The sequence below is a fragment of the Acromyrmex echinatior genome, chromosome 19, assembly GCF_024713525.1.
Source record: "Acromyrmex echinatior isolate Ae372 chromosome 19, ASM2471352v2, whole genome shotgun sequence".
Lineage (NCBI taxonomy): Eukaryota > Metazoa > Arthropoda > Insecta > Hymenoptera > Formicidae > Acromyrmex > Acromyrmex echinatior.
In genome coordinates this window covers 7,152,304-7,224,392 of record NC_141870.1, presented here as the reverse complement: position 1 = coordinate 7,224,392, position 72,089 = coordinate 7,152,304, and the positions used below count along the sequence as shown (strand labels likewise).

The 72,089-nt window shown below is 36.7% G+C and overlaps 1 long non-coding RNA gene and 2 pseudogenes across 1 annotated transcript; 2 read left to right on the top strand and 1 right to left on the bottom strand.

The window, feature by feature from the left end:
• The first annotated feature begins 15,824 nt into the window (after window positions 1-15,824).
• LOC147906698 (uncharacterized) lies at window positions 15,825-17,883 on the top strand. Its single transcript, XR_015548267.1, has 2 exons — window positions 15,825-16,151; window positions 16,979-17,883. It is a non-coding gene; the product is annotated as an uncharacterized LOC147906698 (long non-coding RNA).
• Window positions 17,884-33,503: 15,620 nt separating this feature from the next.
• LOC147906697 (uncharacterized) lies at window positions 33,504-39,051 on the top strand (annotated as a pseudogene).
• A 19,370-nt stretch (window positions 39,052-58,421) lies between these two features.
• On the bottom strand, window positions 58,422-70,418 carry LOC147906696 (uncharacterized; annotated as a pseudogene).
• Between the last annotated feature and the right edge of the window lie 1,671 nt (window positions 70,419-72,089).

Sequence of the window (72,089 nt, the reverse complement as noted above, 5' to 3'; positions counted from 1 at the left end):
AGTCAAGAGACCGCTGCTGACAGACCCGCCAGGGGCGCACGACACCTGACCCTGGGTTGCACGCAGGTGATATCCTTCCTTCATTGTTACGCCCTTTTGGTTATTGCAAGGCTTCTTAACGCATCTCTTCCAGGCGCAAAGCGGATCGAGAGTTGATACGGCATGACGGGAAAGGCCACTCTACACCCCAAGGACGGCGAGAGCTCCGGATAGGCACCTCGAGACCACGAGGCAGCCTGAAAAAGACTCCCGCGATCTCTCGAATTTCGCGCGCCAGGACATGCGACGGGCATGACGCGGTTCTCGCGATTAGCGGAGCCGCGGGGCTACGCGCCAATCAGGCGCCAATAAGGCCCCCTCGCGGGGATAACGAGCCCTGCGTGCGCCCGGGAGGATTAGCGCCCGGCACTTGAACTGTGGCCCGTTTGGCGAAAGTACGTGAGATGCAAAGCGTACAAGAAACGAGAGCCTTCCAAGGACGACCCGGACGAGCACCGAGGGAGTCGCGGTGAGACAAGCGTCATAATTGTAAAGTCGCCGGTTTCCGCGTCCGGGAGGCGTCGTTTTATTGGGATTCTGTCGGGTGATATTGAGTGCATGTAGCATTGCCATGCGGTAGACTTTCGGGGATTTCAAGTACGCGTATCACCCCCGGAACGGTCCTTGTCGTCGGCATAATTCTAAGGCGTCCGCCCAGGCCACAGCCTCGTCACTCGTTGTCGGTTTCTTTTTATCGCGGATTATATGTTGCGTCGAAGTTCCGTGCCGTAGTATTGTCGCGTATCGTGTCATCTCGAGCGTCTGTAGCGTAAGATTTGCATGTTTATTCGGTCCTCTGTGTCATAGCCATTAACGACAATTTATAATAGCAATTGATAATTGTGCGTATTCTGTCATATCGAGACTGCGTAGTGTCGAGTTTGCACGTATTCGAGCCTTCTCTGCATCTCAGCTGAGCGGCGCGAGGTCCCGCGAGCGCGCACGACGTCACGTCGTGTCCACGCTATAATGCCGAATTCCTTAGTATTTGCGAGGCGATGAAGTATAGTTCGTATAATTCGCGAGAGTACTCCTATGTGGCGTGAGCTCGTGTCGCGGGAATTTAACGAAGTTGATACGCCTAGCGTAAAACCTCGGGGCCTATGTACCAGATGTATGCATAAGTTTTTTCCGGTTTAACTAAGAGATGGCGCCAGCGAAAAGTACGCAGCGTATTAATTTGACACATACGCCATTTTGTTCGTCTGACATTTAACTACAAACACACACAAGTTGAGTCCGCCAAAAACTAACGTCTTTGTTTTATCAGTGATCATGTCGAGTTTTGTGCCTGAAAAAGAACATTTGCGACACTCATTGCTTTTTTTATTTAATCAAAAGAAAAAGGCTGTTGAAAATCATCGTTTGCTGGTAGAAACATACACGCTCCATCGATTAGAACATGTGAGACATGGTATCGACAATTTAAAAATGGTGATTTCAATGTGAAAGACAGTGAGCGCTCTGGTAGACCACAAAAATGCGAAGACGAGCAATTGCAGGAGTTATTGGATGAAGACCCAACTCAAACTCAACGGCAATTAGCAGAAGCATTACATGTACGAGGGGTATCCAGAAAATAAATTCCGTTTTTTTTTTACAAATAAAGTTTTTATTGAAAAAATCTAAAATTTACATGGATAATACTTGACAACTTCTAGTCTTTTTCTACATAATTCCCGTCAATCTTAATACATTTTGTATATCTGGAAACAAGCTTCGAAATCCCTTCTGCATAGAAACTTCCCGCCAGTTCTTTAGTCCAGTTAGTTACAGCTGTCTGAACTTCCTCGTCGCTTTGGAAGCGTTTTCCGGCCAAGGACTCCTTCAGTTTCGTAAAAAGATGGTAGTCCGATGCTAGATCCGGGCTATACGGTGGGTGGGTCAAAACATCCCAACTAAACTGATTCAAAAGTGCAGTTGTTGAAGCAGCGTTTTTCTGAAACGATCTCATGGATAAGACTTCGGGATATCTCTGGAAAAAGGTTGTGAAGTTCATCTAAAGTTAAACGACGATCATTGCGAATCGCATTTTCAATTTTTGTCGTCAACTCATCCGTGATAAGGGAGGGTCTGCCTCTCCCACTTTCGTCTTCAAGCGAATGTCTTCCTGCCTTAAATTCTCGGACCCATTTCCGCACCATAGATTCACTCATCACACTCTCTCCATATACAGAAACAAGCTGTTTGTGAATATCAACCGATTTAAAATCTTGAGCAAAAAGAAACTGAATGATGCCGCGCAAAACAACTCGAGAAGGAATCGGAATGGAGGTGGCGGGACGCGAAGTGGAGGACTCCATTTTGATAACCTCTCCTGACCGTGTTTCACGAGCTACTGACGCCGAACACCGCTCATTCTATTCGGTAGCTTCCCCTCTTCAATGCTGTGTTGCCAGCTCGCTCATACATCGACCTTACTAAACGTATAATACAAACGGAACTTATTTTCTGGATACCCCTCGTATCACAAGAAACAATCAGCAGACGTTTACGAGCAATGGGAAAGATCAATAAACTCGGTAAATGGGTCCCACACAATTTGAATGAACGTCAAATGGAAAATCGCAAAGTCACTTGTGAAATGCTGCTTCAACGCTACGAAAGGAAATCATTTTTGCATCGAATTGTGACGGGTGACGAAAAATGGATTTATTTTGAAAACCCGAAGCGGAAAAAATCGTGGCTTTCACCTGGCGAAGCCGGTCCATCAACACCAAGGCCAAATCGCTTCGGCAAGAAGACCATGCTCTGTGTCTGGTGGGACCAGAGCGGTATTGTGTATTATGAACTCTTGAAGCCCGGTGAAATCGTTAATACACAACGCTATCGCCAACAAATGATTAATTTAAACCACGCATTAATCGAAAGACGACCGGAATGGGCCAGAAGACATGGCAAAGTGATTTTGTTACACGACAATGCGCCGTCTCACACAGCAAAACCAGTGAAAGACACCTTGAAATCGCTTGGATGGGACATCCTTCTGCCGCCGTACTCCCCAGACCTGGCGCCATCTGACTATCACCTCTTCGCATCAATGGGGCACGCGCTCGCAGAGCAGTACTTCAGCAATTTCGAGGAAGTTGGAAAATGACTCGACGAATGGTTTGTCGCAAAAGACAAGCAGTTTTTCTGGCATGGTATTCATAAATTACCTGAAAGATGGGCGAAATGTGTAGAAGCCGATGGCCAATATTTTGAATAAAAAAAAATTAATTTCCCTTGAAAATTACGTGTTTTTTTTTACCAAAAAACCGGAAAAAACTTATGCATACCTGGTAAATCAGTTATCGCGCTCAAGTAGAGCTTATCGTCTCGATTGTGTCGCCAGATGTAAATGTGAGTCGAAGACTCATTTAATATATTTGTTACTTTTGTTATTGTTAATTCGTGTGTACTTTATTCTCGCCCCTATTCGCTCCTCCAAACGATCTGCTATCCTTGACCGCGAACCCCTCTGCCATTTCCTGGGCATTTCCCTGAGGTTAAGCTACCGGTTGAGAGCCCGTCGACATTCGCAGCTCATTAAAAATAGCATAAAGAAAATATCGTGTAATTTCTAGAAAGAGTGACAAGCTCACTCGTGCCTGGCGCCCAACTATTGTTTTGTGATTATGTGCCGCCCTTAAGAGCGGCCGCGTGAAGACGCATTTTTGTTACGTTTCGTTTAACGCCATCCGTTATCCGATCGCCTACGAAAACCTTAGCTGTGAATGTGCGACGAAGTTGCGCCACGCTCATGAGTGCGGTTGCAGCATGTATATTATATTTGATAGAATATACGTAGGCTGCTGGAAAAGTTTCTGCAATCTAATACTTCCAGTGGCGCCAACGTTCTGCTACTATCATATCCGTATAATTAGACGTTTTTAACTTATAATTTAGTTGACAGTTTGTATCCAAGCCAACTAGTTTTGTTTGCATAGTATTTTAAAAGAAGTTATTTTGTGAGAAAATGAAAATTTCGCGTGAAAATTTTCGGGCAATGATTTTTTACGATTACAAATGAAATCTAACTCCGAAACAATGCATTGATCGACTTCATTTGGGAATGAAACACCATCCAATAGGACTATTTATAATTGGTTTGCCGAATTCCAGCGTGGCCGTACCTTTCTTTGTGACGAATTCCGTAAAGGTCGTCCATCCATGTCTGTTATTGCCACTAATGTTGATACTGTGCGTGAAATGATTGAATGAGATCGGTATATGACATATCGCGAGATTCAGGCATCCTTAGGCATTGACATGAAAGCAATACATACGATTTTGCATGATCTCTTGAGCGTATAGAAACTTTGCAGTTGTTAGATCCCACACAATTTGACCGACGCTCAAAAACAGGCTCGTGTTAAATGAAGCAAAGAAATGCTCAAAAAATTCAACCAAGGTCGGTCAAATTTGGTCTACAACATCATTACTGGGGACGAAATATGGATCTATTCGTATGAGCCCGAAAGTAAACCACAATTCACTGTTTGGGTATTTCAGAATGGACCAAAACCAACAAAAGTTGTTCGTTCACGCAGTGCTGCCAAGCAAATGATTGCTTGTTTCTTCAGTTATACCGGATATGTGGCAACCGTGGCTTTAGAAGATCAAAGAACTGTAAATACTAATTGATACACAACAATTTGTTTGCCAGAAGTCATAAATGAATTGCGTAGAACAAACCGAAATCATCACATCATCCTTCATCATGACAACGCCAGCTGTCATACAGCACATCAAACCGTTGATTTTTTATCCAGTAAAAATGTCGAATTGATGACTCATCTGTCCGTATTCATCTGATTTATCACCAAATGACTTCTTTTTGTTCTCAAACATTGAAAAAAAGATGCGTGAGCGATTTGAGTTGTCTGAAACAGCTGTTGAAACATTTCGTATACTGATTTCTGAGGTTACGTCTCAGAGATCAGGAAAAAATGCTTGGAAAAAATGCTTCGAAAATTGGTTCGAGCATATGAAAAATGTATCGATCTTAAAGTGAATACTTCGAAAAACAATAAAGCCATTTACTGAATTTTACATTTTTTTTCATATTGTTTGCAGAAACTTTTCCAGCAGTCTACGTATGTAATTATAATAAATATTGAACATATATTAAATATTTATTTCAATTGCAACAGAATGCATTCTTAATATTTTATGAATATATTAGGTGTACAAATAAGTTTCCGCCGTTTGACAAAAGACGGCGCTACTAGCAAGCTATGATTAAAATTGTCTGATGTAAAACATTATATCGTAAGGTTGGACATCTGTCAACAATATAATCTTAAAATACTAGCGATTTTGTATCAGCATCATATATTTTTTTTGTGCGAAAATACCGAGTTTTGAGCCGAATAAGCGTCATTTGCGGGAACTTTTGATTTACTTCTTTAATTTGAAGAAATTTGCAGCTGAGGCTCATCGATTGCTTGTAGAAGCATATGGAGGCTGCCTTAAGTGAGAGAAGTTGTCGTGAATGGTTTCAAAAATTTAAGAACGGTGAATCTGACGTCGAAGAACAAAGAAGCGGAAGGCCGAAAGTGTATGAAGACGCGGAATTGGAAGCATTGAATGAAGATTCGTGCCAAACGCAAAAGAACTTGCACTTACATTAGGAGCGACTCAATAAGCAATTTCACATCGTTTGAAATCATTGGGAATGATTCAAAAACAAGGGAATTGGGTTCCATATGAACTGAAACCGAGAAACGTTGAACGCCGATTTTTCATATGTGAAATGCTTGTCAGGCTTAAACGAAAGGGTTTTTTACATCGTATAATCACTGGTGATGAAAAATGGATCCACTACGATAACCCAAAGAAGAGGAAATCATGGGGATCACCTGGCCATGCTTCAACATCGACAGCCAAGCCGAATATTCATGGAAAAAAACTCATGTTGTGTATTTGGTGGGATCAGCTTGATGTCATGTATTATGAGTTGCTCAAACCGAACGAAACCGTTATTGGCGCTTTCTACCGAACACAATTAATGAGATTGAACCGAGCACTTAAGGAAAAACGCGCCCACTACTACTCCAGACATGACAAAATTATTCTCCTGCATGATAATGCTCGACCACATGTTGCGGCGCCGGTCAAAATCTACATGGAAACACTCAATTGGGAAGTTCTACCCCACCACCGTATTCACCAGACATTGCCCCTCCCGATTACCATCTATTTCTATTGATGGCGCATGGCCTATCTGAGCAGCACTTCACATCATATGAAGATATCAAAAATTGGATCGATAATTGGATAGCCTCAAAAGATGAAGCGTTCTTCCAACGCGGTATCCGTATGCTACCAGAAAGATGGGAAAAAGTAGTGGCTAGCGATGGACAATACTTTCAATAAAACATTATGTATCGTTCTTTCACAATAAATGCTTAATTTTTGATCAAAAAACAGCGGAAACTTATTTGTACACCTAATATTACGTGTACAACTTTGCTTCCGCCGTTTTCCTATAGATGGCTTTAACGATAAATGGTGGTCGAAATAAATAGATCATAGACGTCATACAATAAACTTGAACATCTGTCAACATAACCCCATAGAAACATTAATCGATTTGTGTCTGCATCATAAAGTTATTCTCGATTGAAAATGTCAGTTTACGAGCCAAATTCTCGTCATTTGCGGGAAGTTTTAATTTTCTGCTTCAATATGAAGAAATCTGCGGCTGAGGCTCATCGAATGCTCTCAAATACTTATGGTGAGGCCGCTATTAGTGAAAGAACGTGTCATGAGTGATTTTCAACGCTTCAAGAACGGTGATTTTAACGTCGGCATAGCGGTGGAAGAGAGAAGGTTTTCGAAGATGCAGAAATGGAGGCATTACTTGATCAAGACTCGTGTCAAAACCAAAAAGAATTGGCAGTGACTCAATCATTGGGATCATTGGGAGTGACTCAACAAGCCATTTCAAAACGCCTCAAAGTTATGCGAATGATTCAGAAGCAAGAAAATTGGGTGCCGTACGAGTTGAAGCCGAGAGATGTTGAAGCCGGCGTTTGTTTGCTTGTGAACAGCTGCTTGAAAGACAAAGACAGAAGGGATTTCTGCGCCGCATTGTGACTGGGGACGAAAAATGGATTCATTACGATAACCCCAAGCGCAGAAAATCATGGGGAGTTCCTGGTCATGCTTCCACGTCGACGGCCAAACCGAATATTCACGACTGCAAAGTCATGCTCTGTATTTGGTGGGACCAGCTCGGCGTAGTGTATTATGAGTTTTTAAAACCGATTGAAACAATCATAGGCGAACGCAATTGATGCGTTTGAGCCGAGCATTGAAAGACAAACGGCCGCAATACAACGAGAGACACGATAAAGTGATTTTGCAGCATGACAATGCTCGACCCCATGTTGCGAAAATGGTCAAGACATACTTGGAAACGTTGAAATGGGAAGTCCTACCCCATCCGCCTTATTCTCCAGACGTTGCTCCCTCTGACTATCACTTGTTTCGATCAATGGCACACGGCCTGGCTGACCAGCACTTCCGATCTTATGAAGAAGTAAAAAATTGAATCGATTCGTGGATCGCCTCAAAAGATGACCAGTTTTTTCGACGCAGGATTCGTACGCTACCCGAAAGATGGGAAAAAGTAGTGACCAGCGATGGATAATACTTTGAATCATAAATGTATAACCAGTTTTTTACAATAAAGCCTCGAATTTCGGAAAAAAAAACGACGGAAGCAAAATTGTACACCTAATACTTAAAATAAAGAATAGGTCCCTACATCGCCCATTCTCGTGAGGACGCAACCATATTTTTTTCGTCTCTCCGATTTTAACATTAATATTTATTAATATTTATTATAACAACCATTAATATTTATTTTCATTGCAACAGAATGAACTTTTAATTAAATGTATGAATATGGCTTTTTTTTTGTTTGCGAGGAGGAGGAAAGTCTTCACAGCTCCTCATCCGGGATGCTCCCGAAGGAGAACCTAACAAGAGGGGAAAACACTCAGAAACCGGTCTCCTGATTGTGCAGGATTCGGTAGGTCTGCGTCCCTCCTATACGGAAGGACAGTGGACATCATCGTCTACTTGCTAAAAAAACTTTCCCTATTCAGCACCTCCGCAAGATCACATTGGGCACACCTCGGAACCATCTACCTAGCGGCATTTCATCAGGATGCATCCAAGTAGTGGAGTATACGCTCTCACCTCCATGATCCAGTATACTACTTAAAGCTAAAATCCTATCCTATATTAAATATTATCCTAAATATGTACATTATATATACATTTTTACACATGATTGTCGTCAGACCTCAGTAGGCCCGATCTAAAAAAGCTCTTTGTTTCTTTAGAGCCTGATGCTCCCACTCGGCTTGCTCCGTCTTGCGCATAACTGCATCGCAGAAATCTGCGAGGGCCGTCCAATACGCAGCAGAGCACATAACTATCCTGACAATGCCATATGTCCTGTCAAGGACATCGTGCCCCAATCCCTCAAAAAGTGACGTCCTCTCTGCGGCCCAAGATGGACAAAACAACAGCATATGCATCGCCGTATCCGCAGTCACACGACAATGCGCACAAATCGGCGACGCGTTACGTTGTATCTCAAAAAGGTAAGCCTTAAAGCATCCATGACCCATTAAAATCTAGATCATGAGGATTATATGAATATACTAAAAATAAAGAATGGGCCCCTCCATCGCTCATTCTCGTGAGAACGCAATCACATTTTCTTCATCTCTTCGATTTTAACACGATCTTAGACATAAAGATATATTTCTTAATAATGTTTTGAAATATCATGAAATTCTTCGATTACAATAAGAAATTTTTGTTATTTATAGTAATATATCGATATCTAGGACAAGCTAAAACTTTATTGTATTCGTTTTAATGTGGCGCTTTTAATGTAGGCGGCAGCCTACATACAGCGTCAGAGCAGCTGATGTATTATTTTCGCGTTTACGGCAACTCTTATACAGCGCTAGAGCAGTCGATGTTTTAATGTTTACGACAGCATTTATACGGTGCCAGAGCAACTGATGCTTTATTTCAGCGCTTACGACTATCTTTATACAGCGCCAAAGCAGACGATTAATTCAATATTTTGAAAATAAAATTTCGTTATAAACCTCAATAGTTTATTAAGGTTCACGTAAACGTATCAGAAGAATTTCGTTCTCCAAGAAAGTGTCATTATATGTAAAAGTTATTTCTAAACTTACTTAGTCTGTTCGAAGAACAGCATGTATGCCCCTTGTGCTCCTTTACGCCATTTTTTCTTGATAACTTTTAAATCATTAGAGTAACACCATTCCGACTTTTTGTCTACTCTCAACATACACGTGTTGTGATACCATGATACATTTCTCCCTCCTCGTGAAATATAGCGTTTATTTCCTTGTACCTTTTTTTATTAATCGTGACAATACTTCTCGGATAAGACGGATAAAGTCGATTCGATTACAGTTTTCTTTTTCCCCCCTTACATTCGTAACAATCGTCATTTATTGTTTCTTTATTTTTCGTTTCAAAAATTCTAAATCAATCAGAATTTGCAGAGTGACATCTTTTTTCCATTTTAATGTCGACTATATAGGTAATATTAGCAAACAATTCTTTTCCAGCATAGTTACATTATAATTACATTTGGCATTTGAACAAGATGTTACGTGCTTCAATTCGAGTTCTAATACATCATTGATAAATTCCGAAACATCTTGTTGTGTTCATTCTTCGAAGCGTTCTTCGACAGATCTTCTAACCATTAGAATGTTGCGCTTACGCTCAGCGTAGCGCAGATAGCATCAGTCAATGCGTTCGATACTTTATTTTTCAGTATTTATTGCTTGATACGTACACAATGAAACGCACATTGCAATATTACATTAGCATAACACGAAACATGATCGTCATTGCAGAGGCTTATTTTCCATGTAACTATACTTTCTGGTTCCTCGCAATAATAATTTTGTACATCATCAATGACATCAGGTATGGCCCATCAACAGTCGTGAATTTTCGCAACTTTTTTTCTCGGACGAATGGATTTGATGAACTGTGATAGCTGAACTTTGAACACAGATCTCAATCGATTATATTCTACAATGGCTTCCGAGATTGCTTTAATGGATGCTGGATTAAAATTTATCAAATGTAGGACTTCCAGTGTACTCACTCGTGACAAACCTAGACTTGACCATCATTGAACACACTCGTTCTTAGATCCATCATTGCATTTTTACACGTAATTATTTGACTTTTGTGTATAGTTAGTCCATAACTGAGAGACAATGGAAATTGTTTCCGATGTACCACCATTTTGTGGAATACTTCGAATTTAATATCTAATTTCGTTATTGTGATTTCTTTGTTATAACTATTTTAATGGAATCAATATGATTTCCGTCAACAGAACAATTAACTGCAACTACATTGCCTATCATTACATTGACAAGTCCCAAAGTTTCGTCGAATCATCACTTTAGCGCGAATTTTAATTGCTATTATTCTTTCAATGCCAGTTGTTTTCGAAACTTTGTCATCTTTGTCTTCCAAAATTTTATGCACTCTTTTTTTCATTCTGGAGCACAATCGATATTATCTTCTGCTATCAGTAGAATTTCATCACCGTCAATTTTGTCGAGCATTGCCGTGTTCAAAACCTTGTACAAATAACACATGGATAATAAACAAATTGTATCAACCGGTAATTGATTCATATATAAATGCAAAGTTCATTCAATCTTTGATTGCAATTACTCCCTTTGAAATGGATTTTTCTCGATTGAGGAACATTGATGTCGGAATCCGTTACCAAACCTATTCGTATTCTAGAAAGTATATCACGATATGTATTGTTGCATCTTTGTCGCATTAATCAAGAGTTCGTCGTAATCGAACAATCTCCACAAATTCATGATACCTAAATATATAATTAAATATAATTAAATATATAATTCATGATACCTTCTGAATTTCTGATCGAGACATTTTAACGAAAGGAGATTGTTCTTTTATAGAGGGAAGCTGCAACAAGTCTCCAAACAAAAGAATGTGTTTTCTGCCAAAGAAACCATCATCTGTATCTGTTGTATCAAAGATTTCACATAATCGTACATTGATAAACATAAGTATCACATTCAAAATCATGGATACTTCATCGAATTATAAATAATTCGACAGTCTTTAATTTGTCTCTCAGTTTTCAAGATCATGTCTAACAAATGCGTATACTTTAGATTCATGAATGACGGATAGCTAAAACATTCTATGAGTCGTCAAACCATCGATATTGAATGCCGCGATACCCGTGGGAGCAGATATCGCAGTCGTTTTGTTCAAATGTATTCTGATCTATTCTTTAATCGTTTCAATGAGAAAACTTTTTCCTGTACCACCCTCGCCACTTATGTGCATAATGCGTGCAACTTATGTTTAGGGGGTGAAACACCCCTTTGAAAAAAAAAATAGTATTTTTCTTTCGAATATCGTCGGAAATATAAGAGATAGAAAAAACATTTTTAAATAAAAGTTGTACGGTTTTAAGAGTACTTTAAAGTTATAAAGAAAAAAAATTTTTTTATTTTTTTGTTTAAAAATACTCCTATCACCCATAATTTTTTTAAATTTTCAATTTTTTTTATCAAATTGAAGATTATTTTTTTATAAATTCAACAATGTGTAATAATGTTACATTACGACATATCATATTCGAGAATTAATTATTAACGTTTCCGTATATACGCTATCCATACTCACATACGTAAGTAAGTCGTTGGAAGAATAAGATATATGAAAAAATGTCCTAAGTAAAATTTTTATAGTTTTTTACATATGTGCGTAAATTTAAATTTTGTAAAAATTTAGATTAAACTGAATAAAACTGATGTTTGCAAACGTTAAGTAGAAGTACCTTTTGACGACTATCGTCAAATTAATAAAAATGTAAACATATGAAAGCTTCTGTAAAGTAAATAGATAAAGAATTTAACTATATCCTGCTTATATTCCCTTTTCTGATTTTTACTTTATTGTGCACTAATATCCATTTCGTGAACTATTTTCTTATTATCGTCAAAATAATCAAATTATCGTGTAATATCGTCGGTTTATATGTGTCAAAATAATCAAATTATCGTGTAATATCGTCGGTTTATATGTGTCGTCAAAATAATCAACTTTTCATTGTAATACAGGGATTACAGGGTGTGTTCCGTGTTACGCATGATGCGTCATTTTTCTTTGTTATTCATTGAATAATAAAATAAGATATCAGAATTATGCGTTTTGTGTCCGTGTCCAAATCCATTCTTAGAATGTCAATGTTTTGTGAATTGTAATGTTCCATTCTTAAAATGTTAACATTTTGTGAATAATTTTTATGTAGAAATGAAAATAAGAATGAAACAACCTGCAACGGCCTTGATCTTGACAAATATTATCCAGTCATAATTCTAAACAATATTCAAGAAGTTTTAACCATTGTTTGAATATTTTGGGCAATGCTAATACTGACAATACTGTAACTTTCAAGCATTATAACTCAAAAAGTACTTCATGAAAAAATATTTTATTATAGTATTTTGAAAAGATGTTTAGATGTGCTATTAGAATATGAAATGAAAAACGAGGTATTTAAAAAATCGATATGACCTTGATAACGCCACCTAATCATAAAGTCAAACTGATAATATCAGTAAATAAATCGTTTTGACCTTTGCAACTTTTATTCGGGTCACTTTGAAAGTGTATTTTTGGAGCTCATAAGAGGTCCCAATCTTTTTGAATACTCTGTATATTTTGAATTATAATTTCTTTTGAACTCTTAATTCTGATTGGCTAATTTTTATATGTTTTATGGTTACTGTTAGGGCCTGAGCACAATAGAGGAATAGAAATTAGATATTAAGCAATACAAAAAGATAAATATAGTAAGCTAATGAGAGTCAGCAACGATAGAATAATAAATCTTATTAAGTCTTAAGAAATTGATTAATCATAGTCGAATATGAGAAAAATAATCGACTATGATTGGTCAATTTTAAGGCTTATTGCGTTTAGGGAGTAAAGTGAGATAGGCATATGTTTAAAATAACAACTAAAATAACTATAAATATCCTAGTATGTGAACATTTCTGAGAGATAGAATTGATGACTATGGGTGTTCATATCCAATCAAGTGATCTGTTTTCTGTTTCAACACTAGACTGTACTAGAACTTTCTTTCTCAAAAGCGAGAAAGAAAATTCTAGTGCAATCTAGTGCATAAACAGAAACCAGATCACTTGATTTGATATATATTGAGTCATCTAAAAAGTATCTGCGGTTTTTTGGCACTAGATATGTGTTGATGGTCATATATCTAGTGACAAAGTACCGCGGATACTTTTTAGATGACCCAATACAATACATCCACAGTCATCAATTCTATCTCTCAGAAATTTTAACATACTAGGACCGGTATTCGTAGTCAATTCTTATTTGAAGACTCTCTTATGCGTGGTCTAGAATGGTAGTAGCAGTAGTGGATGAGGTTGTAAAAGTAACAAATTGACCAATCACAGTTGAATGTGAGAAGAATAATCGACTGTGATTGGTCAATTTCTTACTCTTACAGCCTCATCCATTACTGATACTGTCATTGTAGACCATGCATTAAGTAATATCTCAAGACGCGAATACGGTCCTCTGATTGGTTCATAACATCATAAGATTGTACTTAAGACGATCTTGAATATAAGAATCGATTATGAATACCAGCCTAAATCAGTTTTTTGTGGCTGAAGTAGTGTATGTACATATATATATTCTTAAAACTTAAAGTGAGATAAGCATATGTTTGATATTTGTCGAAAGCGAGAAAGAAAGTATAGGAACAGAAAACAAACCAACTAAGAAATGATCACATTCTACATAATTTCTACATAAATGCTTATAGTCCATGTACAATAATCAAATCCATGCACATTAATTATCTGAGCCCTTGTCTAATGCCCCAAACACATGAAATGAATAACAGTGCATGAACATAACATAAGATCGCTAGACCAAGAAGCATTTTATGTAAATCAATATGGCAACTTGAATGCTCATTGGTTTAATAGTTTTATGTTATGCTTATGCCACAGTATAACTACAGTAGCGACAGTAGCTGTCGGCTCCTTTGATGTCAGTAATCACTGTCAGCTATGTTGAAGGTTTTACGAACTGAACCAATCAAGAAACGTTGTAGTAACGTTATAGTTTTCGCATATAATGCTATCCAATGCTATGACAGTCGCCATTTTCGGTTTTACAGTCATGTATGCGCAAAACAGAACCTGTATCCCTCGTTTCTGTTACTTTCGCTACTGTGTATGTAGTTATACTATACTATTGGTACGCGTATTAAATTTGATGTGCACTAATGCGATAGTACGAATGCGTTTACATCAAACATATTAAAGCATCAGTGCGTATTAAATTTAACACGCATACCAATATTATCACGATGTTGAGAAGAAAAATAATACGATTAACACTGATTTTGAGGTTACTAGATTCTGTTGCACGCTTAATGCGCATGGGATAGCATGACGGGTTATGCATGTAATGGAATACAGCTCTCGATTTCTTCCAAATTGTTTCATGCGTTTACATCGTCATTTGTATCATTTTAATACGCGTATCAGTTTAGTACGATACTTCTGCTCATACCAAAATAATCCGACAGCGTTTACATCATACTAATACTTGTATTCAGAATGCTTACAAAGATATTAGCGCGCTAACATGCTATAATTTACATCATGTATACTATAGAATTTCATAGTATACATAAAAGTGCAATTTTATCGATAAAAGCTCTGAATACGGACTTAAATGTTTAGTACGAATTTGGTACGAATATAGTATCTGATACGCGTATCAAGTGCACGATATAAGCTAGGCCAATGAGCTCTTGCAAATTTCATTAGATTTAAAATCATAGACCAAACAGATACAAGAGCTCACTGAGCACTCAGTAATCGGTCGTGCTTCTGAATGCATCCATTGATTCTGTCTCGGAAATTTTCACACTAAGAAATGACTAACTTTCTATATTAAAGCCTATTGCACATGAAATGCATAAGATCGTAATCACTGTAACTACATACAGTAGCGACAGTAGCAGAAAACAAGGGATATAGTTTTGTTCTGCACATACGTGGCTGTAACTCCAAGAATAAGGCAGTTGTCAATATTGGATAGTATTATATGCGAAATATTGTGTCATCTAAAAAGTATCCGCGGTTTTTAGATGACCCAATACAACACAACTACAATGTCATACAGCCGGATAGCACAACGTTTTAAAAATATATTTAAAAAAAAACGTACATGTTGGACGTTTTGGACATATTAAAAACATCCAGATTAGATTTATGAATATTAAAAAAATGTTTTAAAGACATCCAGTGTTACCATTTTGGATTTCTTAAAAACATCCATTTTAGGTCGGAATGAACTAAAACTGAATTAAATTAATATATTAAACAAGACCACAATTAAAACAAAATAATTTTTATATGAGTATTATTATTGATTAATATCTTATTTCAGAATACACATATTTAAATTATAATAAAAAAAAACGTTTTCCCCTAAATTCAGAAAAAAGACTAATTTTATAGTGCTTTGAAACGGTTACCCATCCAATTGCATACCGCCATCCACTATTCTTGACTTCTGAAACCATATGGAAATCGCTGCACTTCGATGATCTACAAATACCTGTATAATCATGAATGTATAGTTATGATACATCTGTTCAATATACCTGATAGAAATGTGTGCAGTTCAACTGAACATCCAATCAGTTATTATCTAATATTTAATCTTAATATTATAACGACTATTTTCAGGTTAGAAAATCATATTGGATATGGGAATAAGTTTCCGCCCATTGCAGAAAGATGTCGTTAGTAGCATTGCTCGTGTGGCGTTGCGAGCGTTAGTCGCGGCGCTGCAAACGTTAGCTGCGGTGCTGCGAGCGCCAGTGGCGGCGCTGCATGCGTCCGTCGCGGCGCTGATGTAGTTCTTTCCGTTTCTTCTTCCGTTCACTCTCTTTGATGTCATGGCGTGCCGCATGCGGACCTTGTGTAAGTCTCTGCGATAGTCAGTAAGTTAGAACTCAGAAGTTGAGGTTCCGAATTACTTTGTGTATTTCGCGAGACCGATACCGATCACTGTTCATGTCTATGATAATTATTAGCGTCGTCAGATAATTACTTTGAGTGTATTTTCATAGTTCTTGTATTGTAACTCCGCGACACAATGCCGGTATCCGAGCCGTCTTACACGCGCAATCACGTCTCTATTTTTTAATCTATATTTGTATTTAGTATTTAGTTAGTTTAATATTAAGTTTGTATTAAATCGCCTTATGACATAAAAATCAGGAGCAGTGAGTAGCACTCATTCTCAACCTAACGATTTCCCGCCAATTGTCCTTCGCCTTTGGTTGGTAACCATCGGCGCCATATTGCACAGCAGTCGCTCCAATAGCCACACTTGTGTGTTTGATAGAAGGGCAAGACATGTTTTTGAAAGGTGTGTGTTCAAACTTTTGAGCCCAATAGATGGCATTTGTTCGAAGCGTAACAAAGAGTAACTTTTTTTGCGTTGAAGATGTCGGAATTTATTCCAAAAAAGCAACATTTGCGGGAAGTTTTACTTCATTATTTTATTTTAAAGAAAAGTACTGCGGAAACGCATCGTTTGCTCGTAGATATTTACAGTAAGCATGCTCCATCGAAAACTAGTTGTAAAGAATGGTTTCATGGCGATTCAACAGTGGTAATTTTGACGTGGGTGACAAAGAACACGAAGGTGTGAAAAAATTTGAAGATGCAGAATTGCAAGCATTACTCGAAGAAGATTCGTATTTATCGCTCGATAGGTTGACAAAAGAATTAAATGTTAATAGATCCACTGTTGGAAAACGTCTACACGCAATGGGAATGGTGCAAAAAGAAGGAAATTGGGTGCCATACAAATTGAAAGAGAAAGACATAGAAAGACGTTTGGTCATCTGCGAGATGCTTCGTCAATGACAACAAAGGAAGGGTTTTCTACATTGTATCGTAACTGGCGATGAAAAATGAATCTACTATGATAACCCTAAACGCTTGAAGATATGGGATGCCAGGTGAACCAGCTCCATCAACGCCAAAACGAAATATCCATGCTTCGAAGATTATGTTGTGCATCTGGTGGGATCAAAGAGGTATTATATTGGGTCATCTAAAAAGTATCCGCGATACTTTGTCACTAGATATATTACCATCAACACACATCTAGTGACAAAAAACCGCGGATACTTTTTAGATGACCCAATATATTATGACCTGCTCAAACCGTCCGAAACCATCACTGGCGATCGTTATCGGCTACAACTGATACGTTTAAACCAAGCTTTGAAAGAAAAATGACCGAAATGGGACAATAGGCACAACAAGCTGATTCTGTTACATGACAACGCTAGGCCACACGTTGCAAAACCGGTCAAGAAATATTTGAAAGAAATAAAGTGGGAAATTCTGCCCTACCCGCTGTATTCACCGGACATTGCCCCTTCAGATTTCCATTTGTTCCGTCCATGCAGTCTGCCCTTTCTGGAGAACGATTCAATTCTTATGAAGGTATCAAAAAATGGCTTGATGAATGGATCGCTTCAAAAGAACCAGATTTTTTCATTCGAGGAATCCGTTTATTACTGGAAAGGTGGAAGAAAGTTGTCGCTTCCGAAGGAGCATACTTTGAATAAACTCACTTATATATTTGATTTGAGATTTGTTTAAATAAACACATCTTTTTCATTTAAAAAGGAAATTTATTCCCATACCCAATACACTGTACTTTCATAGTACCAGTTATCATGTATACCTCATCTTCGACTAGAGATCTCCACAGTCTCTCTCCTGTCGATAATAGTACGCCGTATTGATACGAGTTATGTACTATAATATACCTAAATAGTATGCAGTATAGATTTTTATGTTGTTGAAAATTTTAAACACAACACAGATGTCCTAGGGACGTCCATGGGACGTTCAGAAGACGTCTGTACATACTAATAAAAATAAAACTCCGTGCTATCTTAAAAAAATTTTCACTTGTTAAGTCAGCGAAAACAATATGTCGCGAGTAAATGTAGAAAATTTTTTGCATGAGATGAACATTTTTAAAATGTCCAAATATGAACATATTTTGTATATTGCGTAACATACGTTTTTAAAACATTCGTACTAAGTTTATAGACGTTCGGACTAAATAAAAAGCAGATTTGGACGTCCAATGAACGTTGTGTGCTGTCTGGGTAGTATAACTACTACAACGTCTCTTGATTGGTTCACTCCGTAAAACCTTTAACATAGTTAACAGTAATCACCGACATCAAAGGAGCCTACTATCGCTACTGTATATTGTTATACTGTGGCATAAGCATAACATAAAACTATTGGACCAATAAGTATTCAGCATAAAGTTGTCATATTGATTTACATAAAATGCTCATTGGTCAAATAGTCTTATGCTTATGCACTGTTAAGCATTTTATGTGTATAGGCTTCAGGCCGGAATCAGACTACGCGTTGAAGAATGAGATTAAAAATTGAAAAATTGAAGTTTTACCAATCAGAACAAAAGGAGCCAAAACTTCTTCCTCATTGGTGAAATTTCAATCTCTAATCTTTAATCTCAATCTTCAATGCATAGTCTGATTCCGGCTTTAAGCCTATTCCACATAAAATGCATAACAGAGCATAACATAAAGCTTGGACTAGTGAGTATCCAGCATAATGGAGCACAGGTATGATTATGATTTCCAATGAGATAACATTAAAATCTTGGAAGAAGAGCCTTCCTATAGAAAACGCTTAATTCCTAAGATGCTTAATATTAAAAAGTAGTAAAATAGTCTAAATTTAAAAACTGACATTGAAGATTTTCAAAAGGCTTACACCTATTGTAAATAAAGTTTGACTCTTCGATACTGAAAATCCGTTTCCTGTCTCAATTCGTCGTTGTTGATCCGTATCAGCGAGCGTACATTATAATCGACACACTATATTCGTTTTATATAACTGTGTTCCACTAAATATTGGGTCATCTAAAAAGTATCCGCGGTTTTTGGTCACTAAATGTGTGTTGATGGTCATATATCTAGTGACAAAGTACCGCGGATACTTTTTAGATGACCCAATATATAAATATATACATTTATACATAGGCTGCTGGAAAAGTTTTTGTAATCTAATATTTCCAGTGGCGCCAACGTTCTGCTACTATCATATCCGTAAAATTAGACGTTTTTAACCTATAATTCAGTTGACAGTTTGTACCCAAGCCAACTAGTTTTATTTGTATAGTATTTTAAAAGAAGTTATTTTGTGAGAAAATGGAAATTTCGCGTGAAAATTTTCGGGCAATGATTTTTTACGATTATAAATGTAATCTAACTCCGAAACAATGCATCGATCGACTTCATTTAGGAATGAAACACCATCCAATAGGACTATTTATAATTGATTTGCCGAATTCCAGCGTGGCTGTACCTTTCTTTGTGACGAATTCCGTGAAGGTCGTCCATCCACGTTTGTTATTGCCACTATGTTGATACTGTGCGTGAAATGATTGAGTGAGACCGGCATATGACATACCGCGAGATTCAGGCATCCTTAGGCATTGACATGAAAGCAATATATACGATTTTGCATGATCTCTTGAGCGTGGAAACTTTGCAGTTGTTGGATCCCACACAATTTGACCGAAGCTCAAAACCAGACTCATGTTAAATGGAGCAAAGAAATGCTCAAGAAATTCAACTGAAGTAAATAATAAGAGAAGTACAAAGCGAGTCGCAAATAATAAAAAGAAAGGTACAAAACGAGTCGCAAGTAATAAAAATAAAAATAAAAAGGCAAAAAAACAATCTAAGCATGTACATTAGATGCCGATAGAGAAAGTGTGAAGTACTGTCATACATTATATATATATATATATATATATATATTAAATTTAGTCACAGATAAATTGAGAATAAATACCTTTTTTTTGTGTATCAAAATGATATGTTATCTATTAGGCAATGCGATGAGATTGAATGTGATCATCTCTCTAAGATGCTAAGAGACAAAGTAAAGTACACATATTAAGGCAAGAAGGTTGAAATGGTAAACTAAAAAGGAAGGGGAGCATAAGAGGGAGAAAATAAAGTAGAGGGAAGAGAAAGTGGGGAGAGAAGAAATGAATAGAAAAAGAATGCAGTTAAGAAGGAGAAAGAGATTGGATGATCTGTGAGTAAGTTTTAGGTAAAGATTCGGTATCATTTTGTTTATTGAGACCTTGTTTCTGTCTTCTAATGTGAATCATTACAGACACCAATCTCTTGTTATACAAAGATTCGCAGCCTAAAATTTTCACCTCGTTCCATTTAAAATAATAGTCAAAATTAATACGATGATCAGTTATGAAAGTAGCAGAACCAATATTCTTCCTAATATCAGAGATATGTTTGTATAATCTCGTACTCAATTTTCTTTTTGTCTGACCAACATAACTCGCCTCACAATCGTCACAGGAGATCTTATAAACTACATTCTGATTGGATAGGAAATCAAGCTTATCTTTTCCTCTTTTTATAAAACTTTTCAATGTGTTAGGAATAGGCTAGTTTACATAATAGAAAAAGCTAGTTTACAATGGAACATACTAGAGATAGGAAGGAAACTTTCGGAAATAGATTTAACGTAAAATATTTGTCTTTCTTACGTGAATTATGTGTAATATATTTATTATGTATACGGAACTTTAATCTTCGTTCAATTGTAGAGAAGATAAAAGAAAGAGGATAACAATTATTTTAAAAAGTATGAATAGCATCTATCAGATTTTTTTGTTGGAACCATGGATGTGATAATTTTGTCAATGAAACTGATAATAATACCTTTTTTATTCAAAGAGAATGATTTGAATGGGAATTAAGGAACCTCCGGAAAACGTCTTTTTATGATAAATGTCAAATATAATTCTTTGATTATCTATAACAAGCATTGTATCAAGAAAAGTTAATCTACCACTTGTACCAACCTCTAAAGTAAACTGCAAAAAAGCTTTTAATAACAGAATTTACAAACAGATATTTGGCACTCCAATGGGTTCACTGTTATCTCCGATAATCGCCGACATTGTAATGCAAGATCTAGAAGAAATAGCACTTAAAAAATTATCAGTACAATCATTATTTTATTTTAGATATGTTGACGATATCATTCTGGCACTTCCATCTGATACTATCAATGACGCTTTAAATATTTTTAACTCTTTATATACCAGATTGCAGTTTACTTTAAAGGTTGGTATAACAGAGGTTGGTAGATTAAGTTTTCTTGACTACAATGCTTGTTAATAAAAAGAAGAAAAGATAAGCTTGATTTCCTATCCAATCAGAATGTAGACAAAAAGAAAATTGAGTACGAGATTACACAAACATATCTCTGATATTAGGAAGAATACTGGTTCTGTTACTGTCATAACTGATCATCGTATTAATTTTGACCATTATTTTAAATGGAACGAGGTGAAAATTTTAGGCTGCGAATCTTCGTATAACAAGAGATTGGTGTCTGTAATGATTCACATTAAAAGACAGAAACAAGGTCTCAATAAACAAAATGATACCGAATCTTTACCTAAAACTTACTCACAGATTATCCAATCTCTTTCTCCTTTTTAACTGCATTCTTTTCCTATTCATTTCTTCTCTTCCCACTTTCTCTTCCCTCTACTTTATTTTCTCCCTCTTATGCTCTCCTTCCTTTTTAGTTTACCATTTCAACATTCTTGCCTTTATATGTGTACTTTACTTTATCTCTTAGCATCTTAGAAAGATGATCACATTCAATCTCATCGCATTGCCTAATAGATAACATATCATTGACACACAAAAAAAAGGTACTTATTATCAATTTATCTGTGACTAAATTTAATATATATATATATATATATATATAAAATATATGACGGTACTTCACATTTTCTCTATCGACATCTAATGTACATGTCTTAGATTGTTTTTTTATTTTTATTTTTATTACTTGCGACTCGTTTTGTACCTTTCTTTTTATTATTTGTGACTCGCTTTGTACTTCTCTTATTATTTTTATTTTTTATTCTTATGGTAATTTATAATTACATTTTGTATTATACTTTCTAACAGAAACATGTTTGTCCTTATTCTACATACACAATCCGGAGAAATACATTGTTGTCGATTACAACTTTCGTATAACTTTCATTTTATTTTAGAGCGAGAATTATATTTGATACTGCGATCGAGAGCGAATTTTAATTTTTATATATTTTATCCATGTAATATTTCCATTGTTATTTTTGTGTCACATTGAAAATGATCCAACAGGGATCGAAACGTTTGTGTTGTTTACTTGTGAACGGTCAAATTAAATTTCATATTTTAAATGAACATGACATGTTTCATTTTATTTTTTAACTGTTCAAAATAATTTTGTTATTTTATGATAATTGTTTTAGGCTCGTAGCCCTTTGTCTTTCTGTTTGTTTTTATGTTTGTAATATACTCTTTAATTGTGTTATAATTTAAAATGTGTTTGACTCTTACTTTGCCCTTTATTTATTGTTATTTATCCAGCATAACGTTGCCATATTGATTTACATAAGATGTTCATTGGTCTTGCGATCTTATGTTTATGCATTGTTATGCATTCCATGTGTTTGCGGCTTTATGCTCACACTCTACTCATATTTAATGTGCATGGATTGGATTATTACGCATGGACTGTGAGCATTTATGTAGAAAGGTGGTCACTTTTCAGTTAGTTTGTTTCCTGTTTCTGCACCAAAAGTCTCTTTCTCACTTTTGAAAAATATCAAACATATGCCTATTTCATTTTAAGTTCCAAGAGTATACGTATGTACATACACTAGTTCAGCCACAAAAAAACTGGCCTAGGCCGGTATTCACAGTCAGTTCTTATTTCAAGACTGTCTTAAATAATATCTTAAGACGCAAACGCGGCCCTTTGATTGGTTCGTGGCATTTTAAGGCTCTACTTAAACAATCTTGAATATAAGAATCGACTATGAATACCGGCCTAGGTCAGTTTTTTGTACTGTACATACCCAATCAAGATCTGGTTTCTGGTTTCTACACTAGAATTTTCTTTTTCGCTTTTGAGAAAGAAAGTTCTAGTGCAGTCTTGTGCAGTCTATTGCAGAAACAAAAAACAGATCACTTGATTAGTCATCAATTTTATCCCTCAGATATATTCACATACTAAGACCGGTATTCAGTTCTTATTTCAAACATATGTCTATCTCATTTTACCTCGCAAACACAATAGGGTAATAAGCCGTAAGGTTTAAGGAATTGATTAATCATAGTTTATATTCGACTTTGATTGATCAATTTCTTAAGGCTTAAGACTTAGTACTCTATTGAGTTTGCGAGCTTAAAAGTGTACACTAGTTCAACCGTGTATACCAGAATTAGTGACTATGTTTATACGCATTGATCAAACCGTTTTTATGGCCAATCATAGTTATTCCTCGGAAGAATGAAATGACTGATTGGTCAATTTCATAAAAACGGTTTTACCAGTGCGTGTAAGAGGCTGCGCAGAATAAAAGGAATAGGGAACAGAGATTAAGAATTTCAGCCTATCAGAAACTATGTATTTTACAGTACGTGATTTCTCATAGGTTGAAATTCTTATTCTCTGTTCCTTGTTCCTTTTATTCTGCGTAACCCTTAACAGAGATCAGTGAGCTCTAACATACTGAAGCGAATTATCAAGGAGTAGGAGTGTCCCAATTCCTAAACAAAGACACTCGCATAAAGATATATACTACTTTTCTTGTCAGGAATTCGCTGATTGGCTCATGTTGTTCTATTAATACTAAAAAGATAGACTACTTGTACACGCACTGGTAAAACCATTTTAGTTAAAACCGTTTTTTAACTTTATAAAGTGTCTAAAGTTGGTAACACCGAATTTTTATTATGTAAAACCGATTGAAAACTGTTTATACGGCTTTCTTAAAACGGTTTTATAACGCCAAATCTCTTTCTGAAGAGGTTTGTATTTACTAAAACGATTTTAATAATATCAGTATTAAGGACATTTACACGATATCTAACACCGATTTTAACTAAAACGGTTTTACTGGTACGTGTAAACGTAGTCATAGACGTTGCGTTCGGGAAGTACTATTAGCGCTATTTGTATCATTCTGACGTTTTACTCTTAATGACACAAACTATAGTCTAGTCACGTGATCCTGTGAATCATGTTTTCAGTTGAGATAGTACAATATGGGAAAGAGTCCAAAAGACATGTATCCGTATTGTCTTTCTTTTCTTTTTCCATCGGGCTGCGGTTTTCTATAGTTTAGTATAGAGAAGGCGCGTTTCAGTATGTTATGGTGATTTTCTGATGGTTGAAATTTCTTATTCTCAGTTCCTATTACTTGTTCCTTTCTATTGTGTTTAAGGACCTGCGCACAATAGAGGAATTATATATTAAGATTTCAACCTATCAGAAACCGTGTAATTCCGATGTGATCAATTTCTGATAGATTGAAATCTTAATATCTAATTCTTGTTCCTCTGTGTTCAGGCTCTAACAGTAACCATAAGACATACTGTAAGAATTAGCCAATCAGAATTAAAAATTCAAAAGAATTCACGACTCTGAAAGTATACAGGATATTCAAAAAGATTGGGATTCTCTATGATCTCCAAAAGCACACATTTTCAAGGAAAGTGACCCGAATAAAAATTGCAGGGATCAAAAAGATCTATTTACTGATATTATTAATTTGATCTTAAATATCGTCGTCAAGGTTAGATCAAGGTCATATTAATTTTTTAAAATAGAACGTTTTTCATTGCATATTCTAATATGCATTCCTAGAGAGTCAAAACACTATAATAAAATATTTTTTCATAAAGTACTTTTTGAGTTATAATGCTTGAAAGTTATCGTCGGCATTAACATAGCCCAAAGTGCTCAAACGATAATTAAAACCTCTTAAATGTTGTTTAAGATTATGACTTTGATAATATTTATCAAGATCAAGACTATTGAAGATTGTTCTACTTATTTTCATTTCTACATATAAATAATTCACATAATGTTGACATTCTAGAATGGATTTGAAGAAAACTTGCGAAATGCGAGTTATTGCATACAAAGACGTACATTGCGATATTCTGATGTATATATCACATTTCTTCTTTGATAAAATATGCTAATGTATAAAGAATTTTCTATAGATTGATTAGTTTAGCGACAGGACAAATGTATGTACAAATACATTTTACCAATTGACTATCATGGCAACTTGCCGCATTTATATATACAGGGTGTCATGAATATATGGTCCTACTCGTCCCGAGCAGGTAGAGTGGACTAAATTGAGTAGAAAAAATCCTCTACCATTTTGTAATGCTCGCAATAATTAAGATTATTAACGTTTAAAGATAGCCGAATACGCGCGTCCGCTCGACTTATTATTGTCAAAGGTACGGCACACCGAGCACACGGCGCGCGGGCCGCGAGGAGCGGGAATGGCCTAGCAGGCGCGCCGCGCCCTTTGAGCTCGCGACGGTAAGCCCCGCTCCTCGCGGCCCGCGCGCTCAGTGGGCCGTACTTTCAGCAATAATAGATCGAGAGGACGTGCATATTCGGCTATTTTTAAACATTAATATCTCGTTAATTATTGCGAGCATTACAAAATGGTAGAGGATTTTTCTACTCAGTTTAATCCACTCTATCTGCTCGGAACAAGTGGGGCCGTATATTCATGACACCCTGTATAAAGAATTTTCTCAAATCAGAAAATTCATATTTTATTGCATACAAAGGTGTACATTGATATTCTGACGTATACATCACACTTCTTTTTTAGATAAAATATACCAATACGTATATATTGGGTCATCTAAAAAGTATCCGCGGTTTTTTGTCACTAGATGTGTTGATGATCATATATCTAGTGACAAAGTACCGCGGATACTTTTTAGATGACTCAATATAAAGAATTTTCTATAAATTGATTAGTTCAGTGACAGGACTAAATGTACGTACAAATATTCTATAAATCGACTATTACGACGACAGTTGCCATAATAATCAATTTATAGAATATATATATATATATATATATATATATATATATATAGAATATATATTTATACGTACATTTGGTTCTGTCGCTGAACTAACCAATCTGTAGAAAATTCTTTATATATATGTATTAGCATATTTTATTTAAAAAAGAAGTGTGATGTATACAGGATATCAATATATATCTTTGTATGCAATAAAACATGACAGTTTGTAAATGTTGTCAAAATAGTCAATTGACACAAACATATATATATATATATATATATATATATATATATATTAGGTGTTGGAATTAATTCGTAGCGTTTTTTAATGAAAGAATGTTATTTATTTCACATGAGCATTAAAAAATACATTAATGAAAGTACTTCCCATCACTTGTAAAACGCTACGAATTAATTCCAACACCTAATATATATATATATTAGGGGGTTGCATTAAAAGTTACTGTTTTTTCTTTGTATTTGAACACTTATTTCAATAACAAAATATATGAATATCTCAATCAAAGTATTTTCCCTCGGAAGCTATGACTTTTTGCCACTTTTCAGGCAGAAATTGAATTCTACGACGAAAGAATAGTCTGTCTTTTGAATCAATCCATTCAACAATTTTCGATTTCGCTATAATTATGGAAGTGTGTATCTTCTAGAGCATGTTGCATCGATCGGAACAGATGATAATCGCTTGGTGTTAAGTCCGGAGAATACGCAGGGTGCGGGAGAACCTCCCATTCGAGATCCATCAGTGTTTGTTTCACGATTATAGCAACATGCGGCCGAGCGTTATCATGGAGTAAAATCACCTTTCGACGATTTGATGCAATTGATGGTCGTTTTTGCATCAAATTATCATTCAAACGTTTCAATTGTTGTTGATAACGCTCGGCGGTGATTATTTCATTCGGTTTAAGCAGCTCATAACACACGACACCCTCCATATCCCACCAAATACAGAGCATTGCTTTGTTTGTCGTGAACGTCACAATCACTTTTGAATCGTCGAAACTAGTTTCTACATACTGTTTCCGATGGAGCAGATTCACCATAAATTTCCGCAAGCAATCGATGAGTTTCAGCTGCACTTTTTTTCAAATCAAAATAGTGTAGAAGTACACATCAGAAAAACAACTTATCATGTCCCATTTTAATTCAGTTATAGAAAAGCACATATGTAACCAAGGATGACGTCTGTTGACTGAATTTTATTATAGTAGGAAATGTTCACACTTTAAAATGATATAAGTAGCAGATGTCTCTGACCATAGCATACGCAGCTACTGTCATCTAAACGTGAACAATAACTTTTAATGCAAACCCCTAATATATATATGTTTGTAATAATATCAGGGTTAATATATATATATATATATATATATATATATATATATATATATATATACATATTAACCTTATTATTATTTCTTTGACATTTAATTTCTTCTATGAATAAAAATTAAAAACAATTTTATTCCAAATCCATTCTTTCATAATAAAATTATTGTATAAGATTGGTATCTTAAAATATAAATTTTTAAGAAATTGTTGCATTTAAAATTACATTGAATTGTTAGAAAATCTCACGTCTGAGAAATTCGTCACGTGTAAAAAAACTATACAAATTTTACTTAAAACATCTTTTCATATATTTTATTGTTCTGACTGGAACATCTGTACTGGAAACATTTGAAGATCTATCTATGGCTCGAGAAGCAGTTGAAAAAAGAAGTTATATTGCAAATAATTTGTAAATTGAGTATATAAAGTAATGAAAATAGAATTAAAGCATACTAAGTAAATAAAGTGTTCAAAATAAACAAATATGTGTATGTGAAAATGAAAATTTATTATTAATAACGTTACATAGTTACATTTTCATAAGAAATAGTTTCATAAGAAATAGAAAAACTTGTTTTAATAGTTCGTATTTTTCTCTCTGAATCGAATTGTTCTTTTTTTTGTTAACTATTCCATCGCTTTTATTTGTTCCTCCTTAATTGCAATTTTCACATTGTAAACCTCTTTTGAATCTCATCTTCTTTGGTCACTTTTTAATGGAGTACAACGTTCAGAAACTGAATCTGACATTTCTGAACTCGGTCTATCGTTTAAATATTCATTTTCTATTGTGCAATTAGAATTACTATCAAAGAATTGGAAAAGATACGGGCAGTAGAAGTCAAGCGCAGAAGATGTCGCTCAAATAATATATCTATGAAATGTGATACTTCATTAAAATGCGTTTACATATTTCGATTCACTTTTGAGCCTTCCTCAGAGACAACGCAAACTAACATAAATAAAAATATATCTTAAATAAAAGTGATTATAATTTTAAAAGAGGTGTTATCATCGGTCAACTTGATAGAATTATATTTTTGTCTCATCCTAAATTCTTTGAAAAAAACATTGTTGAACTAATTAATGTATTCTTGTGTAACGATTATCCGTTGAAATTTGTTTTCTCCACCATAAACAACAGAATTAAAACATTAACGAATAAAATTAACTTGGAAGAGAAACGTGTAAAAAACAATTCGAATCTTGTTTCAAAAAAATTTTTCACGATACCATATCTTGGTGGTGTATCTGAAAAGTTCAAAAAACTTTCACATATTCATGGGTTTAATATAGCCTATAAACCTATGAATACAATGAACAAATTTATTAAGACGGGAAAAGATTCTCTTTCCAAGTATGAAAAAAGCGGATTAGTCTACAAAATAAACTGTCAAAACTGCGGATTATCATACGTGGGCCAAACAAAACGAAAGTTAAAAACTCGGATAAGGGAACATAAAGCGGATGTAAGGAAACTGTCTTTTGAGATTTCCGTTGTTTCGCGTTATCGTTTTAGCGGGATGCATGACTTGGATTGGGAGAATATAGAAATTTTAGACACAGAACAATCTTTGATTAAAAGAAGAATTTCGGAAATGATACATACCAGGTGTATGCATAAGTTTTTTCCGGTTTTTTGGTAAAAAAAAAAACACTTCATTTTCAAGGGAAATTAATTTTTTTTTATTCAAAATATTGGCCATCGGCTTCTACACATTTCGCCCATCTTTCAGGTAATTTATGAATACCATGCCAGAAAAACTGCTTGTCTTTTGCGGCAAACCATTCGTCGAGTCATTTTCCAACTTCCTCGAAATTGCTGAAGTACTGCTCTACGAGCGTACCCCATTGATGCGAAGAAGTGATAGTCAGATGGCGCCAGGTCTGGGGAATACGGCGGGTGCGGAAGGATGTCCCATCCAAGCGATTTCAAGGTGTCTTTCACTGGTTTTGCTGTGTGAGACGGCGCATTGTCGTGTAACAAAATCACTTTGCCATGTCTTCTGGCTCATTCCGGTCGTCTTTCGATTAATGCGTGGTTTAAATTAATCATTTGTTGGCGATAGCATTGTGTATTAATGATTTCGCCGGGCTTCAAGAGTTTATAATACACAATACCGCTCTGGTCCCACCAGACACAGAGCATGGTCTTCTTGCCGAAGCGATTTGGCCTTGGTGTTGATGGAGTTTCGCCGGTTTCGCCAGGTGAAAGCCACGATTTTTTTCGCTTCGGGTTTTCAAAATAAATCCATTTTTCGTCACCCGTCACAATTCGATGCAAAAATGATTTCTTTTCGTAGCGTTGAAGCAGCATTTCACAAGTGACTTTGCGATTTTCCATTTGACGTTCATTCAAATTGTGTTGGACCCATTTACCGAGTTTATTGATCTTTCCCATTGCTGAATCAGTTTAGTTGGGATGTTTTGACCCACCCACCGTATAGCCCGGATCTAGCACCATCGGACTACCATCTTTTTACGAAACTGAAGGAGTCCTTGGCCGGAAAACGCTTCCAAAGCGACGAGGAAGTTCAGACAGCTGTAACTAACTGGACTAAAGAACTGGCGGGAAGTTTCTATGCAGAAGGGATTTCGAAGCTTGTTTCCAGATATACAAAATGTATTGAGATTGACGGGAATTATGTAGAAAAAGACTAGAAGTTATCAAGTATTATCCATGTAAATTTTAGATTTTTTCAATAAAAACTTTATTTGTAAAAAAAAAACGGAACTTATTTTCTGGATACCCCTCGTACATGTAATGCTTCTGCTAATTGCCGTTGAGTTTGAGTTGGGTCTTCATCCAATAACTCCTGCAATTGCTCGTCTTCGCATTTTTGTGGTCTACCAGAGCGCTCACTGTCTTTCACATTGAAATCACCATTTTTAAATTGTCGATATCATGTCTCACATGTTCTAATCGATGGAGCGTGTATGTTTCTACCAGCAAACGATGATTTTCAACAGCCTTTTTCTTTTGATTAAATAAAAAAAGCAATGAGTGTCGCAAATGTTCTTTTTCAGGCACAAAACTCGACATGATCACTGATAAAACAAAGACGTTAGTTTTTGGCGGACTCAACTTGTGTGTGTTTGTAGTTAAATGTCAGACGAAGAAAATGGCGTATGTGTCAAATTAATACGCTGCGTACTTTTCGCTGGAGCCATCTCTTAGTTAAACCGGAAAAAACTTACACCTGGTATAAAAAAACAAACAAGAGGTATCAATAAGCAAAGTGACACGGAAGGTTTGCCTGATATTTATCTTCCTTTTCTTAGGTAGGTTCTCCTTTTCTTTCAATAATTGTTCTGGAACTTTCGAGAGTTTTGATTCGGTATATAAATAATGGTAAAATACATGTTATGACTAGTAACAACACACAATGTCACGATTAAATTTTAAGTATGCGAAAGTGATATTTGAGATCCACCGCTTAGTTTTTTGGCTGTAAAACAGATAACGCGTCTATGCTTTATGTTTCGAGTATAAGAGATTAACGATATACAATTTTGTTCTGATTAGAATCTGGAAATTCTTGTTCTACATTGTCCGGATATGATAACTGGCGTTGTAAGATTACCGTACGATGTATCTTCACACAAATAAGAATACTTTTATTTTATTTTAACAACCGACTGTTGTATTTAACTCAACTAAATGTAAATTTGCGTCTTAAGAAGATTTTTAATTACTGAAGATGGCCAGATTGTGGCCGAAACGTTTAATTGTTTATTGATTGATATGTTGTATTGATAAACGCTTAAAAAATTTTTTTTCATTGATGTAAGTTTTATTATCACAATCGACAACCTGTGCTGTTTTTTATGTTCCTTGTTTTCTAATTTGTAACATAAATAAATTGTAAATAAAAATTATCCTGTCATAGTAAGTTCTCCTACCTCGAGAATTTAAATGCCAGAATTAAATTCTAAACGAATAAAAGAAAAAAAAAAGAAAAATGAACGAAAATAAGAAAATGATGGAAATATCGGAATAGAGAATATGAAAAACTAATTTATCAAAAAAAGATTAAGATTTAAGATTATAATTAATTATCTCGAAAATAAGGATTCATCTTGATCACAAATCACAAACTATTGGGTCATCTAAAAAATATCCGCGGTACTTTGTCACTAGATATATGACCATCAACATACATCTAGTGACAAAAAACCGCGGATACTTTTTAGATGACCCAATATATCGCAAATATTACTATGAATTATTCAAAAACTGGTTCTTGATATTTTGGTCAGTCAGTATCAGACACAGTGAATCACTTTTAGTTTTAGCTAGTATTATGCAAGGTTATAAATGGAAAAATTCAACATTAAAACGCTAATCAATTCTATGAAAATGAAAGTTGGAAAGTAATAAAAAATCATGCCTGAAAGACTCATTACTGCGTACGAAGGACACTGACTGACTAAGAATTACTATTATTGACATCGATATCTATCTTTCGTTAAATGAATCAGCAACAATCAGATTAGACGAAGATTTCGAATGTGGACACGGAGGAGGAGTGCAGTTGAGAAGCTATTTGAAGAAGGCGTGGATCGGCTGAAATTTGAAATGCTGCTTGGTCTTGACACAGTTGTAAATGCCTAGTCTGTGACTTGACTGAACGAAGATATTGTCGAACCGAAGTTTATGAAAAAAAAATTCCGCTCAATAGGATGACGTCCACTCCCGTAACATGTTGAGGGAGCGATGCGGAAAGTACGCCATTCAGCGGATAGTTCCGTAGCGTTCTTTACTGTTGAATGCGCCATTGATATAAGTGATTAGATAATAACTGGGCGGTAATTTATGATATAAGTTCATGTATAGTTCATTCAAAATAAGTAAGTAACAAATGGACAGTATACAGGGTTCATTATAAAAGTAATGCGCATTTTCTGGGAAAAATAGATTTATTGATCGTAGCGATACAAATGCTCAAAATTCTTCAAAATACTCTCCCCCTGAATCAATATACTTGCGGAGACGTGTCTGCCACGCCTGGAAGGCACGCTGAAACTCCTCGACGGGAATGTCTCTTAGGAACGTTGTAACATGCTTTTGGATGTTTTCCACGGACTCCCAATGCTTTCCTTTCAGCTCTCTCTTCAGACGGGGAAACAAAAAAAAGTCGTAGCTGGAAACAAAAAAAAGTCCGGCTCATTTTGAATCAAATCCAACAATTCTTGACAGCGCGAAACTCGAAGTTCTTTCTGGTCTTCCGTCAACACTTTCGGCACAAGCTTCGCGCAGACCTTGCGCATTTGCAGATTCTCCGTCACTATCCCATGTACCGCAAATGTGGACATGTTTAGGGTGTCAGCGATGTACTGGATGCTCAATCGACGGTCGGAACGCAAAACTTTGCACTCACGATTCACGTTTTCGTCGGTTCTGACCGTTGTTGGGCGTCCAGAACGGGGTTCGTCGGCGACTTCCTCCCGGCCTTCCTTGAACGCCTTGTGCCACCTCCCGAACTGTGACCTTGAAATGCAGTCGTCCTTGAAGGCCTCTTGAAGCATCTGGAATGTTTCGGTTGCATTCTTTCCAAGTCGCACGCAAAACTTGATGGAGTATCGCTGTTCAAGCGAACGCTCCATCGCGCCGTGTTACAAAGTCGAAAAACACACTTCACGCGGAGGCACGTCTTTCCACTCAGACTGCTCGGAGCAAACTGGCGACCGGCTGCCTTGGAAGGGCAGACCCCCCATCACATTTCCCGACCCATTTTACCCCGCTGCGATGGATATTCGCGTCACAATAAAATCATGCGCATTACTTTCATAATGGACCCTGTAAGACTATTTACGTAGCAGTTTTTACGTTCAGTCAGTGCAGTAGTTTTGTCATAACCATATCTGTGCAATTTATTAAATTGTTTTTGTATTACGATTCAAAGCCAAGTTTAATCTTTGGAAATGAGTATTAATCCACTTAATGTTGTTAGAGGGTAAGTCAATAAATTTTTAGAAAAACATAATAAAACACATTTTTTCATCAATTCATTTTTATTTCTCAATATAGTCTCCTTTCAGTTCGATACTTGATCCAACGATTCTTCAACTTTTTCAAGCTATCCGAATAATATGATTTGTCCAACTCTTCAAAATAAGCCTCTGTTTCGGTGATGAGCTGCTCTCTGATGATGAATCTTTTTCGTCTGAATCATTTCTTCAGATATGGAAACAGGAAATAGTCGTAGGGGGCTAAATTAATTAATTTGGCAAATGGGGGGGCTGGATGGGGAAGCAATTCGTAGCGGAATTCGTTGAATTTGGTCGGTGCCGGGCACGTGTGAACCCGTGCATTGTCTTGATGGAAGAGCATTTTCTTCTTCGTTAAATGGGGACGTTTTTTTCTTTAAAATGTTGAAATGGTCCAATAAGACTAGTAGTAACTGCCATTGATCGTTTGCTTCGACGGAATCGATATGAATTATACCGCGTGTATCCCAAAAAATTGTGGACATCACCTTTCCGACTGACTTCACGGTCTTCGCCTTCTTCGGAGCTGGTTTACTCGGCGAAGTCCATTGTTTTTACTGTTCCTTCGTCTTGGGTGTGAAGTAATGGATCCATGTTTCATCCACAGTAATGAATCGACGCAGAAATTCATTTGGATTACGTTGATATCTCCAAACATTGTTTTGAAATCATCACACGGTCGTGCTTATGATCCATAGTGAGCAAACGCGGCATCCATCTCGTCGATAGATACTTTCATACCCAATTGTTCGTGCAAAATTGAAATCATGTGCCAGTGATATGCCTATGGCCTCAACAAGCTTGCGCACTTTCATTTGTCAATCAGTCAAAACAATATCGTAGACTTTATCGATGATTTCTGGCGTAGCAGCTTCAATTGGACATCCCGAACGAGGTGCATCACATGTGGATGCACGACCACGTTTAAATTCATTCACCCAATTATATACAGTCGCAAACGCTGGTGCAGATGTGCCATAAACATTATCCAACTCGATTTTGATTTCTTTCGGCGTTAAACCTTTCATATGTAGATGTTTGATCATTGCATGAAACTCGTTTTTTTCTATTTTGCAAAAGATACAAAGGTTGTTCGCTTTAATCGTTCACAGAAATGAAATCATGCGATGAATTCCGCTCAAAATTTGACAGTAATCAGCTGAAAGATGCTACTTGTCAAAAAGTAATGTGACATGACACTGCGAGTGCCCTCTGACAGATTTTCTAAGAACTTATTGACTTGTCCTCATAGCATCTATAAGTTCAATATATCTAACAGAAACACCAGTAACTAAAGCAGAAATATAATTAAAAGAAAATATACAAAAATTATTGCTGGATAGCATTTTTCACTATAATGGGTTGAAAGTAACAGAAGAGACCTATTTCGATTATCAAGAACTGTATAATTATGAAATAATGAAGATAATGAAGAAGCTTGAAGTGAAGATAATTTAAATTCTCATCCTCAATGTTTAAATGATGACGCAGACTTTGACAGTTCTTATAAAAGACGAGCTGTTGAGAATTGGCGGAATTGGGATGTTAATGAAAAAAATAAAAACAAAAGGAATCATTCGCTAAAATTTAATTTAATTTAATTTAGTTTATTTAATTTAATTTATTTATTTAATTTAATTTAGTTTAGCAAAGTTATACGAAAAAGACTACATGTTAACAGAGTAATAAATATAAAGTATGATACAATAAATTATAGATTAACATAAACATAAATAAATAGACAATAGCTTGCAAATGGCGTCAGCAGAATTACTGTTACAAAGCCTACTAATAACAAAACCAGAATAAGATAACAATACAATAAAAGGTGAACTAATTGCTGAAATCATACATACACATATACATCCGCACACACACACACACACACACACACACACACACACACAAAACTTACTTACATATACACATGCACATATACCCGCAAACACATCAATTACATCAGTTTAAATACTGTGAGTGACGCAATGAAACGCGAGGCAACGGAAGGAAAGGATAGAGAGGGAAAGGTTTTTATTGAATCAGGAAGGGAATGAAAATATTTGACAGAGGTATAGAGAAAGCGGCACGGAACTTAGTGGACTAATATATGGAGAAAAATAAATATCTTGGTATCTTGTGACAAGAGGATTCAAAGAGGAATATTACTCAGAGTTCAACTGAAGGAGACGTCGTACATATAGAGAAGTATTGAGCACAGGAGAGAAAATACAAAACAGCACAAGTGGAGAATAAAACGTTGCCAAATCTTAAGCCAGCCAGATTTCTGGTACGGAGATATATGGTCGTATTTACAAAATATTACACAATAGGAAAAGTGGAGACAAGAATTTTGGATACACTGTACACGATTTAGTAGATGTTGGTTAAGAGCAGGAACGTAGACGACATCAATGCAAAATAAATTTAGAAGAGTTTCATATGAACGTTATTTAAAACGATGAGAAGAATAACTACATTAGGTGGAAAATCATATAGAAAAATTGTTTGAGATCGGTAATTCGAAAAAAAAGGTAAGAACTCCTTCGATCGACCGACAGTGATTGTTATTGAGCGCATGCACAAGGCGAGCTCGTGATTTCATCTCGAGCCTGACATTAAGCCTCGTCAAAGTCAGGGATTCATCGTTCTTTAGTCTTTTCAAAACAATTCGGTACACGCAAACAGGCACCGGCAACGGACAATCGAAAGTTCTAGAACAATTCAATTCGCGCACGCGAGCGCCGCGCTCCGACGAATACGTCACGCGCTGTCACCAATCCCGCGTACGGATTTTCTGTCGCGCATGACTGTTACGTTGAACGTCGTTAGAAAAGAATCGAAAGCGCCAATCAATTTTGTACAACCAATGCCACGTGATAATTACGATTGTGGCAAAATTTAATTGGATTTCTCCCAAGAAGAAAGCCCAGACCGAAAGCAATAAATGCTTCGATCTCGCCGTTCCTCCGGGGCAGATTGCTTAGATAGTTTACACCGCTTAGACCGTTTACATCGCTTAGAGTTTCTAGACTTCTTAGAGTCATAGTCTCGCTACTATATCGCTTCGTAAAACCGCCGTGCTAACCGCTTAGTGAAACCGCTTTAAAACGAATCTTTTCGAGAAGTGCCGAGAAAATCGCCGAAATTTTCCATCACCGCGATTCCAACTACAATTTGGAAAAGGTGTCCGCATTTGATATTCTGTTAATCTAATATTTAATTAATTATATTTTCTGACTTTGTAACTGATCATATTAAAGAAAATTCTTTTGTTAAATTAAAAAGAAACGGAGTTCTCTTTACTGTCGTGTATCATATCAACCGTGTGCCGTTCTCTCACTCGAATCTTTCCGCGCGGTGCATTCTCGCACAAAAATCATATAGAAAAATTATCTTATATCTCCAAATTTACACATGATAAATTTATTGTAGCTGTTGAATCAGGATTCATAATTCATGATATCGATCTACAAATGTGGACTTTACAAGTTCAAGAAGAAGTAGCTAATTTAAATTCAATATTTAAAGCATCTCACAGTTAAGTATCAACATTTAAAAAGTCCGACCGAATTGTTTCGAGAAAAAATTACGAAATTTGTAACTAGAAGATTGAGTTGCAAAATACACCTAATGATTTTCTGAAAACAGTGAAACCACTTATCGAACAGTTCGGATTTGAAAATGTTTTTAATTCTGAACAAAGTGGTTTCCAATTGGAAATTCATTCTGGAAGATCATTGTCTAATGAAGAAGTAAAGAAAGTAGAGTGTGTTGTGCAGTCTATATCATCAACAACACACTCATACACCATGTAACCAATAATATCGTGTAATAAAATTTGCTGTCACCTTTATTTATTGTATTGAAAGAAACTAAGGGTATTTGGACCAAATGTACAAGAAACCTTATTTATGCCAATAAATGTTATTATAAAAGCATCAAAATCTAGTAAAATAATTTCAGGTAATTAAATAAATTTCCTTTTACAATACATTTTCAGATACTGCTTTACTTTTAAAAAGTAAATATAAATTTGCATAAATGGAATATAATATAATGAAATTATAAGTCTTATTTCTGTGATATATAAAATATATTTTGATATTTTATATTTTATTTAAGAAAAAATTTTTTACGATACCATACTTGGGCAAAGTATCTGAAAAATTTAAAAAATGTTCATGGTTTTAATATAGCTTATAAATCTACGAATAAAATGAACATTTATAAAATGATACATTTATAAAGACGGGAAAGGATTCTTTGCCTAAGGATGACCATTGTGGAGTAGTCTATAAAATCAATTGTTTAAACTGTGAATCGTCTTATGTTGGCCAAACTAAAAGGAAATTAAAAACTCGGATAAAAGAATATAAGGCTGACATAAGAAAACCTTCTTCCGAAATTTCAGTGGTTTCACGTTACCGTTTGAATGAGATGCATGAATTGGGATAACATAAGAATTTTAGATAGAGAAGAATAATTAATGAAAAGAAGAATTTCGGAAATGATACATATAAAAAGACAAACAAGAGATATCAATAAGCAAAGTGACACGGAAGGTTTGCCTGATGTTTATCTTCCTCTTCTTATCTCTCTTTCTTTTAATAAATAATTCTAGAACTTTCTAAACTGTTGACTCATATATATAAATAGTGGTAAAATACATGATATGACAAATAACAACACATAATGTCACGACAAAATTCTAATTATGCAAAAGAGGTACTTGAGATTCATCGTTTAGTTTTTTGCTAAAACAGGTAATGATTCTATTTCTTTATATTCCGACTAGAAGATATTAATGATACACAAATTTATTTTAAATTAGAATCTGGAAATTCTTGTTCTACTCTTTTCGTGATATGACAATTGGTAACATTATTGTATGAAGCATCTTCACATAGAAAAGAACACGTTTATTTAATTACAACACCCGAATTGAATTGACCTGTTGAATTTAATGTCAACTAGATGTAACTTTGCGTTTTAAGAATATTATTGAATTATTGAAGATGGCCAGATTGTGGCCGAAACGTTTAATGTTTTAATTAATGTAAAATAATTAAATATCACAAACTATAACTTGTGCTGTGGTTTTTTATGCTCTTCTTTTTATATGTTTTAATTATTTAATTATTAAGTATAATATATACGTTTTGAAATTATTACGTAAAGTAAATAAGATATTAAAGCATAAAACTGGAAATAACTTTAAGAGCATAATCTTAAAATATCATAAGAAAATAATGTACAGAGATGAATAAAAAAGTTTTACTCACTTTAAGGAAAAATAATAAAAATTATTATAACTCTTAACATTATTTGTAATTTGTAATATTATAAATATCAATTATGTCAATTTCCTTATTCGTTGGTTCCGATGACAATTATTTACGCATATGAACATGGAGCGTATATATGGAAGTGTTAATAATTAATTCTCGAAAAACAATATGTCGTAATGTAACTTTATTATGGTTGAGTTTGTAGAAAAACAATCTTTAATTTGGTAAAAAAAATTGAAAATTTAAGAAAATTACGGGTATGAGGGTATTTTGTTAAACAAAAAAAATTTTTTTTCTTTATAACTTTAAAGTATTGCTAAAACCGCTACAACTTTTGTTTAAAAAATTTTTGTCTATTTTCTATATTTCTGATATTTGGCTCGAAAGAAAAATACCATTTTTTTTCAAAGAGGTGTTTCATCCCTTAAACATGAGTTAGCGCACGTATAAAAAAATATGTGTCTCTTAGATTTTCGTGTTAGTGGTATAATAGTGGTGGTTCTAATCCAGGCTCCTCTGAGGGAGGCGCGGGGCGCGGGGGATACTCATAGGCGCGGGGGAGAAGGCGCGGGGAGTACTGGTAGACGCGGGGAAGGGAGGGGAGGTGCGGGAAGTCCCGGCGCTATTGGTGTTTACTGATATGATGAGTCCCAGCGCTATCAGTGTTTACTGATATGATGATATATATCGCCGTATGTTGTGATGTCACATATTATTGGGACCGTCGCCATCCAACACCCCATCGCCGCAGACGCTGCCGCCACCGCCGCCATTCCACACCCCGCCGCAGGCACCAGTGCCACCACCGCCGCCGCGGAACCCACGTCCATCCTAAAGTGCGTTTCGAACTGTCGCCGCGGACTCCGCGTCTATCCCAAAAATGCGTTGCGAGATTACCACCGACACCCCAACACCCACCCCAACACTCACCCCAAAAATGCGTCCACTATAACGTGGACTTTTGTTTAGGAGATCGGTGACACATCATCGATGTATCGGCTGCTACACACAGCACCTTCAATGAGGGATAGATGATGAAATTATACTACATGGGCTGAAAAGTCCCGGGATTTATTAATAGGTGATGCCTAGAAAATAAACATGATTCATTTCGAGAGATTCATCTGTCACTAGTTTATGTATGAAGTTTCATGACATTTCGTTCATTCGTTTACAAGCTACAGTCGTTTAAGTGACGTTACTTTCACCTTTGTAAAAAAAATGGAAAAACAGGAATATCGCATCTTGATCAAACATTGTTTTTTGATGGGAAAAACTTCTGAACAATCATTGAAATGGTTGCAGAAATGTTATCCCACATCTGCTCCTTCGAGAACAACAGTTTATCGGTGGTTTAGTGAATTTAAAATGGGTCGTACAAGCACCGAAGACGCACCTCGCTCTGGAAAAGAGGCCAAAAGAGGCTACGAATGCGGAAATCGCAAAGCAAGTGCATCGAATCGTTTTGAGTGATCGTAAAGTGAAGTTGCGCGAGTTAACTGAGGCCGTGGGCATTTCAAAAGAACGGGCGGGATACATTTTGCACGATATTTTGGAGATGAAAAAGCTATCGGCACGATGGGTGCCGCGTTTGCTGATCATCAATCAAAAACAGCAGCGCGTTGATGATTCAACGATCGGTTTGGCGTTGTTGCAGCGTAATCGAGGACTTTTTTCGACGTTTTGTGATGATGGATGAAACGTGGGTCCATTACCATACGCCTGAGTCCAATAGGCAGTCTGCAGAGTGACTGAAAAGCCACGAAAGCCGACCAAAGCGGCCAAAAGACCAACGCTCGGCCGGGAAGGTTATGGTCTCCGTTTTTTGGGATGCGCATGGCATAATCTTCATCGATTACCTGCAGAAGGGAAGAACAATTACGGGAGAGTATTATGCAGCGTTATTGGACAAACTGAATGACGAAATAAAGAAAAAAATGGCCCCATATGGCGAAGAAAAAAGTTTTGTACCATCACGATAACGCACCGTCACACACGTCCTTGAAAGCGATGGTCAAATTGGACCAATTACGATTCGAATTGGTTGCTCACCCACCGTATTCTCCAGACTTGGCCCCCAGCAACTATTATCTGTTCCCAAACCTCAAGCGGTGGCTCCAGGGAAAGAGATTCACATCGAATGAGGAAGTCATCGCGGAAACCGAGGCGTATTTCGAAGGCTTGGACGTTTCGTACTACAGAAAAGGCATTGAAATGTTGGAAAATCGCTATACCAAGTGTATCGCCCTTGAAGGCAACTATGTTGAGGAATAAATATAACTTTGCACAAAAAACGCTTGTTTTCATTAAAAATCCCGGGACTTTTCAGCCCATGTAGTACTGCATTCTTACAGTTCTTTCTTTCAAGATCAGAAACGTTGATAATGATATTTATCTAGGAAGAATCGTGAGATCGGGTGACACGTCGCGATGCGTTAAGAGAGAGAAACTGATAACGATATTTTTTTTTTGTAAGAAGAGATCGGTGACATGTCGCCGATACTGCAACCCAATAGGGAGGATAGACAAAGGAACAAAGAAGTCGCAAATAAAATATATAATGGGTCATAAGCGCGCGGCATCTCAGTTGACGTTTTTAAAAATTACCGAATTGCAATAAGTGTAATGTGAAAAGTATGGCTGATATCATGCAGACATTGAGGACATGAATGGTGTAAATGCAGACAAGTTATTTGAAGCATTGGAAATAGAATTTGAGGACATAATGGATGTAGAGTTCGAGAATATCGGTAACATTGAGGACAGAGTCGACGTAGCACAATATATTAGAAATGTGGATGAGGAACAGTTCGCGAATATTAGAAACGAAGTATTTGATGAAGTGGAAGTAGACTTTGAGAATATAATGAAGAGTCGTCCGACGAAAAAATACTATCCGACGATAGTGGATGTGCTAGTGATATGAGCGAGTATGAAATGGATCGCGTAGAAAAATTCATGTTGTCTCCAGAAATTCGTACATTGAATGCCCGTACTAAGCACTGTGTGATCCACAATTATTATACAATGGATAATTCTTTAACCGTATGCATATCATGCATGATTCGTATAGCTGATATTAACGAGGAATATATCATGTCAGGGTGCATGAGACCGGTTCTTTCGGTAGGCTAGACGGCAGGTCGTGCACGAATTGTAGACTACCTTTGTACATTATATTCTCATGCAGCATGTGTCCACTTTGCACATATTAAAAAAAACACATGGAAAACCACGAGCGAGTGGAACGCGAATTGTTGGAACAGTGCGGCCAAGTCGCTACTCTGGTGGAGTTTCTCATGGCTACAACGATGCGACGAATGCATCGAGCAGCTCGAAGAGTTTTGTCGTGCTTTGTCCGCGCCTCACCATTGGATACAGACAATCCGCGGTGGCGAGGATTGCGCGACTCGCGGGTGCAAAGTTGGAATTGGAGCGACGTTTCGTGCACATTGGTGGCGAGTACGCGAGTGGCGAATACACGAATGGCAACGAACGATCTCTTGTCTGGCGAGAGATCGATGTCGCGTTTGAGAGTCGTATATTGACAGGTGCGGTGATAAACTCTAATCACATCGAGCCGCGGCGGTTTTTAGAAGACGCTGGCGATGTGGTGCTCGAGCGAGTGCGAGACGCTGTATAAAGACACGGCAGTGTAAAAGTGAACACCGCGTTCAATGGCGAGTTTGCGACGAAGGATAAACATGCTAATAAGAGCATAATTACAAAGAACAGCGAGATATATCGTTGCACCGATATGCGCGAGTGATACGAGCGACACGTCGTCGAGCCTATCCTAGCATCGCTCGAAGAATTCCAGGAACGCTGGTGGGCATTGTCGCGAATCCTCAATTTGATAGTGAATGTGAATAAGCATAATCCAATGCACGCAGGATGTCACATCGAAGTGCCACGAGAAATAGCGACGAAACGAGCGGTGATTAGTGTTTATTCGATGGACAATGCATGTTTCGCGTGGTCGGTGGTCGCCGCTCTGTACCCCGCAGAACGACATGTAAATCGGGAATCATCATACCCGCATTACATCGCAGTATTAAATCTCGCGGATATCGAATTTCCAATGATATTAAAAGACATTCCGAAATTCGAACAGTTGAACGCGGTGTCGATCAACGTCTACAGCATCGAAAATAGACAGGTCTTTTCTCTGCGGCTCACCAATGACAAAAAGGAAAAGCATGTCAATCTCCTGTATCTACAACATTCACGCAATGACAACATTAGACACTTTGCGTGGATAAAAAATCTATCCCGCCTTGTAAGATCACAAATTATTGGGAACGAGAGCAGGAAATATTTTTGTGATCGGTAAGTATAATAAAAAATAGTCAATAAAAACAGTAAAAAGAAATAGAAAAAATTTCTTTATTATTTATAGGTGCCTTCATTAGTTCGTGCGAAAAATTGCAGTCGCACGAAGTGAACTGCCAGAAGATCAACAACTGCGCCATCCGACTGCCGAGCGAGGACGACAGGTGGCTCGAATTCGACAACTAAACTAATTCGACAATTTAACAATCGAGAACGAGTGCCGTTCATCTACGCCGATCTGGAATGCGTCTTACGCAAGACGAAATCCGACAAGGAAGACGCATCGTACGCGTATCAACAGCATGATGCGTTTAGCATAGGCTACTATGTACGATGTGCGTACGATGACGCGTTATCGTCGTATCACTTCCGTCGCGATGAAGACTGTATAACGTGGTTCGCGCGACAACTCAATTTGGCGCATCGCGTGAAAAATATCCATCAAAGTGCCCATGGAAACGTTATCTAAACAACAATGGGAGGCATACTGTAGCGCGACGCGTTATCACATCTGCGAGAAACCGTTCGCGCCAGACGACATACGGGTTCACGATCATTGTCATCTCACCGATAGACATCGTGGTCCAGCGCATTCGAATTGTAATTTAAATTATAAAAATTCGTTTTATATTCCAGTCGTATTTCACAATTTATCAAGCTACGACGCGCATTTTATAATTAAGGAAATTGCTACCGTGTACGATGGACATGTAGATATACTACCGATAACTAAAGAAAAATATATTTCATTCACTAAACATGTCGATAGTACCAAAGACACAAATGAAAAGAATTTTCAAAAAAATTGCATAAAATTAAGATTCATTGATTCTTTCAAATTTTTAAATGCAAGCCTTGATAAATTGGCGTCGTATCTCGACAAAGATAAATTAAAAATTGTATGTTCCGAATTTCCAATATTATCAGATGAAGAATTTGAATTATTCACACGAAAAAGTATTTTTCCGTACGAGTACATTGATTGCATCGAAAAATTGCAGGACACGCCCTTACCACCGCGCGAATTATTTTTCAGTTCGTTGACAGGCAACATACAGTATCCGAGAGCGATTACGCTCACGCCGCAAACATCTGGAAGCGATTCTCCATTCGAACGCTCAGCGAGTACAGTGATCTGTACTTGAAAACTGATGTCTTGTTATTAGCAGACATTTTCGAAAATTTCCGCAATAGCTGCATCGCGAGTTACTGTTTCGATCCCGCGCATTATTATACATTGCCAGGTTTCACGTGGGACGCTATGCTGAAATATACACGCATAAGATTCGAGTTGTGCACCGACATTGATATGGTCATGTTCATTGAACGCGGTATACGCGCGGCGGCCTCAGTTAATGCTCCGGCAGATACGCGCAGGCTAATAACAAGTACAGTGTGTTCGTTCCATCGAAACTGTCGTCGTACTTGATGTACTACGACGTGAATAATCTGTACAGATGGGCGATGTGTCAACCTTTACCATACACTGAATTTTGGTGGGTCGAAGACGCTGTGAACGTGAGAACGATCGCTCCGGATTCACCTACCGGTTATATTCTCGAAGTCGATCTCGAATATCCGTAGCATCTACACAACTGACACACTGACCTACCTTTCTGTCCAACGCGCGATAAACCTGGCAAGCGCGAAAATAAACTTCTAGCGACGTTGTACAATAAGCAGCGTTACGTCATCTATTACCGCAACTTGCAGCAATGTACTCGTCACGGTCTTCGCGTAATAAAGATCCATCGAGTGCTCAATCTCCATGGCTCTGTGATTACATTGAACTCAATACACAATTTAGAATGTTCGCGAAAAACGATTTCGAAAAAAATTTGTATAAACTAATGAACAACGCAGTATTCGGTAAGACCATGGTGAATATGCGCAACCACGTTGATGTAAAATTAATAACAAAATGGGACGGACGGTACGGCGCGGAGGCAATGATCGCGAAACCGAATTTTCACAGCCTCAGCGTCTTTGCGAAAAATTTGATTGCCGTCGAAATGCGCAAACTCGAGGTGAAATTTAACAAGCCGATTTACGTGGGTATGTGCATACTTGACATATCGAAAGTCTGTTTGTACGAATTTCATCACGAGTACATGTCACCGATGTATCACGACAAATGCAAGATCATGTACACCGATAGTCATGTACACGTATAGTCTCATTTACTATATAGAATGCGACAATGTTTATTAACGACAATGTATATTTACGAGACTATAAACGCGATATCGCTAGATTCGACACGAGCGATTATCCGGCAGACAACGTATACGATATGCCTCTCGCGAAAAAAAAAGTACTCGGTCTGATGAAGGATGAGAACAACGGTATATTAATGACTGAATTTGTTGGATTTAGAGCGAAGATATACGCGGTGAAAGTAGATGGCAAGAAGGACATTAAAAAGGCGAAAGGCGTAAAGAATAACGTCGTAGCGGGAACGATAACGTTCGACGATTACACGCAGTGTTTGAACGAAGAGATTGAAATGACTCGCCGTCAATCGTGTATACGATTTAAATTACACGAGGTGTACACGATATCCGAATCGAAAATCGCTCTGAGTCCATACGACGACAAACGATACGTCGTACCGGATTCGACGGAGCCGTTACCATGGGGACATTGGCGGATACCTTTGTAATATAATATATGTATTGTGTATATTATATGTTGCTATTATATATTACTATTGTACTTTAAACTTTTTTTTTACATTTATACAAGTATTATTATTATTGTACTTTCATATAATACATATCGCATGTTTTTAACATTTATATACGTATTATATACTAGTATTCTAATTTACTTTATTTATTAATACTTTATGTGTATGTTTTTTTTGTATACTCCAAAACGAAGATGATGATGATGAATGGGGAGTAATAAAAAAAAAACGTTTACATACAATACTTATATTGATATATTTTTATATACTTATAATGATATATTTTTTTTTATATGTAGAAAAAAATACATGAAAAAATTTTATGAAATGACGTTTTTGTGTATCCATGAATTGTGCGATCCATTGAATCTCAGCCACTTGACGTACACCTTGTCTCCCTTCCTGCGCAGTACTTTCTCCATGAGATACACGTCTAGATGAGTAGCGCGAGGCAACTCGTGCTCGTAGAACGCACCAGCGACGGATTTTCCGCGATAGTCTTCGAGTAGATAGGTTACGGGATTGGTACGCTGCATCTTAACAATCGTAAACACCTCGATGGTCCAATTTGGCGTGTAACCTTTCTCAAAAATCGTCTTGTACTTGCTCACGCGTACTGAATCGCCCACTTTGAATTTTGCTGGATCAGCGATTTTTTTTCGCGTTGGCGGATCGCATGTCGATAGTGCGATGTTTGCGCGCGTTGTAATCTGATACGAGACGCGGTAGCTCGTCGATCCACTTGTAATTGCTGTTGAGTGTAAACATTTTCCACATGTCGCTTTTGAGCGTACAATTGAATCGCTCGACTACCGACGCTTTCAACGTCGAATACGTGGAATAGTGATTAACGTCGTTCAAGATTTTCTGCACATCGACGTTGTAAAACTCCTTCCCCATATCCGTTTGTAAATTTTTAGGACATCTTCCACTTGCTCGAATTATCTCAACAATAGCATCAGTCGTCTCGCTTCCACCCTTGTTCTTGAGCGGTACGACCCATGCGTACTTGCTCAACACATCGATGACGGTGAGTATGTAATGATGGCCTCTGTTGAAGCTCGAGTACGGATGCATCTCGACGATATCAGCCTGCCATAAATCGTCGTATCCTCGAACTATGACGCGTCTTCGTGGAAAATTTCTTCTTCGCCGGAGCGTGCAATTCCTCGACGTCTCTCGGAGCTAATTTTTTTCTTTTCGCTGGATTTCTTTTTCATGATTCGACGTGTAATACAAAGGACAAAAGTATTTTTTTTTCTCGCTGACGCCACTCGACTGATTCGTTTCATCGATACGCGATTTAATTTATAATAAGACCGGCTTCGCAAAGTTCTTCGATAATCGACAGCATCTCGTTGTCGTGAGCGTTGTTGCCCGCTCGGTGCGAAGCATCGAGCAATCGTAAACAATCCATCAGCTCGTTGGGATCGTCCCAGTGCACGTAATCGATCGCGTTGTCATTAATGTCATTGCGTGAGGTAATCCTTTTCCAGATTTCTTCTTCTGTTTCTTGGGTGTGATCGACATCAACAACGCGATTACATATTTGTTCTTGTATCCCCTGTTGCTCAATCGGCCCTGCGAATGATGCTTGTGTTTGTGCGCATTCGTTGCCAGCAGCATGCTCTTGTACTTGTTTATATCGTTTTCCGTGTAAAGGAGATCGTCGGGAATTCTCTTGAAAATTAACTCGTAAAAACCGGGTGAACCGGCGTATCGTACGCCGTCGATAATTATGTTGTCAGCATTATCCACGTCGAAACGTTTATTGCCAAACATCAATATATCCTTGTGTAGGTAAACGCCGTATACATAATCTATACCACTCTTTTGTTTATCTCGCGCTCTCCTCAGGACAGCCTTGACGTACTTTTGACCCAGCGGACCCAAGCAGGCTTGCAACGCCTCTCGATCTTCCGACGTTTGCAACTGATTTTGAATCTTTGTTGCTAGAGTTGTCCGTCGTTTCGAAAACGTTATCCAACAATTCTATCATCGGTACGATCATCGTACGCGGAGTGGAGGTTATCGGTTGTACACGATCGTGCGATCGATCATCGGATTTATCCGGAATCGCGGAACGCTCGAACGTCTCACTCTCTTTCTCTCCCTCTTCCTCCTCCTTCTCCTCTTCTTCTTCCTTCCTCTCGCGCTTGGTGGCAGACGCTGCACCATCGTCGCGCGACTGTCTTTTTATCACGTGCACATCGAGGCTGTCAACGATTTGTCGCAGCAGTTTGATAATGGGCTTAAAATGTCTGTCCAATGCCATGTCTTCCTCGATTCTATCGGTTTTCAGAGCGCGATGTTTCTTGCGGATCGACTCGCTCGTCTTCTCGATCTCTCTCGCGATTTTTTCACACTCGCGCATCAGCCATGTTCGTCTCTGGCGAAGTATCAACAACGACTAATCACGTTACAGTATTGCGAACTCGTTAAATCCCTTTCTGTATCTCCCGTCTTTAAGCGAACTATTCTTGTCTATTACTAAAAATCCATATTTTTTTTGCCAACAGTCACGGCACAACGTGCAAAATTCGTCGTAGGACATGTCAGTGTTTACGTGATCATTGTAAACGTGTTTCAAGTTGGTACAATCCTGTTTGAACAGGATCAGCAGGTTCGCGTTATCGCGTATCAGATGTTTAGGTATCCTCGCGTACGTCTGACAAAAATAGAAGCAGTCAACGTTCGCGTGGCGACCCATCGAAAAATATTCTCTCACCGCATCCTGCTTGTCGCAAAAATAGAATTTGGGCGCGCCTCGTTCGGTGGAACGATGTCGCTATTGTTGGAAAACGTAAAGTAGCCGATTTCATCGATAGATGTAAATAAATTTTCGAGATATCGATACTTTGGTTGTTGCAGTGATTTCGAGTAGACGTACACGTTTTCGAAACGTACGCCATTTGGATTCTCGAGCAAACTTATGAGAACGTTGGTTTTACCACAATTCGACGGGCCGCAAATGATCGCGCGTATAGTACTCGGCAGCATTTCGCCGTGCTTGCGCTTCTCCGCACTCCCATCATTTGTGATTTCACGTCATAGTTTGTGACACGTATCGTCAGCGGTTGCAGCACGAATTTCATGCTCACACTAAAGACTACGCGCTCTCGAACGATTATTTAAAGGGGCGCGAATCCGCGAATCGCGCAGTAGCAAAATGTATCTCGCGCTGTATCATCCTTCCGATATTCGAGATTTGAGTGCCGAGCAGTTATAATATATATCGTACTCTTAGGCGTGTACGGTGAATACATCGAACACGTCTGGGACAAGCTTCCGGAACACGTGAAGGCAGATTCGGAGGTTCGAACTTTATCGTCACTGCGACGAATACTACAATCAGCCGTGGTAGCGGACGCATATCGACGGCCCCACACCGAAGATAAAGGATTGTAGCGAATGTCGGCGTCGCGCGGCGTCTGCTAAATCGAGTGATAAACGCGCTTCTTTTCGAGTTAAATATTCCGGGTTACCAGTTTTGCGGTCCGGGCACTCGACTTACGAAACGATTAACCAGAGGTGATGCGGGCATAAATCCGTTGGACGCGGCGTGCCGAGACATTACGTATTCTCGAAGCAACGATCTCATCGATAGACACACGGCGGACAAGGTACTCGCCGATAAAGCGCTAGGACGTGTCGTCGCGAAAGATTCGGCTCTGAGCGAGAGAGCCGCCGCAGCTGCTATCTGGGCAGCGATGAATGCCAAGACCAAGATCGGCATAGGCATGAAATCGAAGAAGAAGACGACGAAGAAAAAGGCGACGAAAAAGCGGATACTTCCGACGGCGAAACGAGGCGGTGCGTTACCGTTTCTACCAATGTTGGGCGCACTCGGGTCCTTGATCGGCGGAGCAGCCAACGTGGCGAAGGCGGTAAACGATAGCAAAACCGTGCGATGTCATCTCGAAGAGCTGCAACATCACGATCGCGCGATGAAACAGGGTCGTGGACTGTATCTCGCTCCGTACAAATATGGACAGGGCGTAGTTGCAAAGAAAAAAAAAACGTCAAAAAGACGATAAAAATGCCGTCTGGCGCAACTACCAATATACAATTGAACGAGCTCGCGAGAAGTATGCGTGTACCATACTTTAGAGGCGTTTTCATGCGTAACACGTTACCGACGAGCGGTGTGCGCCGAAACAAAAACAGTATCATGAATCTGGACGGGGTCTGGTACTCACTGGGTAGTGTACGCGAAGAGGAACAATCGCGTCGTGTATTTTGACAGTTTCGGCAATCTTCGACCGCCTAAGGAACTGGTGCGATATTTCGAGAACGGTGCTACGACGATAGAGTACAATCGCACGTCCTATCAGACGTACGATCAAAGTTTCTGTGGACAGATGTATCTGGGGTTTCTACAAACAGTAGATGCGCGTGAATTTAAAAAGCTGAACGAGGTGCTGTTAAATCTTAGTATTAGTCGAACGCTTTTTTCCGTCATGTTGTTGACGCTTACGCTGAGCGGAAAGAGCCGTCCTCGCGACGAATTACTTCCCCGCCATGGATTTGAGTGACGGAGATTACGAACTCGGTTTGGCGATTTTTGAAACTTATTACACGACCAAACGTGAACGAATCGAACAACAAATTTTATTTCACCAAAGACAACGCGGAAATTACAATTCCCGAGGGTTCATACGAAGGCGAGATATAAATGAATTTCTGAAACGCGCGATTTTAAATCGAAAACGTCCGCACCGCGACGCACTTGAAACCGTTGATGTAGTGGGTGACAATAACAATAACACTGATGATGATGATGATGATAATGATGAGGGAGAAACCCGATTACGCTCCGCGCAAACTACAACACGATGAAATGTGAGAGTTAGATGTGCGTACAGAATAAACTTTGACAAGTCCAACAACATTGGATCGCTGCTGGGATTCTCGTCGAAGCGTATACTGCAGCCGCACGGTAGCACGGCTATACTGAGGTGGCATGAATCGGACGTGTCGATCAACATAATGAATGTAAACGTTATCCGCATAGAATGTAACGTGACCGCGGGTGCATACAGCAACGGCAGAAGCGCGCACACGATACATGAATTTTCGCCGAGCGTGACGCCAGGATATAAGATATCGGAGAAGCCGACGCAAATCATTTACCTGCCGATCATCGCATGGAGCATTACAGATCTAACGATACGCATCGATCAGAACAGACGATTGCTCGATTTTCGAGGAGAAGAGATCACCGTTAGATTGCACGTACGACGGCGACAGTAATAACGTGAGCGTGAGATGCTCGTGCTGAACGGAACGGAGCGTACGCAGAGAGATAACGCATCCTTTACAAGGTCGGTGACGCCACAGCTCGACAACACTCGCTCATCCAGCTGCATCAGAAAGAAAAAGAAACTCAGCGCGACGAACGTTACATTTTTAAAGTCTTTGGGATTCGCGGTGCGCAACATTTGAGATGACTGATATCTTAAACATTAAAGACGAGCCGATCTTCGATGATCGTATCGTCAAGATTGAGACTCACACGTACAGCCCTTTCGCCAACACCACGTTTGGGTACAGCGACGAAATAAGTATATCCATACAGCAACAGGAGCTGTACACACTGCCGTACGAAAGCTTTCTATATGTCGAGGGAAAATTGACGAAGAACAAAGTGGTCCAGGGTGCTCATGTGGCATTGGGAAATAATTGCGTCGCGTTCATATTCGATGAGATTCGATATGAACTCAATGGTGTGGAGATTGACTGTAATAGAAATGTGGGTATAACTAGCATGCTCAAAAACTATGTAACAGTGTCATCCGACAGCAGCGTGATTCTACAGAATGCCGGCTGGGATGCGCAGACTACTGCAGCCGGATATTTTAATTTCTGTGTACTACTCTACGTACTGTTGGGATTTTGCGAAGATTACAAACGCGTGATGATTACAACGCTCGTCACGAGTTGATTTTAATACGAGCGAGCAACAACAACAATTGTCTGACGGGAGATCCGGCGATAGAACCAACGCTCGAATTATTCAAAGTACAGTGGCGAATGCCGCACGTGTTATTGAGTGAGATAAATAAGCTGTCGATGCTGCGCGCTTTAGAGAGCGGACGATATCTGAGTATGGCTTTTCGCTCGTAGGATCTGTACGAATTTCCGCTTTTGCAGAGCACAACCAAGCATTCGTGGGCCATCAAGACGGCTACTTAGCTCGAGAAGCCGCGCTACGTTTTTTTTCGCTATGCAAACAGGTCGAAAAAACATGTCCGAGGAAGTCGATTCGACGACTGCAAATTAACCAATGCGAAACTTTACCTGAATTCGAATGTTATCCGTACGATGACTTGAATCTGGATTTTGACAAAAACAGATGTGCGATTTTGTACGACTTGTACGCGCGTTTCTGCAAGGGCTGCTACGGATACGAGTATCAGGTGTATGCATAAGTTTTTTCCGGTTTAACTAAGAGAGGGCGCCAACGAAAAGTACGCAGCGTATTAATTTGACACATACGCCATTTTGTTCGTCTGACATTTAACTACAAACACACACAAGTTGAGTCCGCCAAATACTAGCGTCTTTGTTTTATTGTTCAGTGATCATGTCGAGTTTTGTGCCTGAAAAAGAACATTTGCGGCACGCATTGCTTTTTTTATTTAATCAAAAGAAAAAGGCTGTTGAAAGTCATCGTTTGCTGGTAGAAACATACACGCTCCATCGATTAGAACATGTGAGACATGGTTTCGACAATTTAAAAATGGTGATTTCAATGTGAAAGACAGTGAGCGCTCTGGTAGACCACAAAAATGCGAAGACGAGCAATTGCAGGAGTTAGGATGAAGACTCAACTCAAACTCAACGGCAATTAGCAGAAGCATTACATGTATCACAAGAAACAATCAGCAGACGTTTACGAGCAATGGGAAAGATCAATAAACTCGGTAAATGGGTCCCACACAATTTGAATGAACGTCAAATGGAAAATCGCAAAGTCACTTGTGAAATGCTGCTTCAACGCTACGAAAAGAAATCATTTTTGCATCGAATTGTGACGGGTGACGAAAAATGGATTTATTTTGAAAACCCGAAGCGAAAAAAATCGTGGCTTTCACCTGGCGAAGCCGGTCCATCAACACCAAGGCCAAATCGCTTCGGCAAGAAGACCATGCTCTGTGTCTGGTGGGACCAGAGCGGTATTGTGTATTATAAACTCTTGAAGCCCGGCGAAACCGTTAATACACAACGCTATCGCCAACAAATGATTAATTTAAACCACGCATTAATCGAAAGACGACCGGAATAGGCCAGAAGACATGGCAAAGTGATTTTGTTACACGACAATGCGCCGTCTCACACAGCAAAACCAGTGAAAGACACTTTGAAATCGCTTGGATGGGACATCCTTCTGCACCCACCGTACTCCCCAGACCTGGCGCCATCTGACTATCACCTCTTCGCATCAATGGGGCACGTGCTCGCAGAGCAGCACTTCAGCAATTTCGAGGAAGTTGGAAAATGACTCGACGAATGGTTTGCCGCAAAACACAAGCAGTTTTTCTGGCATGGTATTCATAAATTACCTGAAAGATGGGCGAAATGTGTAGAAGTCGATGGCCAATATTTTGAATAAAAAAAAATTAATTTCCCTTGAAAATTACGTGTTTTTTTTTTACCAAAAAACCGGAAAAAACTTATGCATACACCTGGTATCTCGAGCCGAGTCTCACCTTTACAACTTTTTTACGCAATGGTCCATTCGTGATCATCCATTGAACGAATCAGTCAAGAGTGGCACCGTGGACGTGCGATTAGACTTTGAATGTAAAGAAGATGTACCCGCAAATACAACAGCCTATTGTCTCATCATACACGATCACATGGTTCAGTATAATCCATTGACCAATGTTGTGCGCAAAATCACCTAAGATGCACCTCTGACACGATATAAGATCTACGATACGTCGCAATCGACCGCAGTCTTCTCATCGACAACATGCTCGTGCCAACGTTCGTGGATCTGCAAGGATTCATTGTTAACAAGAAATTTATCGTGAAGGAAGTGGCGGTGCTGAAACAGGGGATCGTTCTCACACGTTACATTTTTACAAGTTCTGTACCATGGAAATTTTTGATCCGACAGGTCTTGCGCTTCCTGGTTGACTGCTTATCACTATGGATTGCGATGGGAGGACGGGATGGTCCCGTACAACGAGGCGAAACGTTTGATCACAGCAGCTGTATTTGAAGATGATGCTATCGTTAAGGGACGCGAAAAACGAACGTGGCTGTGGAACTTGCTTTTGGACGATGAGTGAGAACGCATGTGCATCGAGACCTTGGATGTAGTTTACGAAGACATGGAATCTTTAACCAAGCTGGATGTTGCTAATACTATGCGATGTGAACAACATGTTCAGAATTGCGCGTTACAAAATGTATTGAAAATATATAACTGGTGGTTGCAAAAGAATTTTTTAAATAAAAATACGTTAACGTATTTATTAGGTATTTCTTTTTTTTCTCTTCCTTTGTAATACATGTACTCGTATGAATGAACGTATATGTATGAACGTATATGTATGAACGTATATGTATGAACACATATGTATGTATATATTTATGTATGTATATATGTACGTATGTATGTATGTATCCAAAAACGTCAACGCTTCTGTTAAACGTGTCGTGACATGTGCGATCTAACAGTACATCTGACAGTACATATATGCAATCTATATAGGCAGTATATTAGACTTTTTTTCATTCAATCGTAAGCTTCAGTTACGAGCGTTAAGACATGGATCGAATAAAAGAATATATACATCGAAAATCAATCGAGCGAAAGAGGTACTGTCCATTGTCGCCAAGTCCGCCAAGTCCACCGCCTTCGAAGGAAAAAGCGAGATATTGGGAATATCCTAGAGAAAAGGCGTCAAAGTCGCCAACGTGCTCATCACCAACGTCATCGATGCCATCGGAATATAAATCATAAAGCATTGATAAACTCGCGAATAAAAAATAAAAAATAAAAAAAACGTAGAAAAACTTGATAAAACGTGTTGCGACAGGTTCGCAATTCTTAGAAAAAGAGGAGAGAGTTATCCCCTCTTCGATTCTAGAAGTTTTATATATATCGCAATTTACGCGGGTGCAATTAGTCTTGCGATACTCGCTTGTACGAACGGTTGAAAAAAAAAATGTACTTCGCTGAAGACAGCAACGCATCGTACGAAATGAAGAAGAAAGTAACATGTAACATGCTGCAGTAACATGTAAGTTTTAACTATATTCTATACACAAAAGAAACGTTTTTAACATTATGTATATACACAGCATGGAGCATCGCAAGATGCGTTTATTGGGCAGACGTTACGATCTGACGACTACGGGCTACAAATTTTTGGAAATTGGAATCAACGTTGGTCCACTGAGTTACGTGGATATCGCTCTGGGAGATCATCGCGGACATGAACTGCTGCTGTCTCTCGAAACGTGGAAGAACAGCTCTACGAGCAGCGAATGTTTACAAGATGCTGCGAAACGAATACAAGGACAATTTTATAAGTGTTGGACCGCTAACTGTCAGCGTTTGCATGCTGAACGATGCTACGCTCGTATGTCTCAATTCTTCGTCCGTACGCATGATGATGATCGAAACGACGCTACGACGTATGTTTGAGTTTGACGAATGTATCGATGTAACGTTCGAACGATTAACTCAACTCGTCGATATGATTGATGTCAAGTATACGCGATTCTCCAACATCGCGTCCAAAAACGCTATACGCGATAGTGATATCTTTAACAAACATCAGCTCGTCGATTGCGAGCTATTGGCTTTTTTAATACGTAAAAAAAAAGAAATGATGTAATAATATGTGAATAAAAAATTTTTTTTGTTCATATCATTATATATACACAGTGCGACAAATATGTTCCCGGACAGGGCCTGAAAATCATAATTGAAACAACAATATGCATATTTTTTGGTTTTATTATTCAAAATATTCTCCTCTGGCTTCAATATACTTATTACAGCGATTCAATAATGATTCAAATGCATGTTCTAGCTCAGTTTGCGGAATTGCCTCTAGTGCCTGTGTAGAAGCTGATTGGATGGTCGGAATGTCATCAAAAAAGTGTCCTTTCAATTTCAATTTCAATTTTGGGAATAATGAGAAGTCGCAGGATGCCAAATCAGGTGAATACGATGGATGGTTTAACACAGAGACACGATTTCGAGCCAAACATTGACGGATAATCAATGAAGTGTGACTCGGTGCATTATCATGCAACAAAGATCAACTTCGCACAAATCTTCGTTTTACCCAAATCTTCATGTAATATGGTTCGAATCGTTTCTCTACTGATATTTAAAGCCTCCTTCATCATTTTTAATGATGCATTGCGATCGTTTGCAACAAAATCACGTACTTTTTCGATCATTTCGGGTGTTCGAACCAAAATTGGCCGTCCTGATTTTTTGTCATCTTCAAGGGTCTCTCTCTGCCTTCCAAAAAACGCTTATGCCACTCAAAAACAGCTGTACGACCTAGACATTGACTGCCGTAAACTTGTTGCATCGATCGGAATGTTTCTGATGCACTTTTACCAAGTTTTGAGTTAAATTTAATCACTGCTCTTTGTTCCATATTAAAATTTCTACCTCGACCAAAATCTTGTTTAACATGAACTGTCATATCTTCGTTATATGTCAACCAAAATGAATGAACTTTGACAGATGATAGCAAAATGTTCAACCTTTAAAATGCATGTTTGAACGCACAGATGTCGCCACTGGTTGCTGAGATGTGATTCGTGTCCGGGAACATATTTGTCGCACTGTGTATGTACTTTCTTTACTTCCCATCCGTTTATCCATCCATCCATCCATTCATCCTATATCTCGACGCGCTATAGCGATAACTTTTCGTGACGGCACTTATGATCTAAAGTGTTTTATATACAGGGTCCGGCAAAATGATCTCCCACATTTTGCACCGCCACTATCCCCGAACCACTGAAGAGAGGAGGAGCTTAGCGTAGTCGGTTGGTAGCTCGCGCCTTGCCATTTCAGTTGTCGTCATGAATTGGACGAACGAGCATCGTGCCTTCGTTTTAAGGGAAATGTTTCCAGGACGCGTAATCTCGTTACGTGGAGACGTTGGATGGCCTGCGCGTTCACCCGATCTTGCCCCATGCGACTTTTTCCTTTGGGGCTACCTGAAAGCGAAGGTTTTTCAACACCACCCCCGAACCATTGACGAATTTAAAGCAGCAATACGCCAAGAAATTACAGGAATATTCGCCTCAAATTATTGCTCGAGTGATGGAAACTTTTAGAAATCAGCTTCGAATGTGTATCGAAAAAAATGGCCACTTAGACTCTATAATTTTCAAAACTCAATAAAAATAAATGGCATAGCATAAATTTTCAGTTAATAACAATAAAATCTAAATAGCATTTACAATGGCGTTTTTATTAAAGATTGAAATATGGGAGATCATTTTGCCGGACCCTGTACAACTGCCCCCCTATAGATCCTAGGCAGGCTCGCTTCTCAACGGCAGTCTTTGTCCTGCTTTGTCCGCGCGCAAGACGTGTTAAGATGTAAGTGATATTTTTTTTTCCCTAACGTGCAACAATATTCTACCATTTAGCGTTAATGATAGAATATTGTTACACATTTTCTATGATTAAGTAAAGTGATAATTTTTTTATTGTGCAGCTATAACATGCAAAAAGAACAAAAAGTTGAGGAGACTGCCTGCTCCTCCTCCTCCTTCTCTTCTTTCTTAGAGGAGATTCAGAGTAATATCATAGTTGATCTCACTCAATTAAATGTAGATCAATTAGGACTATTCCATTGCATCATCGAGATTGCCGATGAGATGGATGATCTCAGGTATGTGCGCATTAATAGAATTGCGTTTAAACATCTCATCGACAATCTCGATGAAGCTGTGGAGGAAGAGGAAATGGAAAAGGAAATGGAAAAGGAAATGGAAGAGGAAGTGGAAGAGGAAGTGGAAGAGGAAGTGGAAAAGGAAGTAGAAAAAGAAACTAAAAAGGAAAGCGTTTCCTCCTCTTCCTCTTTCTCAGAGGAAATTCAGAGTGATATCATAGTTGATCTCACTCAATTACACGTAGATCAATTAGGACTGTTCCATCGCCTCATCGAGATTGCCGATGAGGTGGACGATCTCAGGCATGTGCGCATTAATAGAATTATATTCAACCACTTCATCGACAATCTCGATGAGACTGTGGAGGAAGAGGAAGTAGAAGAGAAAGAAGAAGAAACTGAAGAGGAGAGCGTCTCCTCGTCTTTCTCAGAGGAGATTCATGATAATATCATAATTGATCTCACTCGATTACAGGTAAATGAATTAGGACTGTTCTATCGCCTCATCGCCTCTTCCTCCAAACCCTTATCGAAATTGTAGATGAGACAATTAAACGCAATTCTATTATATTAATGCTCACATGCTTGAGATCGTCCGTCTCATCGACAATCTCGATGAGGCTGTGGAGGAAGAGGAATAAGAATTCAACGGAATATGAGGAGGAGGAGGAGGACGGAAAGGGAGAGGGTGTGGAGAAAGTAAGAATATTTTTTTTTATTATATAGTTTTTTTTTCTTTCTTTTTTTTCTTTAATATTTCTTGTTCGCGTTATAATATTGCCACGCATTTAGGGAATGGATTCCACAGTAACTGTGTGAAACGCATTTTTTGGGATAGACGCAAGGTCTGCGGTGATGGCCCGAAACGCACTTTAGGATGGACGCGGGATCTGCGGCGGCGGCAGTGGCGCTGACGTTGACGCTGACGCCTGCGGCAAGGTGTGGACATCATATCGGTAAACACTGATAGCGCTGGGACTTATCATATCAGTAAACACCAATAGCGCCGGGACTTCCCGCACCTCCCCTCCCTTCCCCGCGTCTACCAGTACTCCCCGCGCCTTCTCCCCCGCGCCTATGAGTATCCCCCACGCCCCGCGCCCCCTTCAGAGAACCTGGGTTAGAACCGCCACTATTACTACTCGTGTTTTACATCATATTTCATGGAGAATTAAATCAGTACAGTAAAATTCCGGACAGTAAAATTTCCCTTGTTAGTGTTCCGGTGCCCTTCCGGGTACGCGATCTGACAGAATTATTTTTTTTTCTATTGTCTGTAATCTCAGAGTTTGCCATCGTGCTTTTAGATTTGATCACTGGACGCAGGGACGGACATAGGAAATTTTTGATCGCACGTGCGAGAGGACGAGCCAGATTTTTTTAATACTTTAATTTTTGTTTGACCAGCACCTGGTCATACGTTGAAAATTTTTGGTCACATGTATATGAGTGATCTTCAATTGTTTGTTATTTCAATCTGGATTTACACTTAATTTTCGCTCTACAAACGCTCCAAATTTCAATCACATAATACTTTTACTTACAATTTTTTAATACTTTTTATTGCATAATAATATTGTATACTTGTCTCGTACTGCGACTTCAACTGAAGATTTGAATTTCGAAAATTCTTTAATTACAGTTATTATTTTATCATTGCGCACGCGCGTGCGCTCTAATATATTTTTCGTGTATTGTCGTGATTTCATATACACCTCGTTACAAGAACAGTTCTCTGATACATTCAATTGGATATTTACTATCTTATGCATGCATCGCCTTAAATGCTATATCTATTGCTTTAAATAGAGTCTCAACTTCATAGCACAATTCATAATAATGACATATTTTTGATAAAATCTATATCTTCACCAACAATCATAGCCTGCACTCCTAAATTAAATCCATATTTAAAATAATTTTCTTTTCAAGTTAGTTCAATGTCGGTCTAATATCATTTGTAGCCTAAAAATGAATAGAAATTTCAAAATTAAGTTTATTTTAGTATTAAAAATCTTAAAACTATTTCTTATTTTTTTGAGCTTATTTAGTTGATCTATTATATAATTTTTAAGATTCCTCATCACTCGTATCAGCTATGATATATTATAACACAAGAAACAAGAAACTATCTACAATTTTTTATAATTTTCTATAATTGAAGTATAATGAACCTTAACAAGCATATATTAATGGATATATAAATTATGCATTTAATAATGCATTCATTACAGCTAATGTGAACATATGAACATATTATAAGTTATAGAATAGATCTGATTTCTTAAGTATACCTTTACAAGAAGTAGAAATGCTTCACGAAATTCTTGATGTGATGGTTGCCATTGTTCTTTCTTTTTCTTTCACGCAATTATCACAGTGAATAATGAATTTAAAGCGAATAATGTTATTTTTTTATCGTCTGCAATAAAATTTACTTGATATTTTTAAAATAATTTTGATAAGTTAGCAAAATCATTATTAGGGCAATCTTAATTTTAAATAATTGTAACCATTATTATGATGAAAAGCTGAATATGCCTGCTAAGAACTTTCTTTCATTTTTTTATACTTATAATAAGCAAAAATTCACAGAAATAACATTAAAAAGAATTGAATAAGTAAAAGAAATAATGGTAATTATTTAGATTAAGGGACACCTCGTCAATGACCTTGACCTTGACATATGTTGTTAAGGTCATGGCCCTAAGTGATCTTCAATAGGTTTTAGGTGGCGGTTGTCCTTTGTTAAAAAGTTATTAACAAAAAAAGTTCAACTATATAACACGAGAATTCGCCGCTTTAAAATATGTTTGCTATTCGTGCACTGTAGGAGGGTGAGAGTCGAAGGTGAAAGTCGTGCGCCCCTTTGCAGGGGGAGGGTGAGAGTCATGCACTCTTTGTAGAGGGGGAGGGGGACGAAGATCACTTCAAACGAATGACTTTCCCTATTATATATTATTAAATTTTCTGAATATTTCTGAGTATTTCTGAAAAATATAGTAGAAATAAAACATTATTTTTAACACTTTTTTTATTATTAACTTTTTAACGAAGAATGCTACCTAAAAAAATATATCCATAGATACATAATACCCCGAACCTCTTAGCAAATGAGGATGGATTAAAATGGATTAAAATTTTTTTAATGCGTAAAACTTTAAATTCATGAAAATGGATTGAATGGATTGAAATGGATCGGATCCGATTGACACTAGTTTAATATCCGAAAAAAGAACTTTCATATTTAAAGATTATAAATTTTATTCCTAAGACATATATAATAATTATACCTGAAATTAACTATTTCAAATTGGTATTAAAAAAATACGTACTTAGTGGGATTCGAATCTGGGATTTCTGGATTATGAATCTTCTTCGTTACCTGCGACCATTTCTTCAATTGGTAAATGTGTTATTTATTCTCTACTTCAATTACAAGCTAAACTAGTAAATTATATAGGTATAATAAAATATAAACAATTTATATTACTATGAGATAACTTGGTGAGATACTTGGATAAGTGTCGGATAATCTCGCTTGGCCAATATGACGCGCCGATTAACCTAATATTCGCGTTTGCGAGTGTTCACATCGATCATTCATTTTACTTTTAATCAAAGAAAAACAAAAGAACATAGCTAAATTATTATTTTTACATTACAACTTTTTTGAAAGTACTTTTTTGAACTTGTTAATTGGATTAAAACGAAAAATTTTCTACTTACAATTTTGAATAATTTAATTAGCATTTATGGTCTATTTTTAAATAAAAACTTTTTTTATTCAATTAGATTGAAAAACTTTACTTCCTATTCACAATTCTGAATTGATGATAGTATTAACGATGCACAGAAAATGCTAATATTATTTTTAGATTGAAAGGCATAGAAATATGCTCTATTCCTATAAATGAATAAAAATGCATTCATTGAAAAGGATTCATTTTAACATTTCATGAATCCGTATTTCTGAAAATCTGAATCTATTTTAATCCATTTCAATTCATTCTCGTTTGTTGGATCTAACTCAACAGTGTACCATGGTTGGGTTAGGGTTAAGTTATTATTATTAAACTTTCCGAATATTTCTGAGTATTTCTGAAATAGATAGTAGAAATAGTAGTAGAAATAAAGTTTTATTTTTAAAACTTTTTTTGTTAATAACTTTTTAATGAAGGACAACCGTTACCTAAAATCTGTAGGAGGTCACTCAGGATCATGACCTTGGCAACGTATGTCAAAATTAAGATCATTAGCGGAGTGTCCATTAATCTAAATATATCGAAATAATTATCGCATACGTCATAAATGCAAATCAGATTAAAACAGTAAATCATATTCTAAAATTCATTATCCTCCGATCAACCTAACCTATATGATCCCCGCATAATTCAGCATTTACACAATACAGCAAATTTTTCGATGTTCCAACATATTAAATATAATTCTATAAATTAATTTAATAGTGTGTTTTATTCGTATTACTTGATAAAATAGTATTGATTAAATTAAGGACGTTCTCTGACTGCAGTTGTGCTCAATCTAATGAGCACATTAGTGCTCATTATGAAAATTTTTATGAAAATTTATTTCACTTTTATATATAGTATAAGATTATATATAGTATATTCCATAAGTGTTAGCGTGTTTATATAAATTTTTTTATACAATATATAATGTTTCCTGTCTTCGCTACTGCCGCCAGTCGAAAAAATAATGATTTTACTTACTTTGTTACACTTTGCTCAATGATTTCTTAAAAATAAATACCAAAAGCCATATTCAGACAAATTTCATATTTTTCCTTGTGATATCAAGTTTTATGCCTTATTGTTTCAAAAAATTGTTAAGGAAAACTTTTTTACAATGAATAAAAAGACCATTTTCGAATATGGTAAGCTTTAGATAGGGATTCTATGTGTATATATATATATATATACACACACACACACCACACACACGCGCGCGCGCGCGCGCGCGCGTGTGTGTGTGTGTGTGTAATATATATATATATTTTTTAAACGCTTCAATTTTGAAGTGGAATATCTCGATTTTTAATCCCTTCGGGTATTGAGTTTTAAAATATATATGTTCAGAACATTAAATAAGCTTATTCTGTGAGTTTCAGAAAATTTAAAAGAAATTGATTTTTTCGGAGAACTTCCTTCAAGAATTGGTCGAAACAACCTTAAATGTAAAACATAGAGAATGATGCAATAGTTAGAATGACAATTGCTTATGAGCGCTCGTGAGCGGGTGGCGTTCGGAATAAAATATATAATACAATAGCACTGATAGCACACTCCTCGATTGCAACTTCAATCATAAATATTATATATAGTTAATAATAAACATCTGTAACTTTTAATTAATTCTGAAAAATGATAAAACTTTTTGCTAAATTTACATTCAGGACTTACAGTACTGCTCAAAAGTGTATCACTTTATGTTTGAGCATAACTTCTTTCAAGGTGAGTCGAATTGCTCTCAAATTTGTATAGTAGACATTTGGTGATAGGTGCACTTTTTGTATGATGAATGACAAAATTTGACAAAATCATTTTTGAAATCTTTACTGATTTTCTCTAAATCACTCTTATGTGCTTTTTTCGTTTTTCGTGTTACAATTATTGTCTTCATCATCATAACAGTTTTAACAGTTAGACTACTGTTCTACATTATGGCATGGACTCGTGGTACTCGAGATTTGAACAAACAACAACAGAAAGCCAGTGGCCTTGTAAAAGGCCACAAGCAAGGACGGACGCACAAGAGCTTGCCCAACAGTTCGACATCTCTAAATCAACAGTAACTAAATTTCTTAAGCGTTGGAAAATCCAAGGAGATTATATTAAGAAAAAGAGGAGTGGCCGATCGCATTGTTGTCGATCGCAACATTCTTCACATATCTCGCAGCGATCCACATTTCACGGCATCCAATATTGCGAAGATAATATCGACTCTTGGATAGCCTTACCGACTATAAAACGTCCACAAACTCCAGATCCATAAACCAGATCCATAAATGTCTACAAGCTGTGGGAATTCATGGATGATGACCCGCGAAAAAGCCGCTTATTTCTACGTATCGGAAGGTACGAGTGGAGTGGGCTAAAGCACATCTAAACTGGACACATCAACAGTGGTCTGACGTCTTTTGGAGCGACAAAAATAAGTTCATGTTATTTGGTAATGACGGAATATCACAGATCCTAAAGGCAAGCATTTCGATCCCAAATATCAATTTCCTATAATGAAGCATGGAAGTGGATCAGTAATAGTGTGAGGTGTTTTCTCGGCAAAAGGAATGTGTTCTCTTTATAGAATTAATGGCATTACGGATCGTAAAGTGTACATGGCCATTCTCAAGAATGTGATGCTTCCATATACAAAGCGTTTTCTCGAACCGACTTTGTCTGACCAACAGGACAATGATCCCAAGCATCGTTCAAAAAAAGTGCAAGAATAGTTTCGCCATCAAGTGAATCTCATGGAGTGGCTAAGTCAATCACTCGATCTGAATATGATTGAATCATTGTGGAAAGAGCTAGAGAGACGTCTGAAGAGCACAAGAGCTACGAATACGGATGAAAAATTTGCTCAACTCGAGACAAAGTGGAAGAAAATTCCTCAGTCGACAATCGATGCACTCATCGACTCCATGCCCAGGCGCTCCATGCCAAGCAGTAATCTATACTAAAGGCTTTCCTATAAAATATTAGAGTTATTCAATTCATATTATGGATTCAGTGTTCATTTTGTTATATTTAGGCTTGTTACTATGATTAAAAATATATTACAATATTTAATTTAACTAATTTTGGAAATTTCAAATAAAATTAATTATCCACAAGTTATTGTTTTTATTATTTGATGAAATGTTATATTTTTAGTAAAGTTTATCTACAATAAAAACATATTATTATTTGATAGATATTATTTTGGCTGCTCCGTCTGAGAGTATTGGTGATATCTTGGGTATCTTTAATTCATTACACACTAGACTGCAGTTCACTATGGAGGTTGATGGAAAAATAAATTTTTTGGATGCCAGATTGATTATTGAAGAACGGAATCTTATTTTCGATATATATCGCAAGGCAATCTTTTCTTAGATTCCTTAATTTCTATTCACACCATTCGCTTTGTCATAAAAGAGATGTAATTTATGAAGTTGTAGATAAAGTTTTTCGTTTGTCATCCGAAGTTCCAACAAAACAATTTAATTGACGCTATTAATATTTTTTTACAGAATGGATATCCTTTACATTTTATTTTCTCTATTAATGGAATTAGAATTATAATAGAATTAACTTTTAATAGAATTAAATTTCTTCGACTTATAATAGAATTAAATTTCATATTAACAATATTAATAATTTGAATAATAATAAGGATAAAACAGAAAGATTTTTTACTATTTCATATGTCAATAAAATATCTGAAAGATTTACACCTATCGTTAACATGTTTAATTGTAAATTGGCTTTTACCATCTATAATACATTAAAAAATTTCATAAAGAGAGGAAAGGATAAGCTGGAACATTTTCATAATCAAAATATGGTTTACAGAATATCTTGTGAGGATTGTGATATTAGTTACGTTGGCCAGACAAAAAGACAATTAAAGACTAGACTGTATGAACATGTTACAAATATTAATATAAGTTCAAAATCTCCATCAGTGATCTTTAACCACTGTATGGAAGAGAATCACAACTTTAAACGGGATAAAGTGGACATATTAGATATAGAGCCTTCATACAATAAAAGATTAATATCTGAAATGGTACATATTAAAAAACAGAAACATGGAATAAACAAACAAAACAGAATCTTTGTCTGAATTGTATTGTAATATTGTACATTCTCTTTCTCCCTCCTAATCCTATCTTTTTTCCTTTTCCCCTCTGTTTTGCCGTTTTTCCGTTTTCGATAAATGCTTTTCTTCTCGACATTGCGTTATCCGAAATTCGAAGTCGTGGAAATTAGATGTTCGTTACTCTTGCAAATTTGCTTCAATTGAAATTGCTTATTTTCAATTAAAAAACCAATGTATTGTACCATGATATGGATTACCATCTACCTGCATTTTTTTTTCTCTCTTTTTATTAATGGACTCCCAACACATTTACCGATATTACTGACAAGGTACATTATTATATTATTAATTTGTATGTATTAAGTATTAATTTTTTTGTTCACGGTCACTTTTCTAAAATATTATTTTCTGACTACTTTGATTTCCGATATAAATGACTCGCAGTGTACTACACGAAATGAAGAATACGGGATTTAGAATTATAATGAGTTTTGTAATACTATGTATATTTTTGGTTTATAGCGATGTTTAAATATTACGGCAACATTGAAAATGACTCGAGCGCAGTCGAAATGTTTGTTTTTATCAATTGTAATTATTATATGAATTTTATGATTTAAATTAAAGTTTTTTGCTATAGTACTGACTCTTTGCCCTTCTTTTGACTACATTGTTTTATACTTACAGAGCCTTATTATTATCAACCAAAATCCGGACAAATCGAACAATTTCTTTAAACAAAATGTTTTTAATGAAAAATTAAATATTACAAAAAATCCTGTTACATGGCATCTTTGAATCCTTGTAGAGTTTATTCGATATATCCCTCATTACTTTGAATGATGGCCTCTATTCTCGGTTTGAAGCGTTCGCACGCACGCTGTAATGTAGCGCTATCCATGCTGACGAATGCTATCTCAATAGCGGTCCTTAATAACGTCACATTGAGATGTCGAGATTTATCTGTAACCCTTTTAATTACACTCCATATGTAGTAGTCCAAGGAATTTAAATCTGTACTGTTGGCAGGCCAGAATGGGAGCGGAGGCGAGCAATTCGGCTTGTCCTAGCAACCTCAAAGAGCATCTGTCGTATCTTTAATATGTATGATTTGTATTCTTTTCGGCAATTTGATACATTATTGGCTCGCTTACACCAATAATTGATTAAACAATATTGTTTTAATTAATCAGATCCAATGAATTTGCCAAATATCTTAGTAAAGATTATTATATTCTCTTTAACAGAAGAATATAACCTAGCACAGAAATATCTTGCAATTCGATTTTGAAAGAGCTAAGTACCTGAGACTTAAAAAATTCATTGCATTATTCCTTAAAAAAAGTGATATGTTTATTGTAAAAAAATTTTCAAACTCTTCAAATTGTAAAACGTAAGGCGAGTAAAAAAATGAAACATAAATGATCCAACGTCTATTAATAAATATCTTCACATATTCTAAAAGATATTATTATTCAAATAATATTCCTATAAATCCTCATTTTCTAAATAATTATAAAATCAAAAATATATTCTCCAGTGTCGTTATGAAATAACATGATTTATATAACTCATCAACAGCAAATTAAAAATCGATTAACATATAAAATAATAGATTTAATATTTTGAAAAATTAAAAAAAACTGAAACAAAAATTTTAACCATAATCAAATACAATTTAAAATGTCTGCATTTGTATTGAGACTATTGAAGAATTATTTTATAAAAATTAAAAATGTCGATCTCGAAAATCGACTTTTTTTAATCCAATCAGATTTTTCGAGTATAAAAAAAAATTTGAGTTTTTTTTCATTTTTTTTTCCTAATAGAGAATTTCAAGACGAACAATTTGATGTGATTATTTTTTGTTTTTCAATAATTTAAACAGAAGTTATATTCAACTAAACATTTGCGAAATTAAATAAATTGAAAATATTAATGAATTCATATTTCGGAAACTAACAAAAATAAAAATCTAAAAAAATAACCGTATACGTATTTTAATCCGAGGAATACATTAAAAAATAAGTAAAAAGATCAGCAAGGATCGTTGACGAAGGCCGATTTGACGTGGAATGCCTCATATATGTATATACATATATATATATATATATATATATATATATGTATATACATATATATATATATATATATTTATATATTTATATATTAGGTATTGGAATTAATTCGTAGCGTTTTTAATGAAAGAATGTTATTTATTTCACATGAGCATTAAAAAATACATTAATGAAAGTACTTCCCATCACTTGTAAAACGCTACGAATTAATTCCAACACCTAATATATATATATATATATATATGTGTGTGTGTGCAGTCAATAATAAATATCTTTAATATAAACAAAAAACACATTTTTTCACTTAGAATAAAGTGAATAAAGTAATCATCAATGCTGCATCTTTCCTTTTCATTTAGAATATTCTTTTTAATGAAAGCCAAAGCATCGACAATTCTGCATATAGTTTCATTGCAGGTTTAAAACATACATTGTTAAAATCCTGTTCCAACTACATAAGACATAAGAAAAGATATTATGCCTCATAATTTTACAAAATATTTTACACATTATTTTGCTAAAAGAACATTTTACTGATTAGTAAATAACCACTTGCACTTTTTAAAGTGGGAAATGAATCCATATATTCATGTACAACAATTGCATCTTTTTGAAGTGATTATAATCTATATTTACTAGTTATTTCATAGATCCAAAACTTTAATCCATGGTTTGCTATTATTTTTTAATCATTATATGTTGTCTGCATTAGTATCGTCGTCAAATTCTACATCTTCAAAAAGAAGTAAAGAAAAAATTAACTACGGACTCTATAGAAATGTAACATAAAGATGATACTTAAAAAAAAGAGAAATTAAAAAAGAAATATACATATTAAAAAAGAAATCATTAAGATGCGTAAAAGAAATGTATTTTTAAATCAATATTCAAATTACCTGAACAGATTTTTCTTCAGGGTGTACTGACGACTCTTTTGATAAAATGCCACATTTCCGTAATTTTCTGCGTATATTCTGTAATATTTTTGCAACAGTATATCTATTTCAAACTCTCGCTGATATTTATCTCCATATGCTCCATAATCTAAAATGAAACAAATTTTTCCTGTAAACTGATTTAAATTAGAATTGTAAAAAATAATACTACACATAATTTACAACTACATTACTTATTTCTGTTTCAAATGGAAATAGTTGAATAATTTCTTAAGAATTATACTCGTTCAATTGGCATACTGCCTTACTGAAAAAAATCACGTCACACAATTGCATGATGAAATAATGTAATTAAAAATCACGTAATAGATTGTTCCAAATCAGTACATAATTTTTTAAAAATACGTAATTTGAAAAGGTACGCGATATGTTCTTTTTTCTTTTATTTTTATCATTCAATTTTTTAAAATTCGATAACTATAAAATCACATGATGGATGAAATTATTCCTAATGTCATTTTTCAAATTACGTCATTTAAAAAAAATGACGTACTAACTTGGAATAATCCGTTATGTGATTTACATATTTTAATTAGATGATTTCATCATGTAACGATGTGATATGATTTCCAATAGGGTGTTTAAACAGAATAATATCTTATAATTATCGAAACTTTCATATTCTGACAGAAAAATCTACTTACAAACAGCTTTTGGATATCAATAAAACTTACCGAATATTAATATTGTTACTCAATTCATTATTCATTATTTCGTTTGCAAACGCTTTACGCATATCATTATTAAGGCATTTGTTTATATTGAAGTATTCCAACACCATTTTTCCAGAAGCGAATAATTGAAGGCTAATAAATCCTGCAAACATAATCAGTATAACAAATTCCTTTTTTGTTGTTTAATAATAATTTACTTACATTATGTATTGTTTTTAGCATACAATGTTTTTGCAGCAAAATTACAAAGATCAGTTTCCCATGACTTATATGAAGTAGAAGGATTACTTAATTCTTGTACAGGCAAAGAAGTTTTATCCTGCAAACATAATTAGCACAGCAAATTCCTTTTTGTTGTTTAATAATTTACTTACATATGCATTATTTTTAATGCATCACAATCGCTTTGCATTAGGATCACACAGATCTGTTTCCAATGACTGTCATAAAGCAGAAGGATTACTTAATTTTTGTATAGGCAGAGAAGTTTTGGAAGCATTTGTTGTATTATAAATATTAGCTGTAATATAAAGATTTTTGCTCTCCTCAGATTCTGCTAAAAATTTAAAAAAATCGTTAACTTATTGTAAGTAAAAAGATTTAACTTATTGTAAGTAACTAATATAATTTATTGTTAGTAACTATTTATCCAATAAGTATGCCAGAAAATATAAATCTATTAACATAATATGTTCAATATGTTTTATATACAATAAAATATCTTTGTTTGTTGTAATGCAAAATGACTCAATTGGCAAAGGCATAGCAGATGGTTCAATAATCTAAAATAATCATTAAAAATTTAAATTGATATACATATATGCATACATAATATATAATATATTGTTACGTCCTAGCGTTTGACTAGCGGAAATGTTCTCGCAAACGCGTTCACACACTCCTGGTCCGCAGAAATGAACAACATGGATGTTATAAACAGAATAAGAAGAGTTTATTATAAAATGAACACGGGACACACACACACACACACCACACACACACACACACACGTAAAGCTCAGAGCACATAATCGAAAAGAGAATAAGAGGATCAAGAAATGCGTCCAAGCGCAGCGACGGCTCACGTCCAAATCTGCCGATCTTTTTAAATAATAGAGCCACGTGTTGCTGGGCAATGCGACTTTCAGGATTTCATGAGTGGCGATATACGGTGTCGGCATCGCACGAGCTTAACATTGCCCCCCTTCTCTTAAATTGTTGTCCCGACAATTATGGTTCTTCCAAGAAAGTTGGCTTCTCAAAGGAATTCGAAGCTCCTTTCTAATCAATTTTCTGCTTCTTGTGCTGCTGTAACAGTTTTCTTGAGCTTTGGTCTTCTTGAAATCCTTTCCTCTCGAGGTTTATTCTTCAGGTCTTCTTCCCTTCCGGGCAGGACCCCTCTGCAGTTTCTCCCCGGAGGATAGCTACTCCCCGTAGGACGAAATCTGCTCGGGCATTCCCCGTCTTCATGAAGAGAACGCCAGGATCTTCTTGCCTCTTCCCTTGCGCTCTTGGTTCTTCTCTTTTCGGAAAGGGGGGGAGGATGGAACGAAAAAATGATGTACCGTAGTACCTCTGCTCTTAATCTCCTCGTCATTCGCCCTCCGTTCCACGGAAAAACCGCGGGCGAGGCGGTCTTCTTAAAAAAAAAGTAGAGCCGATGGTTGAAGCACGTTCGTTGATGATTTCCGATTTCGTGGAAAATGAGTCCGCTGGACTGGCTGTGAGGCGTCCAAAATGTTTTCACAGAAGCCTCCGAAGAGATCTTCTCCGTCCGAAACCGCGTTATGTGTCGCGTGAACATGAACCCTGCAACTAAGAAAGAAAAATAACTTGTATAGCTTACATTATAAGATTATAATTCTTTTTAAGTGATAGGGCTCCGATTTGTTAATCTTTTTAACTCGTTTCTCCTAAACGCCTTTCTAAATAAGGCTCCAACCTATCCGAATGTACGATTTTATTTTTATGCTTATTCGAATTGCGGATATAGTATACAACATCGCTAAATTTCTTAACTACAAAATATGGTTCTTTCCAATGCTTTGCAACTTGGGAGTTTTTCCCTTCTTTCTTCGGGGATTATATAACCACACTTTTTGTCCCTCTTCAAAATAGATCTGTCTGGCTTTAAGATTGTACCAGGTTTTTGTTCATGAAGATATCTATTCGTTTCCTTACTCCTTCATGAATTTTTTCCAGCTTCCTTTTCACTTTTCCCAAATAATTTCCGGGGAACCAACCTCCTCAGTTTTTGATGGATTACCGCGTAACAAATCAGTCGGTAGACGGAGATCTTGGGCAAAATAAACCACCGCTGAAGTCATTCCAATAGTGTAGTGTTTGGATGATCTGCACGTCAGCAGATATAATGGAATCCACCGATCCCAGTCTTTTTGATTTTCGGAGACGAATTTTGCCAAATAGTTTAAAATGGTTTGATGCTGACGTTCTACCTATCCGTCCAACTGTGGGTGCAAAGCGATAATCCTCGTTTCCTTCATCCCTAAGCGTGACAGTTCGCGAAAAATTCTCGATTTGAAGTTCCTCTTCTGATCAGTATGGACTTCTAGAGGTACTCCGTGCCTGGAAATAATTTGAAAGATTTCTGCTATAGTTTAGATTTGACATTCTTTAACGGAAAAGCTTCTACCTTTAGTAAAACAGTCGACAGCGATGAGCAAATACTTATTCCCAGCAGAAGTTATTGGTAGAGGACGTCCAATTGAACTTTTTCGAATGGGGCTCTCACATTATGTCTATAAAGGAGATTTTCCTTTATCGGGAAGACCTTTTTTAGCTAAA